The sequence below is a fragment of the Phytophthora cinnamomi genome (assembly GCF_018691715.1).
Source record: "Phytophthora cinnamomi strain GKB4 chromosome Unknown Contig75, whole genome shotgun sequence".
Lineage (NCBI taxonomy): Eukaryota > Oomycota > Peronosporomycetes > Peronosporales > Peronosporaceae > Phytophthora > Phytophthora cinnamomi.
This window is the reverse complement of record NW_027151008.1, coordinates 144202-212880: the sequence shown is the minus strand read 5'-3', so window position 1 is coordinate 212880 and position 68679 is coordinate 144202. Positions and strand designations below refer to the sequence as shown.

General features: G+C 53.7%; 14 protein-coding genes across 15 annotated transcripts in view; 9 read left to right on the top strand and 5 right to left on the bottom strand.

Annotated features, from left to right (window-relative positions):
• The window catches only part of IUM83_19404 (Gag-pol Polyprotein), a gene marked incomplete at both ends in the record, with an annotated part of 19753 nt that extends 9370 nt beyond the window's left edge, over nucleotides 1-10383 (bottom strand). The window contains one exon of the mRNA XM_067944452.1: nucleotides 9958-10383. Within this exon, the coding sequence (XP_067785830.1) occupies nucleotides 9958-10383 (426 nt within the window). The remainder of the gene's footprint in view (nucleotides 1-9957) is intronic.
• A 13944-nt stretch (nucleotides 10384-24327) lies between these two features.
• Nucleotides 24328-24657, bottom strand: IUM83_19403 (uncharacterized protein; the record flags this gene model as incomplete). Its single annotated transcript, XM_067944451.1, has 1 exon — nucleotides 24328-24657. The coding sequence occupies one exon, from the start codon at nucleotides 24655-24657 to the stop codon at nucleotides 24328-24330; it is 330 nt and encodes a 109-aa protein (XP_067785829.1).
• Nucleotides 24658-27305: 2648 nt separating this feature from the next.
• IUM83_19402 (Guanine nucleotide-binding protein subunit beta protein) lies at nucleotides 27306-32650 on the top strand (the record flags this gene model as incomplete). Its single annotated transcript, XM_067944450.1, has 3 exons — nucleotides 27306-28489; nucleotides 30470-32363; nucleotides 32441-32650. 3 exons carry the CDS (start codon nucleotides 27306-27308, stop codon nucleotides 32648-32650), a joined length of 3288 nt encoding a protein of 1095 aa, XP_067785835.1.
• Nucleotides 32651-32916: 266 nt separating this feature from the next.
• Nucleotides 32917-34110, top strand: IUM83_19401 (Cysteine synthase; the record flags this gene model as incomplete). Its single annotated transcript, XM_067944449.1, has 1 exon — nucleotides 32917-34110. The coding sequence occupies one exon, from the start codon at nucleotides 32917-32919 to the stop codon at nucleotides 34108-34110; it is 1194 nt and encodes a 397-aa protein (XP_067785857.1).
• Nucleotides 34111-34481: 371 nt separating this feature from the next.
• IUM83_19400 (Cysteine synthase) lies at nucleotides 34482-35045 on the top strand (the record flags this gene model as incomplete). Its single annotated transcript, XM_067944448.1, has 1 exon — nucleotides 34482-35045. One exon carries the CDS (start codon nucleotides 34482-34484, stop codon nucleotides 35043-35045), a length of 564 nt encoding a protein of 187 aa, XP_067785834.1.
• A 109-nt stretch (nucleotides 35046-35154) lies between these two features.
• Nucleotides 35155-36307, top strand: IUM83_19399 (Cytochrome P450; the record flags this gene model as incomplete). Of its 2 annotated transcripts, XM_067944447.1 has the most annotated exons (5): nucleotides 35155-35196; nucleotides 35260-35480; nucleotides 35531-35735; nucleotides 35806-35992; nucleotides 36054-36307. In XM_067944447.1, the coding sequence occupies 5 exons, from the start codon at nucleotides 35155-35157 to the stop codon at nucleotides 36305-36307; spliced, it is 909 nt and encodes a 302-aa protein (XP_067785827.1). The 2 variants fall into 2 exon arrangements, with proteins under 2 accessions (XP_067785827.1, XP_067785828.1); XM_067944446.1 differs by lacking the exons at nucleotides 35155-35196; nucleotides 35260-35480 and having other exon boundaries at nucleotides 35592-35735.
• A 626-nt stretch (nucleotides 36308-36933) lies between these two features.
• Nucleotides 36934-37458, top strand: IUM83_19398 (Cysteine synthase; the record flags this gene model as incomplete). The annotated part of the gene is made up of 1 exon (XM_067944445.1): nucleotides 36934-37458. One exon carries the CDS (start codon nucleotides 36934-36936, stop codon nucleotides 37456-37458), a length of 525 nt encoding a protein of 174 aa, XP_067785852.1.
• Nucleotides 37459-37611: 153 nt separating this feature from the next.
• IUM83_19397 (uncharacterized protein) lies at nucleotides 37612-40196 on the top strand (the record flags this gene model as incomplete). Its single annotated transcript, XM_067944444.1, has 3 exons — nucleotides 37612-37839; nucleotides 37908-38994; nucleotides 39076-40196. 3 exons carry the CDS (start codon nucleotides 37612-37614, stop codon nucleotides 40194-40196), a joined length of 2436 nt encoding a protein of 811 aa, XP_067785826.1.
• A 175-nt stretch (nucleotides 40197-40371) lies between these two features.
• On the bottom strand, nucleotides 40372-41847 carry IUM83_19396 (H/ACA ribonucleoprotein complex subunit 4; the record flags this gene model as incomplete). Its single annotated transcript, XM_067944443.1, has 1 exon — nucleotides 40372-41847. One exon carries the CDS (start codon nucleotides 41845-41847, stop codon nucleotides 40372-40374), a length of 1476 nt encoding a protein of 491 aa, XP_067785825.1.
• A 273-nt stretch (nucleotides 41848-42120) lies between these two features.
• Nucleotides 42121-42675, top strand: IUM83_19395 (U3 small nucleolar ribonucleoprotein IMP3; the record flags this gene model as incomplete). Its single annotated transcript, XM_067944442.1, has 1 exon — nucleotides 42121-42675. One exon carries the CDS (start codon nucleotides 42121-42123, stop codon nucleotides 42673-42675), a length of 555 nt encoding a protein of 184 aa, XP_067785856.1.
• Nucleotides 42676-43122: 447 nt separating this feature from the next.
• IUM83_19394 (Serine protease V8) lies at nucleotides 43123-43848 on the top strand (the record flags this gene model as incomplete). The annotated part of the gene is made up of 1 exon (XM_067944441.1): nucleotides 43123-43848. One exon carries the CDS (start codon nucleotides 43123-43125, stop codon nucleotides 43846-43848), a length of 726 nt encoding a protein of 241 aa, XP_067785824.1.
• Nucleotides 43849-44836: 988 nt separating this feature from the next.
• Nucleotides 44837-46732, top strand: IUM83_19393 (Transmembrane protein; the record flags this gene model as incomplete). The annotated part of the gene is made up of 1 exon (XM_067944440.1): nucleotides 44837-46732. One exon carries the CDS (start codon nucleotides 44837-44839, stop codon nucleotides 46730-46732), a length of 1896 nt encoding a protein of 631 aa, XP_067785855.1.
• Nucleotides 46733-46841: 109 nt separating this feature from the next.
• Nucleotides 46842-47918, bottom strand: IUM83_19392 (uncharacterized protein; the record flags this gene model as incomplete). The annotated part of the gene is made up of 2 exons (XM_067944439.1): nucleotides 46842-47102; nucleotides 47178-47918. The coding sequence occupies 2 exons, from the start codon at nucleotides 47916-47918 to the stop codon at nucleotides 46842-46844; spliced, it is 1002 nt and encodes a 333-aa protein (XP_067785823.1).
• A 239-nt stretch (nucleotides 47919-48157) lies between these two features.
• On the bottom strand, nucleotides 48158-49921 carry IUM83_19391 (Dihydroxyacetone Kinase; the record flags this gene model as incomplete). Its single annotated transcript, XM_067944438.1, has 1 exon — nucleotides 48158-49921. The coding sequence occupies one exon, from the start codon at nucleotides 49919-49921 to the stop codon at nucleotides 48158-48160; it is 1764 nt and encodes a 587-aa protein (XP_067785854.1).
• Nucleotides 49922-68679: the final 18758 nt, after the last annotated feature.

Here is a 68679-nt window from a genome sequence, read left to right as displayed (position 1 = left end):
AGTCGTGGTTGATCTCCATACCAAGGATGAACTTGGCCTCGCCCAACTCCTTCATCTTGAACGAGTTCTTGAGCGCCACCTTGACCTCCTGGATCTCGGTAGTTGTCCTGGCCGCAATGATCATGTCGTCCACGTACAGGCAGATGTACACGTACTTGTCATCCTTGCCCTTGACGTAGACGCACTGGTCGGCACCGCAACTCCGAAATCCGATGTTCACGAAGACTCGGTGGATAGTCTTGTGCCAAGCATACGCTGCTTGCTTCAGACCGTATATCGCCTTCTCGAGTCTGCATCATGTTCCTCGCGTCCGCGACGCCATAGGGCACCTCCATGTACACGCGCTCCGTGAGTCCGCTGTTGAGGAACGCAGTGTCCGCATCCAACTGCTCGGCCACGTACACCTTCGCCACCACCACCGACAACATAACTCGGATTGAGTTCATGTTGGCCACTGGCGAGTATGTCTCGAAGAAGTCTACGCCAAACTGCTGCTTGAACCCTTTCGCCACCAGGCGAGCCTTGTACCTGATTACTTGGCCATGCTCGTTGCGCTTCTTCGCGAACACCCATCGACATCCGATCGGCCGAGCATTCGCTGTCCTTTGTACCATCGTCCAGGACCCATTGTCGGCGTGTGCTTTTAGCTCCGCGTTCATCGCCTTGATCCACTCCGAAGACTCGTTGCTACGCATCGCCTGCTGATACGTGCTTGGTGCGTCGTCCGCCTCACCGACATCTACAGCGTACGCCAACACAGCTTCGGCAAGTAGGTTATCCTCGTCATACCTCGGTCGCTTAGGCGATGGAAGCCAGAAGTGATCGTCGTTGTCCGAGTCTTCGCTGCTGTGCATCCTCGAGTCTTCGGCGCCTGCTAATCCATCTCCAAGAATCGAAGATTCACGTACACGCCGGATTCGTTCCGGTTCTGGGTGGAACATCATTTCCTCAGTCATCGCTGGGTTCCCCACCCTTTGGAAGTTCGTCAGAACCTGTACCGATGACTCATTCAACTCCGCCTCTCGCATTTCCGAGTCTTCGGCGGTTTCTCCCACTGACTCCAATGGGTTATCACTCGAAGTTTGCTGCGCAGGTTCCGGTAATGCAGCATCCTCTCCATCCTTCGTCACTTGGATGGTCACCGAGTCTTCGGTGGACGCCGTGTCGTAGATGCCATTTACTTCTCGTTCGTCGAGTTTCACCGATCTGGTCACCTCCACCTTGTTTGACTCCAAGTCGTACACTCGGTAACTCTTCGAGTCTTCGGCGTACCCCAGGAACATGCACTCGAAGCTCTTTGCTTCCGACTTCGTGCGTTTTGCCTTGTCAACGTGTGCATACCCGATCGATCCAAACACACGTAAGCGGTCCAACTGAGGTTTCGCCTTGAACGACAACTTGTACGGAGTCTTCGTTGGGTGCATACTGTTGGTCGACTGGTTGGTTATGTACACTGCCGTGCTGACTGCCGGTGCCCACCACAACGTGGTCACACCCTTGTAATGCAGCATGCTCCGAGCCTTCTCCATGATCGTACGATTCATCCGTTCTGCCACTCCATTCTGCTGAGGGCTATACGGGACGGTCTTCTGGTGCATGATCCCGTTCTGCCGGCAGATCTCGTCCATCGACTTGTTGACAAACTCGCTGCCATTGTCCGAGCGCAGACACTTGATGCGCTCTCCCCACGGATTCTGGTACAGCTTCATGAACAGCTTGAACTTGACCGCGACCTTGCTCTTCTTAGTCAAGAAGTACACCACGACGTGCCGCGAGTAGTTGTCCACGAAGGTGAGCACGTACCTGGCCCCACCCTTAGACTTCGTCTTCATGGGGCCCATCACGTCCGTATGAACGAGCTCTAGCGGACGTGTCGTTTTCGTTAACGATCGCGACGGGAAGTGCGCGACCGTCTGCTTGCCCTTCATGCATCCGCCGCATAGGGTCTTAACCATGTTCTGGGTCATCGGCAGCCCAGTCGTGGCTTGCCGAGTCTTCGCCTACGAGTCGTCGTTGAGGTGTCCCATGCGAGCGTGCCAAAGATCCCACCCGCTTTCGACCCCCGAGTACTTCGTGTAGTACGCCGTGTCCGGCTGGCATTCCAGCACGTACGCCTTGCCGATCTTCTTCCCAGAAGCGATCGTCGTCGACTTGTCCCAACTGACACACGACTTGCGCTGGAACTCCACGCTCATGCCGTGCTCAGCCAACTTTCCAACCGAGAGCAGTCGTCGGTCAAGGCCGGGTATGTGGAGTACCTCTATCATTCGGATCCGCTTGCCGTCGATGCCCGTCAAGCCTACTGACCCCGCCCCAGCCACGCGAATCTTCGTTCCATCCGCGATTGTCACAAACATGTCCGCCGACGTGTCCGCGTACTCGAACAAGTCGTCGCGGTGTGGCGTCATGTGCGCCGTCGCACCACTATCGATCAGCCACCCTGCCGACCGATCCTCACCAACAACGAAGACTGAGTCTTCGTTGGTGTCACCATTGCCTTGCTCCGGGCAGTCCCACTTCATGGGACCGAGTTTGTCGCAGTTGAAGCACTTGCCCTTGAACTTGCCGAGCTTTCGTCCTCCATTGCTCTTCCGTTCAAACCCCTTTCCGACCTTGTTGAACCTTTGGTTCTTACCCTTACCTCCGAACGAGGTAGCCTTCAGCGCACGCTCCGAAGACTCCTTCTTCTCTTGTCGCTCGTACTCCTTGAGCAACTTCATCTTGACCTCGATGAGCGTCACGTCCTTGGAGTTCTCGACGATCGATGAGATCAACTCGTACTCAGCAGGCAGCCTGCTCAGCAAAATAACGAGTTGTCGGCCATCGTCCAGCGGCTCGCCCAGCGTTTGCAGGCCCACGATGAGCTTGTTGAACTTGTCCAGATGCTTCGCCATCGTCGATCCTTCCTCCATCTTGAACTCATGGAGGCGACGAGTCATCGCCACGCGGTTATGCATTGTTGTCCGGTTGTAAAACTCTCCCAGTGTATTCCACGCTTGAATGGCCGAGGTGGCCGACCGAATCTTCGTGTGGTGCTCCACCGCCACTCCTTGGGCGATGGGTCCGAGCGCCTTCATGTCGTTGAGCAACCAGGCCTCGGTGACCTCACTCGGGTCCTTCACCACTTGCATGTGAGCCAGCAGCCCCATCCTCGCCAGCGTCATCCGCATAGCGAACTCCCAGTGGAAGTAGTTGTCGCTTCCCCGGATGACTTCGGCCTTCTTGCTGGACGTCGTCATGTCCGTCATCGTGGGCTTGAGCTTGTGCGGCTGTTAGCCTGTTGTTTTTGGTGCTTGTGTGGAAGAGGGCAAATGCCGAAGTGAGATTTATCGTGAAGCCTAAATCTACGTTACTGTCCTCCTCTTCCTGTTGTTCCCCTTGTGCTCCTTGATGCCTCTCATCATGTTGTTTACCCTACCGAGGATTCAGTGCCAGTCTTCGGTTTATCCAACCACATCACGGCTAGGCACGTGCCGTGCCCACCGTCAACTCGTCCACCGCGGAGTCATCTCCGGACGAGTCTTCGCTGGGTCCGTCCCGTCTCCGGATGAGTCTTCGCTGGGTCCGTCCTGTCTACACTGGCAGTACACAATACCATCAGTCTTGTCTACACTCGCGGCGCACAATACCAACAAGCTCACGACTTCGCAACCGCTCACTATAGTACCATAATATACCATAATACAGTACCATAATACAGTACCATAATACAGTACCATAATACAGTACGGTAGTGTAGTGAGCGATTGCGATGTCGTGTAGCTACGTGTTCGCGCAGCCAAATTATACCCGCGCGGTATTCGCGGAGGCAGGTCCAGCGCCAATTATACCAGCAAACGGACCATATTATGAGTCCACGCGTCCCGTCGACATCCGTTCATACAAATCCCAAACCGTGTTCGGATTTGCCTAATGTACACAGATTCTGCACCGGTGTCATGGGCGCGATTTAAAGGCAATCCTATACTGTACAAAAACACCAAAAACGCTGAAAGCTGCAAAAAAAAAAACGATCTTGGCCACTACAGGATGCAAATGCCATCACCAGGTAGCTTATTATCTTAAGCCTAGTGTCAGGAGACTTTCGTTAGGGCAAGCCGTAGTTCTCTGCTCTTTACGAGCGCTCTGGCAAGGTGTCTCGGTTGATTCATCAGTGTGGGAGGGGACGTACGTTTCGCAATTTGTACTGTACAATGTTCGGTATGAAAACATATATGCAATACAATTTTCAAGTATAATGGGTAGTGTTCTTGATGCACACAAAGCTAAAACACAGCTCTGTGACTGGCTGGATGGGGGTGTATGCGATGACATGTAGTGTGCAATGACATAGGAATGCATTATCGGAAGTTTTAGGGAGACGCGGTCCCCACCTCGTCCCCACCCCGTCCCTCGCCCGTCACTCTGATATGTCAACTATCTGAAGTTTGGACTTCCGGATATCAGCACATATCTACGTACTTAATACACAAAAAAACACATTTGCACAACACAGATTTAAACAAAATCCATTTGACAGAACGCAGCGGCACCAGCGCACTGGGCGGGGCACCACACGGACGTCGACCGCGCCGGCGCCCGAGGGCGTGATGGCCTGAAGGGTGGCGCGGTGAAACAGAGCAGCAGAGCCAGCGCCAGTGCTAAAGAGCGGCAGTCAAATCTGTACGTACAACAAGGGGGCGGGGCTGAGCATGGATTGAACTACTAACTGGTTTTGAAATTGGTTTTAAATGTGAACTAGGAATTGCCTTTGAGACTGTCGCTCAGTGCATTGAGTGTAAGCTTGCTCTGTGTACGGTGTGCTTCGACAGCACAGACGGATTGATCGCGTTCGTGGTAAACGGAGGATTTTCCCACAACTTATGGGATGGATGCACTTTACGCAACAGCACAGCATCTTGTAGGACGACTACCCAGAGGTACAGTAGCAATTCCAAAAATCCTCCAGTTGATTTGTGCGGTGTTGACTGTTTTACCTATGTTGTCATGTAGTTAAATGGAAACACTTCGCGTTGCAGACTACCAGGAGGTGTAAGAGCAGCTCGATTTAAAAAGAATGAGCGGCGGTGCGGGGGAACCCCAGCAAGGGAGCGCATGGCGTCCCGAGGCAAAGCCGCCAGGTAATATCCCTCCACAGCGCCAGCATTCCAGCGCCCCAACCTTCTAATCTGTGACTCTGTTGCTCCAGCTAGTTCAGCCATTCGGGATCCAGATCCTCGGGTAGCGTAGGTCTTAGTTTTGAGTGCATACTGAGGGCAGAGAAAGATTTACGGTAGCGCCGTAATGTGCTCGGTATGTCATTGCTTTTGTTGATTTTTTCCTGCCTTGAGAACTTAAAATTATACGACAGTGCAGGCTCTAGAAAATTAGAAACAGCTTCCTTAGGCGCGTATTGCCGGGTCGTGTCGGCAGGCCTTGCCTCGCGACAGCGATCTAGCGTTGCGTTACCGTCCTCTTCGAGCTCAACTTGCAACCCTGGTGGCTCCATGGCACCCCAAACACAATTTACGATATGGACTATTTTTTGCTATCACCGAAGAGCTGTCTGCAGGGAGGGACGCCGTCTCCATTCTATAGTGCATTCAAGTACAGCTACACCTAACCCTAGGGAGATAACCTCTCAGTACCTAATACGTACCGTAATAATCGGGCCCAGTGCGACACAGTTTCCCAGTCATAATCAAGTGAAGCAAAAAACCTCGTAAGGTTTTTCAAAGCGTTTGTTCGGATGACGTCCGTCCCGCACGGTTGGTTGCGGTACCTCCCTCGCGCCATCGCAGTCACAAAAGAAAATGAAGAAGAGGCTGAAGAACAATAACAAGACGAAGCTGACGGTGCGGTCTCTCGGAAGTCATGCTCGATAATCGTTTTTTTTACATTTTGCTGATGATGCTCGTGTACAGGGGGCTGAGGCCTCTAAAACCACTGCCAGAGATGACCATCACTGACGAGGAGGAAGATAACGATCAATAGACGTTAACCGCAAGTTTTTTTTTCAAGTCTTTTTTCTAAAAAAAAACTTTTAGGAGGGGAGGGGTTGTCACCCATACGTCAGCCGGTGTCGCACTCAAACACTGGACCCGATTATTACGGTACAGATTTCCACCCACGTTATGCGCAACTGTTTTTCTCGTTCCCTTCCATATCCGATGATTCAAATCGGTGAACCCTAACAAAACACAGTCCCTTCCCATCCTATCCATAATCCCTATCGGCTTATTGTGGTTTGCAGATATTTTGTCGCTCGGATTTAGGGCTTAGATCGATCTCGGTGATAAAATAATTCGAAGACATAAAAATGCGATATGGTAGTAAATCGACCTCCCACAAAGACCAGGTGTGGGTAAATCGCACCGCCTCTTCCTACTTCACAAAGCGAGCGCATCGTTGGTTCTCAGGACACCAAGGTAACATCGCCGGCCGCTGTTACTCCAGTACGGCTCTGTTGGACGTGTTTAACGGCTCGTTAGTTTCGCCTGGGAGTGAACTAGCGACGCCTGCTGTTACGAAGTACGGCAGGTTGCACACCGATTGCAGGAGGAAGCAAATCAATTCTTGTTACTGTGACTTACACCTCGACCGCAACAGCGATTCTTCTGAGCCAGCTTCTCTCCAACAATACAAAAGACAAACTGTGACTGGCCTGGTCTGTTCCTACTGTGATCTTCCTCGTTCCGTGGCCTACGTCACCAACACTCCTGTCTGCGACCTGGCGGTGCACGCACCAAGCTGCACGCACCAAGCTGCACGCACCATGAAATTGCGCGACCAGCATCGTAACACGCCGCCCTCCGAGAAGGTAGGCATACTCTCGGAACTAGTCTTCGGCTGCATCACAGGCAGCATTACTCGACATCGTCTGGTAGGACATCTTGCGTTTCATTTCACGGGGAGTCTGGTTGATTTTTGGTTGCATTCCCACCAACGCTTTCATTTTGTCCAGGCGCAGGTATCCCATTGGTTTCGTTAGTAAATCTGCTGGGTTCTCCTCTCCCGACACTTTCCACGGCTCAACACCCTTTTGTTGCGCCATTTCGCGCACGAAGTGAAGACGCAATTCGATGTGGCGTGTCTTTCGGCTATACGTGGGGTGAGTCGCAAGGATAATTGCTGCTTGGTTATCCACACCAAGCCGAAACACGATCTCACGTTTTCCGCTAATCTCCACCAGCATGTTCTTAATTGATTGTCCCTCTTGACATGCCTCGCAACCTGCAGCATATTCAGTTTCTGCTGTGCTGAGAGCCACAATACTTTGGCGTCTCGCAGCCCAAGCAACTGGTCCACCGGCCATCGTCATCACATACCCTGACACACTCTTCCTCGTGTCCGGGCAGTTTCCCCAATCTGCATCTACGAAACCATTGATTTCCAGGACTTTAGAAACTACTGGATCTTGGTTCTTGAAGAAAATGCCGTGATTCTTCGTTGCCGCAAGGTATCGCAAAATTCGCTTGAGGGTCGCAGCATGTGAAATGTTTGGATGCTGAACGAAACGGCTTAGACAGCCTACAGAAAATGCGAGATCAGGTCGGGTGCTTGTCGCCAAATACATCAGAGCGCCGATAGCCTCACGATAAGGTAGTCCAGGTTCTTTGTCTCCTTCCTTCGCCGCCCCGAGCTTGACCGTTGTGTCCATCGGCGACCGACCCTGGATTGCATCTACGAAACCAAAACGCTCCAGAATTTCTTGTGCATACTTGGATTGGTGAAGTAGCACGCCATCGTCCTGCCAGTCAACTTGGACACCCAAATAATTGTTGAGACGACCCATATCCTTCAGCCCGTACTTCTGGTTTAGCTCTGCGAAGAACTGGGTCTTCCAGCATTCCTTGTTCGACGCGCAAATGATATCATCGACGTAAACTAAAACGGTGGCTACCGTTCTGTCCTTCAACTAGAAATAGAGGCAAGGTTCCGTGGCAGATCTTTCTAGGCCTTTCTCAGTTAGCCAGCCGTGAAGCTCGTCGTACCATTCGCGACCACTGTCGTGCTGGCCATACAGAGCTCGCTTCACTTTGTACACCCATCCGGGTTTTTGCCGGAACCCTGCTATGCGGCGGACGAAGTGAACAAATCGTTTTCGCGCATTTATATACGCGGTGTCAATATCTCCTTGGAAAGCAAGTAACTGCAGGATCTTGCATAGCGCCACTAACATCCTAAAAGATGTCATTCGGGCTACTGGAGAGAATGTATCCAGCACGTTGAAATCGACTCCTGGGACTTCTTTGTCTCCTCGACCGCACAAGCGCGAGCGAAATCGCAGCACATTGCCGAGTTCGTCAGTTTTGACTGGAATCTCCACATAGTCTCGAGTGGCTTGGTGCCTTCAGGCATTTCATTTTCCGGAACTAATTCAAGTACATCTTTTTCGATCATCGCTGTGACTTCTTTCTCCATACCCTTCCACCACTCAGCTCGTTGTGATGAATTCATTGCTTGAGGTACTGTGCGAGGGGGTTCGCATTTCTGATATGTGCCACACGCGGTGTTGCGGCTTTGACGTCTCAGTTACCATCGCGATGGCTGCAAATGCCGCGTACACTTGCATCTCATTCAAACCAATGTCATCGTCATTAATCTCCAGGACTTCAGCCAGTTTGCCCCGGCGTTGGCTGGCTTCACTGGTGCAGTTCTTAGGCCGAGTGTTGGTGTCACTATGCTGTAGATTGGCAGCCACCAAGCCAGTGTGGTGGTCCTGTTCATAATCCGAGTAGGTAGCAACTTCAGCGCCAATCGCTGCAGCACTTTGATCACTTGTCCGGGAGGTACGAGATACATCAGGGTGCAAGACGAAAATTTGGCAGCGGGTTTTGTAGGCATGGTGTACTGCTTCTGCTTGAAACATCACCACTTGGTACAGTATCGTAGCCTGCAGTTGGAGTACAGCTGCTTCTAGCCGCTGCGATGGAGTCGTGGACACCGATGTTAGTTCTGGCGTCTTCATCTTCCCTTCCTGCGACTGGCAAGTCGTAATCTCGTCGACCAGTACTTGTTAAGTCCGGATGTTCTGCTAGAGCCAAGTCTCGAACCCTGCATCAAAGCCATCGTTGTGTCGGTCCTTGTACATTATCTGCTCGTTGACGGTGACTTGACCGGCGACCTCTACCGTGCCTTCCGACGGGAAGTATATCTTGCAACCGAGAATACCGTCTCGGTAACCCAACACAAAGCCAATTCTGCAGTTATCTGCAAATTTGTGCCGTGACGGCCCCACCTTTGTGTGTGCGCCGAATTTCCTGATGTGTGAATGTCTGGGTTTCGATCCCACATCTCCTCGTACGGTGTACTGTTGGTTGCACTTGAGAAGGTACGGTTCCTGATGTAGACTGCATAGTGTAGTGCTTCTACCCAGAAAGACGTCGGGAATCCAGAGTCTTTCATCATGGCCTTCAACATGCCTGTCAGGGTCTGGTGAGTACGTTCCACCATATTCAATCGAGGCGTGTTGGGTGGGGTTGGCGTGTGCGAAATACCGTGTTCCTGGTACCATGCAATCATGCCTCCGTTCACGAATTCGCCGCCACCATCCGTCAGCAGCTCTTGCACCTTGCAGTCTCGTCACTGTCGCTCCGCCCAAGCGCAATACCGACGCATCAGTGGATTAATCTCGTCCTTGTGTTTAGACTGCACCGGGTACGCCGTGACATAGCGTGTGTGCGCACTAAGACCGCTTTAAATCTTGTGCAATTGTAGTGCGACGGTGAAAAGAGTAAGTCAGCGCACACCAGTTGATTCCGACGCTTGACACCGCGATCCAGGTGTCGATTCGGTGTCTTCTCTCTGCTTGCCCAGTTGACAGGCCTCACAGAGATCAAACTTCCGATTGCGCAGCATTATCCCCTCAACTAGGCTCTGATCAGACATTTGCTTCACAAATTGAGAGCAGGTGTGGCCCAGTCTTTCGTGCCAACACTGCAAGTCTGCCACACCGTCAGTCATACAGTAATTTACCATGATCTGTGGGGTCGGGCGGTCTGCAGTCTGCTCCTTCTTTGACAAGAATGAGTTCTCTGCGTTGAAGATCCACAACTTGCATGGGTGCACCTTGATCTGCATCGCAACTTCTCCGTTCATGCTCAGCGTGTACTCGAGTGTGGAATCATTGTACACAATCTGGAATCCTTGCTCCGTGGTCACCGATTGAGAAAACAAGTTAGTCTTCTCAGGCGAGTAGTACACATTGTCAATGCGAAGGACGAAGGGAAGACCATCCACACTAACCCAGAGATCAATTGATCCAATCCCCACAGGTGAACTTTCGCCGTTGTACCCATACCCAGTCGCTTTTTCACGCTCCTCTTGTGTAAGATCACGGAAGCTCACAAAGTAGGTTTGTCTCCAACCAGGTGTTGAGTAGCTCCGTTGTCGAACACCCATTGCTCTGGTCGATACACCGGTTTTGTGCCAGCTTTTTGTTTATCGGCGCTTGGTCCACTGGTGCCTCGAATCGAGTCACGTCCCTCCAGCTTTTGCGCAGGCCCTTGTTGTTCGTGACTGTAATTACTCGAGGAAAGAGTAAGGTTGGCTTGGCCGCGGACGTTACCGCCGTCGTTACCGTTTTGTCGCTCTGGCTCTTGCTTTACCTTGTTCGGGCAGCTGTGGCGAATGCGCCCTGGCTGGTGGCATCCGAAGCAGGTATCGATTGGATCGATCTTCTTCATATCGTTGCTGATTCTGATCCGATCGCTTTCTGTAATTATCAGAACTGTTCTGGCTCCCGTTGTTAGCCCCTGCTGGCTTTGTCTGGTTGATAGGGTTGCGATTCTGGTAGTGAGAGGTTATCTCCCTAGGGTTAGGTGTAGATGTACTTGAATGCACTATAGAATGGGGACAGCGTCCCTCCCTGCAGACAGCTCTTCGGTGATAGCAAAAAATAGTCCATATCGTAAATTGTGTTTGGGGTGCCATGGAGCCACCAGGGTTGCAAGTTGAGCTCGAAGAGGACGGTAACGCAACGCTAGATCGCTGTCGCGAGGCAAGGCCTGCCGACACGACCCGGCAATACGCGCCTAAGGAAGCTGTTTCTAATTTTCTAGAGCCTGCACTGTCGTATAATTTTAAGTTCTCAAGGCAGGAAAAAATCAACAAAAGCAATGACATACCGAGCACATTACGGCGCTACCGTAAATCTTTCTCTGCCCTCAGTATGCACTCAAAAGCTAAGACCTACGCTACCCGAGGATCTGGATCCCGAATGGCTGAACTAGCTGGAGCAACAGAGTCACAAATTAGAAGGTTGGGTCGCTGGAATGCTGGCGCTGTGGAGGGATATTACCTGGCGGCTTTGCCTCGGGACGCCATGCGCTCCCTTGCTGGGGTTCCCCCGGACCGCCGCTCATTCTTTTTAAATCGAGCTGCTCTTACACCTCCTGGTAGTCTGCAACGCGAAGTGTTTCCATTTAACTACATGACAACATAGGTAAAACAGTCAACACCGCACAAATCAACTGGAGGATTTTTGGAATTGCAACTGTACCTCTGGGTAGTCGTCCTACAAGATGCTGTGCTGCTGTGTAGTGGGTCTAACTTGATTCACTACATTTTGCTTACACGTTGCGCTACGTGTATGAGGAAGAGTAAGTACTTAGTAATTACTTGAGTTAATTATATTTGAATACACAAATATAATTTAAATCAGATAAGACTCCAAGTGACTTAGATTAGGTAAAACGAGAACTGTATTGTTTGTAAATTGATCATCCTCCTAAATATGCTAAACTGTTCATCATCTATGAAAGGGGTTGGCAGCGGCTGGCTGTCAGAGCCCCGCTAATATGCATGTCTCTGATTCGTAGAAAGGTGCTGCTTTCTACCAATAGGATCTTTTGGGTATGTGTGGACCACTCACTGTGGTGGTCCACTTCAATGTATCCATCGGTGTGTCTTACACCAATGTGAGGAAGTATCCAAAACTTTTAACAGATAACCTATCTGTTAAAATTCACAAGTGGCTTGCAGCCACTTGTACGTGTAACCCCGTTACACCATCCCCCCCCCTTAAGGTTAGACGCGCGGGGTCTCCGCACGTCAATCTTCTGAATTGACCATTCGTCAATTCTCCGCGTTTGGAGAAGAAATCCGCGCTCATTGAACGATTAGCGCGGCTCACGAAAAGGAGGGCCCGAAGGCGGCGGAGTGTAATCCCTCCATCGACGACTACTTCGAACGCCAGAAGGCGAAGTATGGCGACGTCGTCGACGTCGACAACGACGATGAAGACATGGAGGATGAGAAGGACCCGTCCTCAAAGCGCAGAGACTTAGGGTCGAGCGATTCGCTCGACCCCCACGCTAAGATCATTCGCCCGCGTGAAGGGGACGAATCGGACGCTTCGAGTTCGAAGCGTTCGCGAACTGAGAGTGATACCCCACTCGCTTCCGCTGAGGCTCTCAGTACTCCGCGCGCTGCAGGCTCAGCGCGCGATCCATGGATGCCGTCCCCGTCCGAGATCACGGACCGGTATGGGAACTCGGTACCTCCGAATGAGGTGCCGCTGTACGTATGCAGCGCCATCAAAGATGACGCTGTGGCTGCCGAGCTGCACTTTGATGCGGAAACGCATCAAAGGCGCGATTACTACATCGGACTCTTTCATGAGCTCCGATGGTTTCAAAGCAAGAAGACATCTTCTCGCAGCAAAGTGCCCGAGTGGCAGGCACTTTGTCAAAGTTGGAATGCTTTTGTTGAGAATTTCAACAAGAAGCCGAGTGCTTACCGTGATCAGATTAAGCAAGCGCGTGATCGCTTCGAGACATACTCGAAGCGTGGAAAGTTGGAGCAACTCCACGTTGCTGCGGAGGAGGCTAACGTGCTGTGCGCTGTGCCCGAGGGCTTTCAGTGCGCGAAGTGCTTCCCAGGCGCGGTCCGCTTGAGCGACCGCGATCTGAACGGGTACACGTCATTCCGTGTGCCCGAGAGTCTCAAAGAGCTCCGTGCTAAGTTCTTAGCACGTGAGGGTTCGAGCGCTAGCGATGATCGCAGCGCTCGTATTACTTCCGCTGCGCCAGCGCGTACTGCTCCTCGTACGCCCTCACCATTTCCGGAACGTCCTCTAGCAAGACGTTCCGCGGCTCCCATGTATTTCGATGGGGAGGAAATCCTCTCCAACGAATACGAAAACGAGCCCCTTGAGGGTTCGTTTTCGGGATACTATGGTTAACAATCCGCTCAACAATCCAGCGGGTTGAGGCGCGGGCGTCACGGATCGGCGGTGGCGGGGGTGGGAACACGCCCCGGGTATGATCAGCCCCGGGCTGATCAGTATGAGCCTCTCCACGACCGGGTGACCGCCGTGGAGCGTCTGCAGGGCGCTGAGTTCGCCGCCCTGAAACAGGAGCTGGCGAACCAGAAGGCCGAAGTCGCGGCGGTCTCGCAGACCGCCTCGAATATCCAGGTCGAGTTGGGGACCCAGATGAAGGGGTTGCTCCAGCGCGTCCGCGCGCTGGAGGAGAGGCTGCTCGTCGCCGTGGCCAAGGCTTCCGCTTCTGCCTCGGCTCCTGCCGTGGCTTCGGGTCAGCCGAGCTAGATGGCTCGTGCTGCAGGTATGGCTTCAGCCGCCCGACGTAAAAGGTCGGATGGAGGCGCATGCTAGACGGTATGTCTAGCGTGTAAGCGTTGCCGTGCCGTACCAACACAGTGAACGTCCCGATGAAGCGCGGAGCAAGCTTGCTTGCTCCGAAATCCGAAACTGCATGTTTAGGCAGGTTTTGAGTAGCTAACAAAACCAATGAACTAACTTTGAATTCATTTGTGTTGCCTACGCCCACATTGTCTGCGTTCAGCTTCTGTTGATCAACAGAAGCTGCTATTGCATCTCGGACAAACCGAATCACGGCTTGTCTTTTGGTAAGGAAGTTGATTGCATCCGAGCTGAAGTCATTCATCTCGCTCACCGCTAGAGGCCCGGCCTCTGCGTGGTTCTTCGCGGCGTCTGCGCCCTGCGCAGACCCGTGGTCTTTGTCCTTGTTGTTTGAGGAGTCTGCGCCTTGTGCAGACTCATGTGGTTTGTTCGTTGTTGCAGCTGACACTGTGCAAGTGTCAGCGGTTTTCTGCGGCTGCTGTTTTGCAGTCGTAGATCCTCCCCCACTTAAAGTGGGAGCCATCACTCCGAGTAAACTCGGTAGACGTGGATGCCGCATAGCATTTGTGACGAGGCTCGCTCAGATCTTTCCGGCGAACCCGTCAATAGCCTGCCGCCAACGCACTCTATGTCCCACGCACGACCCTTAGTGGATGGAAGAGGGCAGCTGGCTTCAAGGAACCGCCGCTTCAACGAGAACTGGCTCGGAGACCATGGACACACTCTCGGCCGAAGCCCCAGGTCTCAGCTGGGAGGCTTAGTTATTTCGCTGAGACTATTGCGACTCTGAAGCCACGATGACTGAAGTTGACTATGGATTGGCTTGACTCCTGTGAAGTTTGGATTGCGGTCACCCCGCTAAGCTATGCTGGGCTCAGACGTCCCGGATAGACACCTGTTGATGGCTGGATGCGCGGCAAACAGAGCCGACCTGGTCTCAGTTGAACTCGTTGCGGCTCGGCTGAGAGTCGGCCAGCTTTGGTGGTGAAGGCGCTGAAGTCTCCAAGTCTCAGCTGGAAGAACTCAAGTCCCCGGGTCTCAGCTTGGATCACTGAGACTAGCTGGTCTCAGCTGAAGCCAGTTGGTTTCAGATCTCACTACTCTGAGCTTGGGTGGTCTCAGCCGGAACAGCTGGAATCTGTATGTCTCGGCTCAGATGTTTCAGCGGGATGTGCTTGGGCTCAGCGGACGCCCCGGAGTCTCAGTTTGGCGACCCAGGTCTCAGATGATGCGGACACTGGTGGACATTTATGCTGGGTGTCTCAGTTGGAATCTCGCCTGAGACTATGGGGGCTCAGAGTGGCCGATGGGTACACGGTGAATGCGCGCTGCTGGAGGGTCGCGTCATCAATGATGACGGACTCATATATCAGCCGGGATGGGACCAGCTGTACCCGGGTACGACACACTTTCGACCAATGAGTCACCGGGGATCAGCCACTCATCACTGAAGCTTCGTTGAAGATATGCTGAACCCACGCTGGATTTTGCTGAGCTCGGCCCATTATTGGCTAAAACTCAAGTTGAAGCGCCGAATGCCTTAGGCACACAGGCAGCTCTCAGGATGGTCTTAGCACCCTTTGTGGGTGCTCTCTGAACGGCGCTGTGCGCCCCCACTTGATAGGTCTTTGTCTGCATGTGTAATAATTGAATCAGAATCGAATTTTCCCCGAAGGACGCAAGTGGGAGTGTTTCCTTGTGTAAAGGGTGCCGAGGACCGGTTCCATCAAAACACAACCCCATATAGTCTTTTTGGGTGTGCCTCGGTGTGAGGAGGAGCTTAATTAGTTATTTTACATTATTACGTGATTTGGACGACATTACCGACACGTATTTCGTATTTTCGGGGAGTAAGTGACTCTCCTGAGGTTTCGGCGGAGCGACTACGCGGGGGCTGAGATAGGCTCAAGTCTTCAGTGCGGTTGCTGAATTACGCTCATTTTGGAGCGTGGTGCGCGGGCGTCCCTGGGTGCAGAGCGAGAACCCAGACTACGGACAGGCTCAAACCGAGCCAATTTTCTCGAGGCCACTCTAGGTCTGAGGGGCGAGTGAAGACCTGTGGAAGCGGCTCTCAGCTGGAGCCGCCGGAGGAAGTGAAGAAGCTACGGAGACCAGGTCCAAGGTCTCGGAAGAGGTGGACAAGTTACGTGTGGGGTGTCGTGTTTTGGGCAGATTGGGTTGGACACGTGCGAGCCGAGACCTGTTGAGTGGGGAGCAGGTTTCGTTTGGAGAGCGCTGGAGACATCTGAAGTGGGAACAAGGTTGCTGTGGCTGGCTGACGTCTGGGCCCAAAGCGTAGCCCTAGGAAGAACCGTCAAGGGGATCGCAAGGGAGGTGCACACGCCGCGCCTGACCAAGGGCCGGAGCTGGGAAGTTTCATCCGAGCCGTTGTTGGGCTCAGCTGAGGTATTTCAGCTGAGACTCCAAGACTCTGAGCCTTCTGAGCTCTAGTCCGACGTTCGGCGGTATTCGTTTATTCAAGATTCGATCTGGAAAGCCGGGAATTGGCCCGCACCTCCCCACACATTCACGTAGAACGGTGTATGCCTGGTCGAGGCATGCACTGAGTTGTTGATGGCAAACTCTGCCATCGATAAGCACTCCCTCCAGTATTGGAACGAGTGAGCGTAGCTCTTCAAAATATCGACGAGCACGCGATTCACGCGCTCGGTTTGACCGTCCGTCTGCGGATGATCCGCAGTCGACATTGAAAGCTGGCTCCCAAGAAGTGTAAACACTTCTTGCCACAGGTGCGCTGTGAAGCGCGGGTCTCTGTCCGACACGATGTCGGTCGGCATGCCATGGTGTTTGAACACCATGTCGACGAACAGACGGGCCGTCTGCTTCGCGGTCACCTCTGCCGGCACCGCAGCAAGATGTACCATCTTGCTGAAGCGGTCGACGAAGACCACAACACCGGTATTCCCTCCGCTATCCGGGGGAAGACCAAAGATGAAGTCCAAAGACATGGACTTCCAACACTCCGACGGAGTCGGTAGTGATTGTAACGGAGCCTGCGCGAATGGCGCAGGCTTTACGCGTTGGCATACTTCGCAAGCACGGATGTACTTGCGTACCCACTTATACTGGTGGTGCCAGTAGAAGTCGCGCGTGAGAAGGACGTATGTCTTCTCACGTCCGAGATGTCCCGCAGTCGGGGTATCATGATACTCGCACATGATCCTGAGTCGCAGGTCATGATCGTTCGGCACGACAACGCGGATCGCGTTGCCGTCGACTGCATTGTAAAGCAGTAATCCGTCGTGCACTCGAAAGCGGTGTGCACGCGCACGAAGGTGCTTGGGCAGCTTCAGACGGGACTTGTCAGAAGGCGCTGTGCCATAGGCCAGCAAGACCTTCGTGTCCGCGTCGTGCGCGTACGCGACCTTCACATCGTCCAACAGAGACGATGTGGGTTTGCTCGATCGCATGGCGTCAATGGCATTGACGTCAGCAGCTTCTGCGTAGTCCGGCCGACGTGATAACGCGTCGGCTACTACATTCAATCTTCCGGGTTTGTATTCGACCCGGAAGTTATACTCCGCAAAGAATGAGAGCCATCTCGCCATTCTTTGTGATATGTGTGGTGACTTCACTGCAGTGCGCAGTGATGCATGGTCGGTGTAGACCACAAACGTCTACTTCCAAGCAAATACATTCGGAACTTTGTGAGTACGTATTTCATGGCAAGGAGTTCCTTGTCATGTACCGGATAGTTGCACTCAACTGGCTTCAGCTGACGCGATTGGTAGTAGACGACACGATCACGGCCCTCGTGATCGTGCTGCATCAACGCGCATCCGATCGCGAAGTCGGATGCGTCACATACGACGTGGAATGGACGATCTTGGTCAGCCACCGCCAAGATCGGTGCCTCAGTCAAGCCCCGCTTGACTGCATCGAATGCCTTTTGGCCATCGGTTGTCCAATTCCACACAGCTTCCTTCTTAAGAAGCTGTGACAGCGGGCGGATCTTGCCCGCGTAATCCTCCGCGTACTTGCACAAGCACGTGGCCAAGCCAAGGAACTGCCTCAGTTCCTTGACACTTGAAGGCGTTGGATATTTATTAATCACTCTGACCTTTTCCGGGTCTGGGCGAACGTCATTTTTCCCTACGATACACCCGAGGACGGGTATCTCGCTCGCCCTGAAGATACACTTCTTTAGGTTCGCGTAGAGCTTATGCTTTCGCATAAGCTCAAGTAGCTTTCGGAGATGCACCCTGTGCATCTCTACGTCGGTCTTCCTGTCCACAGCCCGGCTGTGGATGAACACATCATCGAAGTAGCTCGGCGCGAAGTCGCGCACCGAGCGCAACAAGTGCGTCACGCACCTGTTGAAAGTCGCAGGGGCGTTCTTAAGCCCCTGCGGCATTACTAGCCACTCCCAGAGCATGCCAGTTGGCTTGCTCACTGCCGTGAGAGGGATGTCGCTCTCACGCATTAGGATCTGATAGAATCCGTCTCGCAAGTCGAACGCACTGTAAACGGTGCTCCCGGCCATCGAATCGACGATGACATCCTTTCGCGGTATCGGCGTCTGCGCCGGTACCGTCGCATCGTTCAGCTTGTTGTAAGCATGAACGATGCGCCATCCGCCCTGTGGCTTTTTGACACAGAACGTCGGAGCACTGTGCGGGGACTTTGATTCCCGCACCTGTCCTGCTTTGCGACGACTTTCCAAGAAGTCGTCGATCGCTTTTACTTGTTCTAGCGGCAGTGGCCACTGCCGCGTGACACAGACCTTCGTGCCCGGCACCCTCGTGCTGAATGCCCTTATCCTGCGGAAGCTCTGCGGGAATCTCTTCCGGGAGTACGTCTTTGTACTCCCTCAACAATTCGTAATAGGGACTCGACTTCAGCGAGTCCCAACCTTGTTCCTCGAAGCGCTCTCGCTTCGTCTTCGCACTGAGAGTGTCTTCACTCTCAGTGGTACTTCCCATGAAGAGCTGTCTCAGCTCTTCGCTCTCGCTCTCCGTTCTTTCGCTGATCGAAAGAACGCAGACCTGCTCGATGCATCCATCGTGCAAGTCGAACGTGAAGCGCTTCCAGCTCATGACTGGAAGCGAAGCCAACTCCGACGCCGTCGTCAGAGGATTAGCGAGTTCCATCTCACGATACTGGAATCCAGTATCGGTACGCGTCAAGACGCTTAACGTCTCGACATCCGGCGTCACCGCCTCAGTCTGCTCAGCAGACTGCTCTCGTGGCGTCTCGGTCCCGGACCGAGACTTGCGCAGCGTTCTGTTCGCGTTCTGTTCGCCGGCTGACCCTGTCCGCGGGCGCGCGGTATCAAGCCCGGCTTGACCGCATGTTTCTTCGTGCAGCCCGTCTGCACGGTAATGTGTTCCTTCGCCGGCAGACCCTGTCCGCGGGCGCGCGGTATCAAGCCCGCCTTGACCGCATGTTCCTTCGTGCAGCCTGGCTGTACAACAGCATGCAAATTGCGTCAGTGCGGTACGTTTGCAACCGTCCGCACTCTTTGCAGCGTCAACTCCCGGAGTCGACACGCCTTTGTCACCTCGACGCCATTCATTGGCGGAGCCCCTCATGACCGAGGGTGCGTCGGCTCCCGGAGCCGATGCGTCGTTGTCGACCTGACCTCTTTGGGTCAGGGACAGTCCCTTACACGCTTGAACGCGAGTGTTGGTTACCGGAATCGACACATCCTTTTCTTCCGACGTCGCCAGCATTGCCGACGTGGGTCTCACTTGTGCGCATCCTCGCGCACCCATTGGGCACTCCGGGACAGCGGCATTAAGCGCTGTCTCGACGGGCGAGTCGCGCGCACCTGCTGGTGCGTGCGCTGCGGTAACAGGGCCATCGCTCTCTGTTCCGCTGTCGCGTCCGAAGCGCACGAGCGTGCGTTTCTCCCAGTCTGTCACCGGATCATGCCGCACAAGCAACGGCATGCCGATTACCACGTCGAACTTATCGTCCAAGTCCAGGACGATAAAGTGTTCGACAAACACTCGTTGTTTGTACGAGAAGCGCACGTTCACGACGCGCTTCTTGGTCGTCACGATGGCACCTGTTGCCAGTCGTACCTCCAGAAGACTTCGAGGTACATTTACCTCCTCGAAGTCAAGTCTCGACAGGCTTCGTAGTCGAACAAAGTTGTTCGACGCGCCTGAATCTACCACAGCTCGAAGAGAGTCACTCGCTCTCTTCGAGTAAACCTTCAAGATGACTAGGTTCGGCCTGTCATCTTGTTTCTTGCACCGAGAGCTAGTCTCACTGGGGGCTGCAGTCCTCAGTGTCGCGTGCCCGATGTCGGCACGCGTGACTGCATTACCAGTAGGGGGCCCCGCGCCTACTGGATGTTCGCGTTTTTTGTTGGTCCGCGGCGATGCCTAGCATCGCCACGACGGCCACATCCAGGGGGCATGGGAGCTGTGCACTCCCGTGCAAAGTGACCGATCCTTCCGCAACGGAAGCATCGCACGTTGCCTCCCTGTTGCTGGTGACCAGCAGTTGTTGCGTTCGAGAGGTCCATTGGTTCCGGACCTCCCGTCCTCGCTACCGGGCGCGGTAGCGGCCTCGGTACGTTCGCATGGAGTTTAGTCTGCCGCAGGCTAAACTCTTCTTGCATGGCAAGGGTGATTGCAGCTTCGAGAGTACTCGGGTACTCTCGGAAGAGATAGGTCTTCACGGGCCCATCTCTAAGTCCCTTCATGAACGTGACGACTTTAGTCGCCTCGTCTATCGGGATAGTCACGATGTTCGAGACCAAGTATCGTGCACGCTGCGCGTAAGCATGAACGTCATGCTTACCCTGCTGAAGGTCGAGGAACTCCGCCCTCGACCGGAACTCGTTTTGCGGGGGCTCAAACGCTTGTCTGAGCTCCTCTTTGAATACTTCGTACGTGCTGAAGCACGTAGGATCGGAGAGTCGGCGTCCATACGCCCAACTCCTCGCTCGTCCGCCAAGACATGACATGGCGAACGCAACCTTTGACAACGGGTCGACGATACGTCGAGCCGCTATGGCTGTGTCGAGTTCGACAAGCCATCGGAGGAGAGGCTCTCCCTCTCTTCCTACATAATTGCTTACGCTCAATTTTAATGATTGAGCACGCGGTGTCGTCCCCGACGACGCCGTCGCTGAGGAAGCAGCATCGCGCTGCTCCTTCATGATGAACCCCAGAGCAACACCATGTTGCTCCTTCGGCGATAGCGTACGCAGCATCGTAGCAATCGCTGCTTCTCCAATGACTATTGACAGTCGTTGGAGGGCTTCCCACTCTGGGTCAGACAGGTGGGGGCAGTCAGCGCGTGCAACATGCGTTGCAGGCGTATTGAAGCTCTCCATGGGCACCGCCGTGCTCATGTGGTTCACAGCTCCACGTTCGTACACCCTGTACGAACGTCAAGCAGTCGGTCATTGGACGGACTATAAAGTGCTACCAGGTGTAGTGGGTCTAACTTGATTCATTACATTTTGCTTACACGTTGCGCTACGTGTATGAGGAAGCGTAAGTACTTAGTAATTACTTGAGTTAATTATATTTGAATACACAAATATAATTTAAATCAGATAAGACTCCAAGTGACTTAGATTAGGTAAAACGAGAACTGTATTGTTTGTAAATTGATCTTCCTCCTAAATCTGCTAAAAACTTTTATCATCTATGAAAGGGGTTGACAGCGACTGGCTGTCAGAGCCCCGCTAATATGCAAGTCTCTAATTGGTAGAAAGATGCTGCTTTCTACCAATAGGATCTTTGGGTAGGTGTGGACCACTCATTGTGGTGGCCCACTTCAATGTATCCATTGGTGTGACTTACACCAAGGTGAGGAAGTATCTAAAACTTTTAACAGATAGCTTATCTGTTAAAATCACAAGTGGCTTGTAGCCACTTGTGCGTGTAACCCCGTTACATGCTGCGTGAAGCGCATCCATCCCATAAGTTGTGGGCAAATCCTCCGTTTATCACGAACGCGAGCGATCCGTCTGTGCTGTCGAAGCACACCGTACACAGAACAAGCTTACACTCAATGCGCTGAGCGACAGTCTCAAAGGCACTTCCTAGTTCACATTTAAAACCAATTTCAAAACCAGTTAGTAGTTCAATCCATGCTCAGCCCCCTCCCCCTTGTTGTACGTACAGATTTGACTGCCGTTCTTTAGCACTGGCGCTGGCCCTGCTGCTCTGTTTCACCGCGCCCCCCTTTAGGCCATCCCTCCCTCCGGCGCGGCCGTCGTCGGCGCGCTAGTCGTAGCAGCGCTGGCCCCTGCTGCTCTGCTTTGCCGCGCCGCCCTTCAGGTCATCACTCCCTCGGGCGCCGGCGCGGTCGACGTCCGTGTGTGTGCCCCGCCCAGTGCGCTGGTTCCGCTGCGTTCTGTCAAATGGATTTTGTTTAAATCTGTGTTGTGCAAATGTGTTTTTTGTGTGTGTTTTGAGTACGTAGATATGTGCTGATATCTGGAAGTCCAAACTTCAGATAGTTGACATATCAGAGTGACGGGCGAGGGACGGGGTGGGGACGAGGTGGGGACCGCGTCTCCCTAAAACTTCCGATAATTTGAATTACTATACGGCCATGTAATGCGCAAATATCGCTCCACAATTTTACCAATGACAACGAACCGAGATCTCCCAGCTGAAGGGCTGGTCGCGAAGGAATTTTGAGGACGTTTGCGCCGAACCTTGTGTACAGTATGAGTCGAGCACTATAGGCACACGAGCGGCTACCCTGTAAAACTAATGCTGTGTTAGCACGGAGAAGCTCTGGATTTTGGACTAGTTTGAATTCGGCTTACCTAATATCGAATAACTCTGTATGTCTCCCCCGGATAATTGTCGACTTTGTTGCCAACATATCATCAGTTACTTCGGCCGAATCTCATATGGCAGGCAGGTTCTACGCTATGAATTTACTTCGTTTCAAGGAATCGCCCGTTAACCTATCACTGCAAACAATTTTGGAAATTTCATGAGCGGCAACTCGATAACTATATTAATATTTGTCTATTGAGTAGACGTTCGGCGGGCCGGAAAGTTTGTTTTTCTAGGTAAGTTGGATAAAGCTTTTGACGTTCTGATTGTGAAAAAAAAAAACACGCACACACCAAAACATTCCGTACAACTATGACAATCATTCGCAACGATCTATCGTCACTCGTTACAATTAATTGCATACGTTTGTGCTCTCGTGTTTGTTTCCCTGCAACCAGAGGCTTTCTTCACGACTAGGAGCCATTCAAAGATAGAGGATGACCCTTGAGTATTGTTGCAAGACGATTCCATGCAACTACTGAACCCAGAGTGTGTCGCTGGCTCCCTAAACTTCGTGGAAGGTCAAAACTGTAAAGTTTGTACAGCAGCCGAACGCAATTACACCTACACCGCTCAGTCGGGCTTCGCAACCCTCTAATTGTGCCCCACCACTCATTATTGAATACTTTTCGAGGGGATTTACAACCTCAAGACCCGTCGGTATGAACTTTTGTTTGCTGGTGAGCCCAAAACAGTACAAAGACGCCAGATCTCGTCGAGGATTCGCAGTTCTCAAGTGAGTGCTCCCACGCGGTGAAGCACTACAGTAGTGATCGGACCTTGTCTACCCGCATGTTTCGTAGCTACTCGCTTTAGTACGAGAGGATCTCGATCGAGGTGAGATCATTGATCACGTGGTGGCCCAACTACCGCTCAAGCGCTAATTCTGTATCAATGCATTTCTACTACGATAGCCGACAACCACTTCGCTGTGTTGTACAAAACAGGTCAGTGCAAGCCTGCCTCACGGTAACCCTGTCCTAAAAAAAGAACTAGTAGGTTGTAAATCAAGCTGAAATATTTCCTATTACACACATATCTCTTCGCGCAACATTCATTGTTCTGTCCACTAAAAATATAGATTATTATTCTAAATAACGTTATTAAGGAAAGAAATCATTTCTTAACGTGTACGCAATTCACTTGAACTCTGTTACGTTATACACGTGTGATCTCAGAACGGTTAGTGTTGTTTTTTAGCCGCTATCAGAGGTTTGAATAAGGCACGTAGTTTTGAAAATCCTGGGGATTGCCGTATGTATTGCCGTTTGGCTCCGTTTTGCAATCGGGTAAAAAGGGGCGCAATCGAGTATTGCAATACGCTTCACTCTTGCAATGTGCTACTGCAATAATAAATTGCAATATCTAACATATGAACCTAGAGACATCCTTAGGATACAAAACCGCTCCCGCCAAAGCCGACTGGGTGCGATCGCCATCACCTCCGCAGTGTATTAACACGAGTTCTGCGGCATATCTTGTTAAACGTGAATCGAGAGCCTGTTGTTTGAGCAAGATCCACGGCATCTAACAAACATGCACTCCCAAGTGCGTTAAAAATGACTCGCCCGCACTGCTGGCACTACATTGAGAGCTTAGGTTGTCGCTACGAACACGTTAGTAAATGGCATCGATGTGCCGTACTGCAAAATACAATCTTGTATTTTGTTCACATACTACCCTCACCAGCGTGCTGGGTTCGATGAATACCGAGAATCTGCGGAGCAAAGAGCTCCTGTGCGCGAGGCAGCGGGCACAACAAGCAGATACCGCACGGAACACAACGCTTGGTTTTTACTTTATTCATCGCTGTTGCATCAGGTTGCAGTAGTGGATTACAGTAACAAGGAGAACTAACTTCGGGTGAAGTTTGTCTGAGTTCTCAATTTTTTCTTCCTCGTATTGAGGTTGTCGAAATGTGCACAAAGCTCAATGATCAAGGTTAATCTAAACGATCTGTGTTTAGTTTGAAAGTGACGTCGAGGGTTGCGCTGCAGGCCGCAGATACTTAGCTTCCATGATGAACTGCACCATTGTCTTGTTTGGGATGACATTCTCGCCATCGTCTTGGATCAGCAGGTCAAACAGCTCGTATCTCTCACCTGCTGTGAGCTCTAGGCCGTTCGTGATGAGGCATTGAGCAAAACCAGCAAGGTTGAGAACTCCTGCAGTCTCTAGCGTCTTCGTTACCTCCTCCATCTGCGCATCGAACACAAGTTGCCAGGCCGTCATAGCTCCTCGGAAGAATTCCTCCAGGTCAATCGCCTTCTGGTCTATGCTGCGCCGGTGCATCTTCTCTCTGAATAAAGCGAAGTGACTATTTCGCTGCATAGCTGGTGGAAACGTTTGCTTGCAACTCTCAAGAGCGAGAATCGCTGGTATCGATCGCGGATTCGTTGGTTCGCCATCTCCAATGCACTCGGTCCACATCGTGATCAAAGCTGAGTACGTCAGCGGCTGAAGCTGCTGAGTTGAGACGGTGTTAGTGATCGAATTGGAGCGTGGCGTTTTCTTGACAGCATACAAGTTCAAAATACACTTGATAAGCCTTTGAAAGAACGTAAATGCGTAGTCTCTAGACTGATGGCGGGCCTTGTCAGCACCAAAGAACCAACTAAACAGTTCGCAGCGGACGTGGTTGTCCTTGGCAGTATAGTGCAACAATGACCGCTCGAGCTGCAGAGTGTGCATCACAGCGATGGATTTGATGCCATATTTTCGAACTAAGTAGTCTTTCGCGAGAGTTTTGAAAGCTCGTGAAGCCGAGTCTTGCCTCAAAAATGCCCAGTGATCATCAAATGTTAGTGTTGAAACACCTCCGCTCCCATCATTTAACGAAGGCTCGATTGCATCTCGCGAGAATTGGAGATGTAGGATGGCTGACAAGAGATGACACACTTCGGCCAGCGGGAACACATGAATTGATGCGCTGGATTTACGTGGAGATCCATAGCGAGTGTTGAAGCTGATTGCATTCTTCCGCCGGCCTGAAGGTGCAGACAGCGGTCGCTTCAGCGTTGATTTTCGACGTGGCTTTTGTTTCTTTGCATCCTCGTTTTCCTGTGGCTCCTTTTCGTCTGGTGGGTTTAGGTTAACTTTCTCCTCTTTGATATCTTCATCGGTATCCATTAATCGATGACGACCGCAAGTGCACTCACACTGCGGATTCTCACTTTCAGTCTCTCGTGGCTGACCCTGCATAAGTTCATGCTCCTTTTTCAAGCGCTTCATGGGGCACTCGTACACGCAAAGACGTTGCAAAATTGAATCAGGAAAAAGCGTTTGATGCTGTGGCTCGAAGAACGCTACCTCTGTAGCAACATCTTCCACCAATTCAACCAATTCGTGTACTCGTTTGCCGATGCGAGCTTCTTCGGAGTGAAATAAGGCCACGCTGCTAGACGGGCTGCTCTTCAGCTCAGGACCATCGTCATGCGCTTGCAGCTGTAGTAATTCATGTAGATCTCCGACTAATGCTTGGTAACGTTTATCGTCGTTAATTTCATCGCGTTCATGCAAGGCATCCTGGAGCTCGCTTGGAGTAACGTAGTCGAAACACTCTCGTAAAAACTCCCGTCTATCTTGTCCCTTCATGTTACCGACTGTAGCTGCCATCATGCTTGGGAACTTCGGCATATCCCGTTCAACTGCGTTCTCCAGTAGCAAAGCCAGCAGATGTCGTGCATCGATGTCTGACATCGCACTGAAAACTTTGAGCACTTCACTACTCAACGATTCCAAGCTCAAATCGCCAAGCTCCAGAACTGGAGGAATGTAATATTCGTCGAGATTACCGCGTCGCTGAGGTGCTTGGAACGCAGCAGCAGCAGACACTACGGCGGTCAAATTGGCAGCTCGAGCCTCTTGAAGCATCTGTGTTAAGAGCTCAACCTCGTTTTTGGACGCATCTGCTGAAGACTGGAAGTTTCTGCAACGCATTTTCTGCACCAGATAACCTTGAAACCAAGTCTTGCCGTGCTCGAAGAAGATAGCTGACTGATGCTGTGTCTGCCCCTCTTGCTCGACTTGATGTTTTAGATCCATGAAGTTGGAATACAATGCAGCTCCGAGTTCGTCGATGATGTTGATGAGAAAAGGGTACTTCTCGTCCAGAACAGAACCCATTTGACTGAGGCAGGAGAACGCTACCGCTGACACGAAAGCGTTTGGGCGTTGCATCCTGCTCGCCAAAGCTAACCAAATAAAACTCCGTGAATCCACCCAGTAACAATACCAATTTCTGAGAATTTACGCACCTTTGGCCTGTCGGAACGTGGTCTCACAAAACAACGCAGACGATCGGAATCCGAGTTGTTCTTCTCCCCACATTTCCAGAAGCGCTTGAAGCTTCATATGCAACGCTGCCGAGTCCGTTTCCTGCAATATCCCCGCCTCGGCACTGGAAGGAGGTGGCGACAAGCAAGCTTCACAGGTTTCTGAAGTCATTGGGGTCACTGGGCTTTGCATCGGGAACGCAATGGTCTCCAGCTGCATGTATCGCGTTTTCGTAGCGCTATTCGGCCGAGCGGGTCTTGCAGAACTCGGACGTGGTGACGTCTGTGCCATTCGACTGCTTGCTGTGGAGGCGGCTTGCGATGCAGAATAGGGTCGTTTCGGCCGAGCTGCAGCGTCGTCCCGGTCTTGATGGGCGATTTTGACAGTTCTCGGACTCGCTCGAACGGGGCCGGCGTAGGGCGAGTAGATGGTGGACCATGCTCCGGGAGCTGGTTTATGGGCACGCGGGCGAGGTGGACGCCCAGTACCGACCCCAGCGTCCGACGTGGCCTCCATCTTTCACGACAAACAAATTAGTGCGAACCTGATCGTGTCCCGCGTTGCATGAATTCACGCTAATTTTACGGACTTCATCGTGACGTCCGCTGCTCGAAAATGAAACGGTGAGTCTGCTCGCTCGAGTGCAAAGCACCAAGCCGTGCACTATGGCAGCGGCGTTGCTGCAGTATCAAGCATGCTTGGGCATCATGGTTCGACTGCAGGTGGAGGACCTGGCCCTGCTCAAAGAGGACTTCGACCGAGCAGGTCGTGGGCTCTCGCTGCGTGAATTCGTCAACGTGATGCTGGACCGTGTGAGTTGGGAACCGGAGAGCGTCGTCAGCTTCATCGAAGACTTGGTCGAGCTGTTCGCGCAGGTGGATGTCAACGGGGACGGAACGATGGAGTGGGAGGAGTTCACGAGCGCTATCATTGAAGGCGGCATGGGATCGTCAGGTGGAGGCAACGATGACGTAGCTGGCATCGTTGCTCAGTTGCGAGATCTGCAGTACGAGGAGCACCCTCGCTTCGTCGACACAGCCGTGAATCGTCCTCCGAAGCGGATTGAGTACCTGCCAGAGTTTCGTAGGGTTTTGCTGCTCGAGAGCTCTCGTCCAGTAGTGGAATTGCTGGATCCAGCGGGTTTGTTTCCTCCTGAGAATGATGAAAACGCCAAAGAGGGCAGCGGAGCAGCGTCGGGGGAGAAGGAGGCGAATGGGGAATCGAACACTGAGGATGCCATCGGATCGACGTTTTCGTTCACGCCCACGCTTCCTGTACTGAACAAATTTCATCCGCTGTGCTATATCTCGGGATATCGACGCGATCAAGACGAAGTGCGCTCGGAGCGATCACCCGTGCAAGCGATCAAGTATCTGTCTGGGTTGGACCTTCTCGCGGTCTCGGCAGGCGATTTAAAGCTCACATTTTGGTCGTCGACGCTGCTGACTGCGTGTAGCACGAGTGCGATGGAGACACCACGACCACTAGCGATTGTTCACACGCCACGACCTCAACGCGTGCTGGAGTGGTGTTCAAAGACGCAGCAGCTCTTCTCCATTTCAGCCGACTTGATGATCTCCGTGTGGCAGGTTACCACGTCTCAAAACATCAGTGTGAAAGCTGGGAACGCCAAGTCTCGAGGAGAAGCGAGTGATGGCACCTGCGAAGTCCGCCTTGCGACGACATTAAAAAAGCACTCGGACTTGTTACAGGACTTGTTGATTCTGAACGACGACACTCTGCTATCATGTGGAATGGACAACATGATCTACCTTTGGGAAACACACACGTTGCAGACTCGCGCTTCTCGTCAGGGACATCGCCGTGGTGTCCGTCTGATGGTAAAATTGTCATCCCAGGTATTTATCAGTGCCGGGTTTGAGTGCGAAGTTTTCGGTTGGGATATATCTGCGCTAGCCACGACGCCAGTTTTCAAGCTTTCGGGTCACGGCTCGCCGGTGTGTTGCATCCAGCTCATCCCATCCGCCACTTTTGCTGCAGCTTCGGCTCTCATGAAGAATGCCAAAGCTGTAGCATCCGGCACACGGATGTTAGCAGATCAATGCTTTACCGTGGACGATGAAGGCTGGTTTCGTTGGTGGACACTGGCCAATGTTCTCTCTGTCGAGAGTACCGACGCCGAGTTGAATAGTAGCCGGCGATGCTTGCAAGTTTTTCGACTAGGCAGCGATTTGAGTCGCTATCCGTGGCGAGCACACTCGCTTGCGGTTCTGAACAACGGTCAGAGCTTGCTCGTGGCTGGTGTGCACAAGGTCAAGCTACTTCGACGTGTTCGTATTAAACCGCGCGTGCTCGCAGCAAGTGCAGTTCTGTACAACGAGGCCTCTCTTACCATTGCGACTGCAACAGACAGAGAAGTGCGAGTTTGGGATGCCGCATCCGGTGCAATGCTCCGCACGTATCGCAACCTGGTCGGAGCAGATATCACGCAGGTAGATCTTGACTCTCGCCAGCGCAAAATAATTGTTGGGGCTCAAAACGGCGAGCTCGCAGTGGTAAACTATTTGAATGGAGCTGTACTCGCACGGTGGACGCCTCATGCACAGCAAGTGTCCGCTTTGCTGTATTGCAAGGAAGATCATACCGTTCTGACAGCCTCTTGGGATCGCTCGCTGCGGCTTTATGACGATGACACACCGCGTGGTGGAGGAATCGCAGCCCATAATGTGTTGCTACGCTGCATTACTGACGCTCATGACAGCGACATCAAGTGTATTGCGTACTGCCACGCACTCAGTCTCGTTGCAAGTGGTGGCATCGATGGGTCTATCAAAATCTGGGATTACATTTACTTCCTTCTGGAAGACACGCTAGCAGCTCCTGCGCCAGCTAATGGAGTCCCCTTTAACACGTCGACATCTTCTCACGGGGCGAATTCCCACGCAACCAGTGAAGTGAACGTGCTCGAGTTTATTGAGCCGTACCCGTTGCTACTGTCGGGACACGAAAGCGGTCAAGTGTGTCTTTGGAGCCTGACACCTTCCAAGCCTACAACACTTCTGCTGTGTTTCTACCCGTTCCACATGACACCAGTACGGCCAGTAACTCCAGTCGAGATGCCCACAATGACTTCTTCTGAAGAAGATGAATCCGTGGTATCTGAAGCTGGTGTCGAGGGGGCAAATGTTGGTTTGTTTGACCCGGGTGATCAACAAAACAACGCCGAGTCCTCCGATCAAGATGAAACTATGGCGCCTGCTGATGTGCCACCACTGCCTCCATCGTCGCCTTTGACGTATGCGAAGATAAATAGTGCTGTCACTTGTTGTCGAACATTTTACGATGAAACTGGCGGTGGAAGACTAGCGGAAGGTATCGATCGTGGCAGATTCTTGCTCTTTGTTACAAGTTTCTATGGGGAGTTAATGATGTGCGATATCTCTAAGGTGATCGCTGCAGCGCATGTTCGAGCCTTCCGTGAAGAGAATATGCCGTCGCGCCAGGACAGGTCGTACAATCCACGCCGGCGATTTTTGAGACAAGGCAAGAACGCTAAACGACTTCGCAATAAGCACGTGGAGAATGCTAATCATCATGAATCGAAGCAGCTTCATGTCGACGAGGCGGATGTCGTGTGTACGCATCGCTGGACTGCTCATCGCGGTAATGTGCGCTGCTTACAGATTGTCGCCGAGCCGCGCGGAGTGTTGACGTGCGGAAGTGACAAAGGCGTTTACGTTTGGGATTTCCAAGGGCGACGAATGGGTAGTTTGGCGACAGGATCGACGCCCCCGCCAGCACCGCAGCAACCAGTAGCTAGGCAAAATTCAGCTGAGGCAATGATGACAAGTGCAGTTGATGGTGGTAGTGTGTGGCGCTGGGAAGTCGACGTCACCGGTGCTGCAGCTTTCAAAAGGAAGCAAGCAGAGCAACTCTGGGACGAGTTGAAGGGTAGTAAGCTCAAGGCTGCAGCTTTGAGGCAGCAGTCGGTGGCGATGGCAAAGCGGGCCGAAAAGCGAGCTACTATGGTCGCTAGTGCTAGCACCCCTGCTCTCGGTCAGGGCACTATCGAGATTCAACGCATGAGTTTTCGAGGAATGACTGGGAGTTCTTCAACAAGCGCGATCGAGATTAGTCGAGTCATTGAAAATAATGGTGAAGAAGTTGCACCAGATGAAGAGCAACCGGAGGAGAATGATACAACTGACGACCACACCAAGCGTCTATTCGATCAACTGCAGGGGAAAACTACGTGGAAGAAGAGCGATCTTCAGCTGGCGAGGCAGGCAGCATGGGAAAAAGAGCGTGTCAAGTTCCAACAACGCATGAAGAAGGTTATGAGGCAGAAGGCTAAGAAGAAGAAGGAGGAGAATTCAGTTGCGGAAGGAAACCAGCATGAAGACATTGTATCAAAGCATCAGCCTAATGGCGACGTGAATGACTCTCTCGGCAAGCTCGAAGTGCTCGGAGGAGCTGGAGACGCTGATGACCCCGGTATGCTACTTCCAACCCTGCAAAACCCCGTTCAAGAACTGCCGTTTGCGGACAAAGACAATTGGGCAGTAGGGAGCTTGAATCGCGAACAGCAAATGTACGAGCATTTCCATCGCGAGAACGTTCGCCGTAACAACAAGCAGATAGCCGGAAGCAGCGGTCTTCTAAGGCAACGGCGATTGGAGAACTCATTGGCGAGCATGGACTTGACACCGTCAGCGTTTCTGCTGGAGAAGCTCGGGGTAAGCTGCATTATTCGTGGGAACGTCGAGTTGAAGGATCTACCAGGACGGCGTAAAATGACCAAGAAACCACCTCGACCCAAGCGGGTTGCAGCACTCACCAAGGCGCACTCCCTGACTGCGTTGCCATCGCCACCAACCGTCAACCTGGGCCAGTCCGAACCCACCCTGACTTCCAGCGTCAGCACGAGCGTTCTACCTCGACGAAGTCTCTTGTCAACACTGTGCCAGCAATACGACGAGCTGCTAGGCGAAGATCACGAAGATAACAGCAGATCAAGCCCACAACCGCCCAGCAACGGATATCTGTCCGGATCACAAACTTCAAGCGTTAGCTCGCCAAGCACTCTCGACGATGACAACCTAACTCCAGTCGACACAGCTACCGGTAGCTCTAGCATAGATGAACCTCACTCGATGAGTCTAGCATCCACCAAGAGCAACAGCAATTCAGAAGACAAGCAAGGAAGTCCTAGGCCAACTCGTTATCGGCATCCTAGGTCGGCTATCACGGCAAAAGAGCGTGGCCCAAAACTACGCCAAGGCACACCGTCGTCCAACTCGGCAGGTGCTGTCCGTCCTGTGCCTCGAGCCAGCGTACCCAAGAAGGAGTTCAAGTCAGCCAAGAAGGTCCGTATTCGTTCGGACGCTGCTCTCATGCGGCAGGAACGCTTCGGTCCTTACTCGCGCGACGACGTGATCAACGTGTACCGGACGTTCCGCAAGCTGGACCAGGATCAGAGCGGTTCCATCACTCTGCGCGAGCTGTTGAATGGTAGCGGGCTCTTCGCAGGGACGCATATGCAGGACAACATCGGCAGTATCTTTAGCAGCATCGACAAGGATCAGAGCGGCCTCATCGACCTGGCCGAGCTATGTGGCGTCGTGTTCGGAGAGGCTCCTCCCGAGGTGCTCGAGGATATTCTGCGGTTGTGCAGGCTTCTAGAGACAGTGGAGAAGACTCGACGCGTCCAGAGGAAGACGCTAACGGTCGAGCAGGTGCAGGAGCTGCGCGAGCTCTTCAGGGTACGTCAAATTGAAGTTGCCTTTTCACATGTCACAGCTTTTGTGTGGTGCTAACGCGTCCTCTGGCTCCTCTTTAGCTCTATGACACAGACGACAACGGAGACATCGACGCTGGTGAACTGCTCGAGGCGCTGCGGTACAACGAGCGCTTCTACGACAGCGATCGCCGTGGGTCGAGCCAGCTGACGAAGGAAGACGTGATGCGCATCATCTCGGCCTTCGACGTCAACGCCAACGCGTCCCTCGACCTGGAAGAGTTCATCGAGCTTTTCCGCGAAGACGCCTAGAGATACATGTATACATGGAGAGTGTCAATACACGTCCTATCCTAGACAATATACGCGCACAGCTGGGGCAGGACTGGTCCTGCACATCAGCCAAGATGACGGCCAGCCTATGAGCGTGACGTCTGGAGCTCCACGGCCGTCATTGGCGAAAGTTGCCTTTTTTGTAGGCATCGTAAGCATCTGCGGCGTCCCATCAAGAACCCGCTTCATTGTGGCATTCGCCGACCAGCAGAGCAGCGTCCAAGCACCAGTCAACGCAGATCAGCATGCTCTCAGTTATTCGCCGCTGCAGGTTGTTCACTTCCTCTTCCAAGTGCCTGGCGACTCGCTCGTTCAGTGTGACGTCGAGTTCGGCAGAGCAGCGGGAGCTGCAGGACGCGTCCTATTCCACGCCGGGCTCCGTCGACCTCTTGGCTTCCGTTGGGAACACGCCGCTGCTAGAGCTCACCACTCTCTCCAAGCTCACCGGATGCAAACTGCTCGCCAAGGCCGAGTATGCCAACCCCAGTGGCAGCATCAAGGACCGCGTGGCCAAGTCTCTCATCCTGGACGCTGAAGAGCGCGGCCTGCTCAAACCTGGAGGAACGATCATCGAAGCTACGGGGGGCAGCACGGGTGTCTCTCTCGCTCTGTTGGGAGCTTCGCGGGGCTACAAGACGCTGCTGACGATGCCCGACATCACAGCGAAGGAGAAGGTTCAGATGATGAAGACCATGGGCGCTGAGGTTCACGTTTTGCCCACGACGTCTATGTCTGATAAGGAGAACCACTTCTTTCACGTAGCTCGACGTCTGGCGGATACAACGCCCAACGCGTACTGTCCTAACCAGTTTGATAATGTTGCCAATATGCGGGCGCACTACGAGGGCACAGCTCCGGAGATCTGGAGGCAGGTTGATGGTGAGATCGATGGCTTCGTGACGTCGGCAGGCACGTCCGGGACCATCGCTGGCATGTCGAGGTTCTTCAAGGAGCAGAACCCGGGTGTGAAGGTGTGGCTCATTGACCCGGAGGAGACTGCAGCCATGTCGGTGTTTGTCAACAACGACCGGTCCACCAGCACGATCGAGGACGGCTTCGAGGTGGTGCCCATGGCCAAGGGCGCGACCATCGCGGAAGGAGTCGCGGCGCTCTCGCGGGTGACGGAGAATCTGCGCCAGTCGATTGTGGACCAGGGCATCACCGCCACGAACCAGGAGATCGTGGACATGGCCTACTTCCTGCTGCGCAACGACGGCGTGTTTGTTGGCCCCAGCAGCGCGTTGAACGTGCTGGGAGCAGTCAAGATGGCGAGGGAGCTGGGTCCGGGTCACACCATTGTGACGATCCTGGCGGACGGCGGCGTTCGCTACGGCAGCAAATTGTACAACGAGGAGTGGCTGGCGGAGAACAACCTGCTGCCTCGAGAAGCAGCGTCGCTGGACTTTGTGGGCGAGCTCACGTTCCCGAGGACGGTTTAGACTTCGATGCTCTTCTTCACAACCGCACCAGATGAAGCCGTAAATTAGCGCTTCTAGCTGTTGCAGACATCGTGTTGTGCGTGCATGCGCGCATGGTGAACGCTGGTGTACGAGACCAAATCCCGGTAAGGCTAATAGAATAGGTCTCCTGCCCCAGGTGAAGTCACAACACTGCATTGCCTTGATCAATTGTGGAGAAGTCATCGCGGTCTCCTGACTAAACGCTGCTTGGAGTAATCCTTCCAGGATGTAATCCCCAGGCGACACATCTCCTTGATGAGTGACCACCCACGCCCAAAGTCCCACCTGCCAGTGAGGATCCGCATTCTGCTATTTGCCAACAGTTGGAACGATCTAAACCGCAGTTGTTCATGGCGGGCAACGTCACCCGTCCCGTTCTCCACAGCCTCAACAACTATTCCACCACAGGCTCCGTCGACCTCTTGGCTTCCGTTGGGAACACGCCGCTGCTAGAGCTCACCACTCTCTCCAAGCTCACCGGATGCAAACTGCTCGCCAAGGCCGAGTATGCCAACCCCAGTGGCAGCATCAAGGACCGCGTGGCCAAGTCTCTCATCCTGGACGCTGAAGAGCGCGGCCTGCTCAAACCTGGAGGAACGATCATCGAAGCTACGGGGGGCAGCACGGGTGTCTCTCTCGCTCTGTTGGGAGCTTCGCGGGGCTACAAGACGCTATTGACGATGCCCGACATCACAGCGAAGGAGAAGGTTCAGATGATGAAGACCATGGGCGCTGAGGTTCACGTTTTGCCCACGACGTCTATGTCTGATAAGGAGAACCACTTCTTCCATGTGGCTCAACGCCTCGCACAGGAGACGCCCAACGCGTACTGCCCTAACCAGTTCGACAACCCAGCCAACATGCGCGCGCACTACCGGAGACCACGAAATATTTGTCCGATCGTAAAAACATAAATTACAACGTAAAAAGTATGGTAAAAACTGTCATTCAGCGCGCGGGCGCACTGCATCGTCGCCACTAATTCGTTGCTGGCCACGCGGCCACCATTCAGTTATTTGCAGGATGGTAGGAGGCCCCCACCAAAAGAACAGCGTTAAGGCGAAGGTGAGTTCACCCGCGAAACGAGACGCATGCACCACGTCTAATCATCTACTCTACTGTATGCAGGCCATCGCCGCGAGCGAAGATGCCGTTGCGAACGACAGCAGCCTCGCCGACCTGGCGGCTGAGTACAAGGTGTCGCCGCGCACGCTGTTGCGCTGGCGAAAAGCTGCGTCTGCGATCGCGGCTGCTCCGCCCTCGCGGAAATTCGTCCGCGGCGCCGCACGACGAGGGCCGTCGATACTGTATCCTGATATGGAGAGGAGGCAAGTTCGTCACATCCTACTGTACGGCTATGAGTTGACTGACCTTTGATCTGTTTATTGTAGGTTGCTAGAATGGGTGCATCAAATGAGAAAAATAGAGCAAGATGCGTGACGAGCCAGTGTTTGCTAGTCATGGGCGCGCGGCTTGAGCCGCGGCTGTTAGGTGAGCGCACTCAGCGCGCTGCCTACGAGTACTTGCGGCGGTTTCGAGACCGCAACAAGCTGTCCATTCGCCGCACCAACCACCGCGGCGTCAAGCAGCGCGAGGAGCTACAGGTACTGTGCCAGCGTGTGCTCGATTTTATTTACAGTACTGATATTTTATATTGATATTTGTATGAACCAGTTGGTGGCCGACGCGTTCGCGTGCGCCATGCGCTACGCGTTTGAGATGAACAGTGTCGTGTCCATCACGGCTGGTGACGATAAGTACAACTATGTATACAATATGGACCAAACGTCGATTTACATCGACATGAACCCGAGCACCACGATCTCTTTTTGGGGCGAACGTCATGTTGACGTTGTCCAGTGTAAGTCTCTAACCATTAAATGCGCAGTGTACTACTTTAAATTAATTTTTGTATTGATTAGCTATGTCAGTGAACTCGTTCCGAGCCTCCGTGTTTCTGTGTGCGTCGGCTACGGGGCGTAAGCTGCCCCCGTTAGTCGTGTTCAAGGGCGAGCCTGGCTACCACGTCCAAGCCGAGCTCGAGCGCCATCCTGACCACCGCTCGGACAAGGTAGTGCTCACGGTGCAGGCGAACGCGTATTGCGACCAGCACGTCATGGAGGAGTGGATCCAAGAGGTTCGTGATTTTATTTCAGTGTCGGTGCCTACTGTATGACTTACAATTTGTATGATAGGTGGGGAGGCCATCGGTCTGTGGCCCATCAGTGCTTCTGCTCGACAGCTTGAAGGTCCACAAGATGGCTTCAACGCGAGCATCGCTCGCAGCCTGCTGTACGGAACCTGAGTTCATCCCTCCTGGCATCACAGGCCTTTCCCAGCCGATGGATGTCGCGGTAATGCGTGTGTTCAAGCACTTTACTAGGGAAATGTATGTGAGGTACCATGTAGATAACGATTTTTGCACCAATCCCACGCAGCGACGCAGTCTTATCACAGACATCGTGGTTGCTGCGTGGGAATCTGTGCCGGTCGATGTGATTCGACGTGGTTTCGTCAAGGCTGGGCTCATTCCAGTCGGCCCACGCTCGGACACCGGTGCATTTGTCATTAACAAGACGGAATAAAAATTAGCTTTTTCGTGCAAGTTTTAGCATAAAGTTACGGTTGTACCTTTGAAAATCTATAGTATTCGACTTTTTACACGTCGGACAAAAATTGTGGGTCGGACAAATATCTTGTGGTCTCCGGTACGAGGGCACAGCCCCAGAGATTTGGGAACAGGTCGGGGGCGAGATCGACGGGTTCGTGTCCTCAGCGGGGACTTCGGGGACCATCGCAGGCATGTCGACGTTTTTGAAGGAGAAGAACCCGGACGCGAAGGTTTGGCTCATCGATCCTGCTGAGGTCGCAAATGTCGCCATGTTCATCAACAATGGCAGATCCACCGGGACGATGGAGGATGGCTACGAGATGATGCCGACGGTGAAGGGCTCGTCGATCGCCGAAGGTGTGGCGGCACTCACGCGAGTGACCAGTAACCTTCGCCAATCTATCATCGACCATGGCATCACAGGGACCAACCAAGAGATCGTCGACATGGCTTACTTCCTGCTGCGTCACGACGGCATTTTCGTCGGCCCAAGCAGCGCATTGAACGTGCTGGGAGCAGTCAAGATGGCGAGGGAGCTGGGTCCGGGTCACACCATTGTGACGATCTTGGCCGACAGCGGCGTTCGCTACGGTAGCAAACTGTACAACGAGGAATGGCTCAGAGAGCACGACATGCTGCCGCAAGAGGCTGCCACCAGCAAGAACGCTGCGTCACTGAACTTCGTGCGAGAGCTCGAGTTCCCCACAACGGTCTAAGATTCTCCTTACCTTGTTGTTCAGAGTACGTGTAGCTGATGAAGTGAATCAACTTTGCATTGGTTTTGTTTGCGTGGTTCGACTTGTTGAAGTGCCCGTCGAGTCCCGATTCATCTCCGGGACAAGCAGTCAGCGAAGAGCTGGAGAGTCGCGATGGTGCGGCTGACCAAGCACGAGCTGGAGCGATGCCGGCAGCGGCGACAGCAATGGCTGGACAAGTTTCTACCGCGTGTGTACGCAGCTAAACGTCCCAACTCCTCGTACTTGGAGAATCCAGAGGTGTTGGAGCTACTCCAGCACCTTTCGGACGGTGTGAACGAAGTGCTGATGGCGAGACCTTTATCGCCCTTGCCATGGCTTGCCGACTACTTGCGTCGAGCAGTACGACGCACCCTGTACCATTCTTCCTATTGCTTCGTGTCTTAACTATACTGTCTTGCATTTTGCAGTGCAAATTGGCGTACGTGGTGCAGTCGACTGTGCCCGAGGCTCTGATGCTTGAGATGCACAGGAAGCGGCGAACTATTCAGAGTGCACTTCGCGATACGAAGCAAGACGAGATGGAGAGCAAGCGATTGATCCGGAGAATCATCGCGCTTGAGCAGGAGTTGAAGCTCGTGGGTCGAGAACGCCGACTCAAGAAGGTAGATCACGCGTTCCTGGTCTGGGAGCAGCCGTCGGTGCAATCCAACTGGAGCATTGACACCAGCAAAGTGCCTTTGTTCTCGAAGGAGGACGAACAATCAAAGGAAGAACTACTACAACCTTCATCGTCAATGGATAAACCAGATATGGAGCCCAAGACCGAGCTGAAAGCGATGGAGATTGAGTCGGAATGGCTCTCGGAGCAGCTTCGCCTTGTTCTCCAAGGTCAGCGAAGCCTCGACGCATATTTCGACATGGTGGTCGATGAAATTGTCCGCGCGCTTGTAAATCTGCTTCTGACCGCGCCAGAGAAGCCTGCGCTCTGGTTTGTCATGTATCTTCGGCATCCTGTCGCTGGCACAAATCCTACACAGACTTTATCACCCGAGCCATCTCCAGTCGATAGGCGAAAGTCTTCTGTTGTGCTGTTCGCAGCATCGCCGATGCTTTTCAAAACCAATTTCGAGCTGTCGCGCAAGCTGGACGAGATCAAGGAGGCCCAGAGCAAAATGCACGCGCGACTTCAGGCCATGCGGCAAATGTTCGCGGACTTTGAACAAGAATTAGCCACGCGCAACCGATTCATCGTTAAGCTCTCCCAGTCGCATGTGACGACGCGGACGCAGGCCATCATGGATGGCACGCCCGTGTTTCTCAACTCTCAGAAACACTGGGTTCTGCCTGGGTTTCTCCTAAATACACGAGCGCTTTCTGCCGCCGAACTCCAAGGCTTACGCCGCGCTGAGTGTTTCCTCATGGAGAAGGACGAGATCCACTGGAAATTCCTGCTGCGTTCTCAACTGGAATACGACTCGGCTACTTTGATTCAGAGCATGTGGCGTGGTCGACGAGCGTATCATGCCTTCCAAGACCTCTTGAGCCGACGTCGACGTGCAGCTACATTGATTCAGCGCAACTACTTCCACTATCTCTTCACTCGTGCCATCAGCTTGCCACGCTGGTGTCGTCCAGGTCGCGAAGTGATCGTGGCGCCAAGTATCGCTCAGCAGTGTGCGATCTCATTTCAGTTCTACCCGAAGAGAGACTTCCCTGCTGGCAACTACCGCCGTGAACCCAAGGGAACCAGCATCACGGAGCTCATGGAGATAGCTCGACAGGATGAAACTTGCGCGGGATTCACGACGGATGGGGCGTTCAAGCGATTTCTACCTCGGATGCTCTCTCAGTTGAAACCCATGGTGCCCCCTGCAAAGAGCAAAGTTGGTAATGAATCGGACGACGAGGACGAGGACAACGACCGAGATGATATGTTAGCTGCGAGCGATGGTCTCTACGTGAAGGTGTTTCCTAAGAAAGGCGAAAAACTCGTGAGCTCGGCCATTGTTGTGGAGGTGCCGGAGGATCGATTCGGGTTGGTTCGCGTTGTTCTTGACGGCATCGCGATCACGGAACTGGTTCCCGTCGTTAAACTCACTGATCGCTGGAAGCGAATTCGAGTCAAGCGTGTGCAGTCGAAGCAAAGGAGGAAAACTCGCGCGATTGTCTTCGGCAAAGGAGCTCCGAGCATTTATTCAGACGATAACGAAAACGACTCGCCGATTGTCGAGCCTGGCACCCCCGACACCACGTACGAACGTATTGAAAGCGATGAGGAGGAGGTTGAAGAGAGCATAGAGAAGGAATGGCGGCGCCAACGACGTCTGCTACGAAGACGGCAGCGTAGTCAACCAGGAACTGAAGCTGGTGCAGACGAAGACGACGCTCCGGACTTCGTTTTCGAGGACTTGGTGACAGGTTGCATAATGCGTCGTGGACATCCCAACAACACGCACGCGGATCCCGGAACTCGTGCGCATGTGATCGCCACGCGTAAGAAAGAATACGAAGACGAGAAGGACCGCCAATTCGAGGCCAAACGAGTTGTCTGCGCTGTGAAAATTCAATGCGCTTGGCGGTCGAAGCGTGCACGCGAACACTTCCAGCAGATGTTGGTGCTGCGAGCTAAGGAACGCGAACGAGAACGCCTCGTGGAACAAGTGAGTGCAGCCAACGCACACAAGAGGAAATCAAAGCCCGGCAAGAAGACGAGACAAGGAGGGCAATCGTTCTTCTCGAGATGGCGACGTAGTTGAAAACATACAGGATATATATTACTTGAAGCGACAGAGCTGCATGCATATACACACAACAAGCAGCTCCGTGCCTCGGTTCTCTGTCTTGCGACTGATAGCTGGGCTACAGGCTACCTCCTTTTTGTCCGGAGGATAGTCATGGGGATAACGCATCTAGCAGTGAAGTGAAGGTGGTCTATTCCGAGTCGCTGGTCTCCTTGGATTTTTTCTTCTTCTTCTTCGACTTCTTCTTCTCGGGGGACTCGCCCTCCTCGGCGACCTCGGCCTCGTCGGCGTCGCGCTTGTGCTTTTTCTTCTTCTCCTTCTTCTCCTTCTTTTCCTTCTTCTCCTTTTTCTCCTTCTTGGCCTTCTTCTTGGGGGCCTCGTCCTCCTCGGAAGCTGACTCCATCTTCTCCTCCTTCACCTCCTCAACCAGAGGCTTCTTCTCCTCGTTCTTGCCGTAGAGCTCCGAGACATCGGCGGGCGTGTTCTCGTTCACCTTGCCGTACTTGCCGATCTTGCCCTCCTTCACGAGGCCCTTGACCTTCTGCGCCATGGGGCCCAGTCCCCAACGACGCGGGTACGTGTCTCGCTCCATGATGACGCGCTTGATCTTGGCCACGACGCCGTGGTCGCACGTGGCCATGACAGCCGTGGTCATCTGGGCAATGGCAACGGCAATGGCCTCGCCCTTGGTGGTCATGAGCACCACCTCCTCGCCGATGTCAATGTCGTCGGCGAAGCGCAGCAGGCCCGGGATCATGAACTTGGCGCCGTAGCAGATGGCGTTCACGGAGCTGTCCTTGACCACGATGCGCTTGTACGTGGTGAGCAGCACCTCGAGCGGGCGCACGATGCGGCGCAGGTACGACTCGTCCTTGTACGTGTCGTACTGGAACTGCGCGTCCAGCACGTCGTGCATGGTGACCATCGCGTCGTTCTCGCCCAGCACGCCGGAGCGCACGCGGCGCAGCTCCTGCATGTGGCCGCCCACGCCGAGCACGAGGCCGAGGTGCACGCACAGCGTCCGGATGTACGTGCCGGCCTCGCAGCTCACGTGGAAGATGCCGAGGTGGCGGTCCTCATCGTACTCGATGAGCTTGGACTGGTAGATCGTGCGGATGCGCAGCTGGCGCTTGACGGCCGAGATGAGCGGCGGGCGCTGGAACAGCGCGCCCGTGAGCGTCTCGATGGCGCGCGCGAGCTTGGCCTGGCTCTCGATGGCGCTGTGCAGGCGCACGACGGCCACGTACTCCTTACCGGCGCCCTGCTGGGCCTTGACGAGCCGCGTGGCGCGGTCCACGCACACGATGAGGCAGCCCGTGACCTTGGGGTCGAGCGTGCCCGAGTGGCCCGTCTTCTCGACGCGCAGGATGCGGCGGATCCAGGCCACGACCTCGTGCGACGACGGGTTGGCCGGCTTGTCCAGGTTGATCACGCCGTAGCGCACGTAGTCGCTCAGGTTGCGCTTGAGCGGGCTCGAGCTGCAGGCGATGGGCGTGTAGTGGCCCGTGCGCACGTTCAGCTGGTGGTAGTTCTTGAGCAGCAGCGGCCACTTGCTCGTGTCCAGCGCGGGCGTGTGCGCCTCGGGCGCGATCAGGTCCTTGCCCTCGGCGTCCGCGGCCTTGAGCTTCTTCTTCTTGCTCTTCTTGTCCACGTCGGCGGCCGTCATGTCTGCGCTGCACCAAATGGAAATGACCGGCCATCCATCCGATCCCATCCGCGAGCAGCTACGTTTCGGATCCGTTGGTCGTGGGCGCGTCATGTGGACCACGCGAGAACGTGTAGGGCAACGTAAAATAACGGGGGTACACGCGCGCTGCACTTGCCTTTTGTATGCGCGTACCCCACAGTGGCCGTTTTTAACGCGGTGGCGAGACCCATTTTTCCCGAAGAGCGCCTCATTTGTCGACCCCGAGCGTAAACTAGTAAATTAGCAGCAGCCATGGGCCGGCAGCTCAAGTTCCACGAGCAGAAGCTGCTCAAGAAGGTGGACCTGCTCGAGTGGAAGAAGGAGAACAACCTGCATGAGATCAAGGTGATCCGCCGCTACCGCATCCCGGACCGCGAGCAGTACCACAAGTACAACCGCCTGGTGGGGCACATCTCGCGCGTCGTGGCGCGGCTCAAGAAGCGGCCGGCCAACGACCCGTTCCGCGCCAAGACCACGGCGGCGCTGCTGGACAAGCTCTTCCACATGGGGCTCGTGCAGACCAAGAAGAGCCTGCTCAAGGCCGAGGAGGTGAACGTGTCGTCCTTCTGCCGCCGCCGCCTGCCCGTCGTCATGGTGCGCGTCAAGATGGCGGAGAGCATCAAGGAGGCCACCACCTTCGTGGAGCAGGGCCACGTGCGCGTGGGCCCCACGGTCGTCTCGGACCCGGCCTTCCTGGTCACGCGCCCCATGGAGGACTTCGTCACGTGGGTGGACAGCTCCAAGATCAAGCGGACCATCATGAAGTACAACGACAAGCTCGACGACTACGACCTGCTCGGCAACTAATTAGTTGGTGGACCAAGGGGTTGGACACAGGGGGCTGGTTGGTTGGTTTCTTTCTCTTCTCTTTCTGGCTGCAAGCTGCCGTTGGGAGGGATGATTGCTGGCTGGGACTGTGGTTTTATAGACACTTTACTTGAGAATGCACGTGCTTTTTGATTTTTTTGTTTGGTTGAGATTGAGGTGGGTTGTATGGCTGCAGTGTCCCGTGTAGGTTTCTATGGTCGTGGGTGTGGTGGAAGTGGAATGGTTCATTTTGGCCGATTTGGTGGGACTGGCCGCAGTGTTTTATTGTTGGAGTGAACGTTCTTGCAGGTTTCGCCGGAGACATCGTCGCGTTGGATGATGAGACTGAGAGGCTGAGGCACACCACACTAGCTCATTTCGATTATTTCTCAGCTCAAGAACAACAGATCCGTGTTTGAAGCTACTATGCGTGGTGTTTTCGGCTCGATGGGTGCTGCGGTGCTGCTGCTGCAAGCTGCGTCGTGGTGTATCAGCTTGACTGACGCTGCGCTTCCAGTTGTGACGGAGGTTGTGAGTGGCAGTATCTTCCGCAAGTCGAGCTATGTGACGGTGGACCAATACACGCTGAGCATCGCGGCGTCTTCGGCTATCGTGGAGATCAATTTGCTGTCCATGGAGACGGCAAACAACGTGACTTTCTCTGACGTGAACTCGGACTGCGACTCGGCGTACATCGACCCGCACATCTTCCTGTTCAAGCAGCTCAATGACGGCTCACTAACGTTTGTGGCAAGTAACGACGATGCTGGTGACGACAATGCCGCGTACTACAGCCGAGGATTTGCGGATGGCTCCGTGTCGGCAGAAGACTCGTACCTGATCCAGCAATTGAGCGCCGGAACCTATGTGCTCGCCGTTGGTCGGTATCCCCTGACTCAAGCTGCTGCAGCTGCTGGCAAAAGCACCGATAGCGTCAACGACTTCACTCCGTATACCTGCATGGCTCGGAAGGCCAGCTACGGCAACTACAAGATCACAATGCGCACACAGTCCTCGTCAACTTCGAACGTCATCACTAAGACGGCAAACTCATACGTGGGCAACAGCTGCAACGTCGCGTCCTACATCACAAATGAGTGCGTCTACGCACTACCCGCAGATATTGGCAGCGTCATCCTCAAAACCTGCAGCTACGACAAGACCATTTACTAAGCAAATTTCTGTCCTACACACCTGCGTTACATCTTCACGACACAAATTCACATAGGTTTCGTTTCTCTTTGACGCGTATGTTCGCCTATTATAGTGATACTACTGTAGTATTAATTAGTGCGCTGAGCCAATGTTCCAAGAGCTAACAACGAAGGGACCATAATCTTTAGAAGCTTCGTCTTCGAGTGACCTAACTTCTGTCTTGTCGTGGTCGTCGCTAGTCTTGAGAGTCCGCAGGAATCGTTTGCCTTGAGCACGGCCAGGTTCAACGGGATCGACTTGGTTCGCTATCGATTTTCCACTGTCCACGGTGGAGGGAAGCGCATTGCTGTTGGCGGCGAAGGTGGCAGCAATGGGAAGCAGCACGATGAACTGTAGGCGCATGATAATACGCTCGAAGTCTCGAGCCTGAGGGGTACAAGTCCAATCGTGGAATGTCATCCGAATGACGAAGTACGTTCCCACAGCGTAAAAGTATTGAGGTTACATCCAAACAGACGACACCGTACGAGGTGGTATACACCCTGCCGTACCAAACGAATTCACGCCACGTGTGTAGAATCTCAAAGAGCTCTATACAGTATAGATTATACTTTTGGGACGAGTCCGGGGGTTCTACTCTTCGAATACGCTGTGTAGACTTACAGTTTCGCCACAATAGTATGTGTAAACATATCGTCAGCACGAGCGCTTACACAACAGTAACAAGTAAGTCTTGCCCCACCAGCCCCGACATGAAGGTGACGGTAATCTGCAAAAAGATGGGATCCCAAGATGGAAGTTCCCTACACGGGACTAAAGCAGCAGGTGTAGGGACTAAAGCAGGTGTAGCCATGCCTTTTCAGCCCTCTATTCAAGTGCTTTCTGAACTCGTCTCTTTTGATTAAAGTATGCCACTGGCCAATCGAAATCGAGTCAGACGATATCAGCGGTATCGCTGGTCTCTGCTAGTCATCACCCGTTCGGCCTCCCTCCTGCGTTCAAGGCCATGGGTACGACCGACAACAATGCCGGATACGTGATCTCACCCGAGGACCAGCTCCAAAATGAACTCAAGAGCTACGGTATCTCCCCGCAAGATCGGCGCCAGAACTTCTCCATGCTGGAGACGGCGTCAGCGTCTCACAGCGACGATGGCGGCAAATATGAAGCTGCAGTACTTCCCTACCGGCCCAGCACCGAGTCCGACACTGGTTCAGTCAACTTCACTGACTCATTGATGGTAGTGGGCAAGCAGCTCCCGTCGGGTCGAGCTGCAGCAGCTCTGGATCTCTTCGCTCGAGAGAACGTTGGACTGTTCGTCAACTATGTCGCGGTTGGTGCAGTGCACGGACTCTTTCAGTCGCTCATGTACCCGTACTTGAACGTGTATCTCAATATGGACGACTACCTCGCGTACTCGGCTGAGCGGTGGCTTGCTCTACCCTGGCTGCTCAAGGTCTTCTTGGCGATGCTATCGGACGGAGTTCCTATCAAAGGGTCAAGACGACGAGCGTACATGTTGATCGGGTGGGGGATATGCTTCTTCTTCTCCTTTATATTGGCCGTTCTGCCATCAGAGACGCCCTACTTAACGAATGGAGCTGTGGCCAATAGTATTGCTTCCGAGTCTGGGAACAAGTACGTGGCGATGTTCGTGATTGCTACGTTTGGGTACGTGCTGGCAGACACTGCGAGTGATGGCATGCTCGTTGAGTTCGCGCAGCTGCACCAAGCGAGTGAGCAGCAGCAGATGCAGTTTCACCACCAACAGCGCGAGCTTGAAGGTGACACCAACCCGTTGCCGATGCCACCTCCACGAGCGTCAGGACCGACTTACGTTGTCACCACACTATTTGCAGCACGGTATTTCGCGCAATTTGTTGTAACATTTTTCGTGGCGTTCATGTGCAACAGCGATTCGTATGGGGGAAGTTTCGCGTGGGGGGCTTCAGTCAACGGCATGGTGGTGATCGCTGTGTTGGTGTCAGCAGGAACGATGGTAGTAACGTGGTTCTTCTTGCTGGAGGACGAGAATCCTGCGGGATACAATATCCATATTCTAATGCCGCGCGAGTGGCGGATTACTGCCCACAAGGTGTTCCATCAGCGTGCAATTGTCCAGCTGATGGCCTACATTTTCCTCTCTCGGCTGTGCTTCACGTACTATGCCACCTCGGCCAAAGCGATCTATCAGTACTGGGCTCCAGCAGGGACATTGATGACCAACATTTTCTCCAGTTTGAACGCAGTTGTGTATGCTGGGGCAGCCCTGCTGATCGGACACGGTCCTACGACGCATATATTACAAAAACTTGGGTGGCGACAAACAGTGGCTGGTTCAGTGGTGATTTCCGCTGCTTTGACTCTCGTTGTGGCTCTTTTCGCGGTGTACAACGTGGTGCGCGTTGCTGTTCTCACGCTGTTGGTGGAACAGGTTATCGTCGTTTTTGAGGCGCTGGCATACTTTGTGGCGCTGTTCGCAGCAGTGGCAGTTGCTGAACCGGGACTCGAGTGTACGTCGTTCAGTTTGCTGGTCACGATGGGGAATCTGGCTGTTCCATTTACCATTTCGCTGTCGCAAGCTATTGGAGAGCACTTTGACGTGTATGATTCGGAGTACGAGTCGGATTCAAGTCACGCTCGCGCACAGGCCATGTACTGTTTTCTCGTTGCAGTGGTCATCCGTGCTTTACACCTTGTAGTGCTACCATTATTGCCGGATCAAGCTGAGGCTGCTCGTGCACTGAAGCTTGCACGCTTCACAGGCCGAAAAGGATCGGTCGTTGCAATTGCAGCGGCAGTGTGCGCATCGTTCATGGTTTTCTGGGCGTTGCTCACGACGACACTCTCGTCCTTTGAGCGCACGTCGTGTCTCAATGTTGCTGGCGGTGAAGGCTGTTAGCGTCCGATCCTCACAGTCTTCATGTGCTATAGTTTTCATCCTCATTTCTCGTTGATCGTCGTATAAGAGGAATTTTGAGTTTATACCTACTGAACTTCTTCGAAGCACTTCATAGTGTCGTCTCTTTTGTTGAGGTTGTAATTTGTTCATTGGCAATGAAAGACGGACGAGCAGGAGATCCAGGAATGCCGGGAGAAGGCTTGCCTGGTGTACCGACTGGAGGCTTATTACCGATGTGAATTACTTCGACTGAAAGGATATCATCGCAGTCGTCGTTGCTATCCTCTTCAGCGTCTTTGCTCGTGCTAGACTTTGCTTTGGAGCTCTTGCGGCTCTTGACGTATGCTCGCACTGAGATCAGAATCGAAACCTGCGCGCACGGTCAGCCAGATGAAAATTAGCAACTTGACCAGTGAGGATTTCCAGCTTTAAATGTTCTCCTTACCACTGTCGCCACGGCTCCAAGGATCGTGATGACCACTTTGACGTATGAGAACTCGTCACATGTTGGCGGGTTACGCCAATCCCCGGTACACTTGCAGACTTTCGATCCATCCGCCTGTGTTACCACAGTGCCGCGCGTTGGATTGCAATTCGTGAAGTCTTCCTGGCCTGTGTATAACGAGCTAGTGGTATCCCGACCAGTAGCATCTACCAGTTCATTATGCGCTGACGAAGCGGAGCCTACTAAGGTGATAGATCCACTGGAGCCGCACGTTCCGGTGCTGTTGACTTCAACCACGGAAAACTTGTACTCTTCCGTTACTTGGGTGCATGAGTCTGTGCCCCAGCCACGAAAGACAACCGTCCCAGGTTCATCAACACAAATGGTGAAGATATTCCCCGTGGAGCTTGCTTCGGTGCTTTTGTTCGTGACGAAACTCGTTTGGGCCTGATTAATCTTCAAAAAGTCGTAGGTCACGCGAGACACTTCGTTGAAGGCGAAGCTGAACGGCTGGCCAGCCGAGCCCTGAGCCGACCCATTGCTGTCGAACGTGATGCCTTCTTGATATTCCAGGGTGCCGTGAGTGAAGAAGCACCCGTAGCAGCAAATTCCTGTGGCCGCACTGCACTGATCGAATACGAGCGGGTCGTACGTGATCACGGTGTGTAGTGGGTCAGTCTGCTCCAGACAGTCGGCACAACAGGTTTCCCCCAGCGCGAGCGCAGAGCTTGTAGCGATCATAATGAGCAACAATAAAGGTTGTGGAGGATGCCAGCGCGGTTCCATTGCTCTGAGCTCGCCTGGTGTCTCTTGTCGTGAAAATCTTGGTGTCCGAGTCGACGCCTGTCAGGGGTCAGTCGAAAAGATACTTTGCGAAGATTGACAACTTCAACATGCCAAACACCTTCATTGCTCACGATCTCATACAATTTGAAAGTCTCGCAACGCACAATCCCCTACTTCTTGTGGTCTCAATCGCATCAGCTCGAGCTCACAGTGTCCGCGACGGCCTGGATCCAGAATGCAGCGGCCTTGGCGCCAGGGTCGGGGATGCCCACACCAAACTCCTCGCCAACATATCCGGCACGGCCGAATGCTTTCTTCGTGGAGATACCTGCCGTGGCCTCGGCACCTTCCTGAGCTGCCTTCGCCGCAGCTGTAGTCAATTCAGCGCCGCTTTTCAAAGTCGGGCTGTCAAGAGCACGAAGCGACGGGACGAGGGCGTCCACCATGGTGCGCGAGCCCTCCTTCGCACCGCCGTACTTCTGGACGGCAGCAATACCTGCTCGGAAAGCTCCAACCCACGCAGCAGTGTCCACTTCCTTGCAGCTCTCAAGGTGGAGCGAGCCAGCCGTCAAGAAAATGACGTACAGGACGCCAGAGGTGCCGCCAGCACTGCGACCGACAGAGTCAGCAAGTGCACGCAGGGTCTGCGTAACGTCGTTCAGCGGGTAGTGAGTCTTCAGGTCCGCGAGGATCGCCTCAGCAGCGTTCTTGAACGTGGTGCCGCAGTCGCCGTCGCCCACCTTGGTGTCCCAGTTGGTCAGTTGCGGCTCGTTCTTGATCAACGTATCGCACACAGCCAGGATGCACTTCTCCAGCAGACGTCCGTTGTTCGAGAGCTCCGCCGGGCGCTCGAAAGCCTTTGACGCCTGGGCAGGGGCTTCCGCCTCGATAAACGGCCCAGAGATCGACGACTGCGAGAGGTCAAAGGGCGAGTACGTCCACGCAGGTGCCGAGGTGGGGGCATCAAAGAGCGCGAGCATGTCCGCGTCGCCATTGGAGTTCCACAGCGACAGCGAGAAGCCCGCCATGTCCAGCGCCGTCATGAAGGAGCCCACCACCACGCGCTCCGGCTCAATGCCCTTGGCGCGGAGAGCCTGCACCGCGTACTTGGCCACCACGTAGAGCTCCATGCCCGTCGTAGCTCCCAGGTTATTGACCATAAGCACGCATCTACTTCCTTCCTTCAGCGCCAGCCCCACGCTGGTCTCGTCCGTCGTGATCTTGTCGACCAGCATGTTGCAGAGGGCGGGCACGTCCTGCTGCTGGCACCTGCTCACGCCCGGCTCGCCGTGGATGCCCAGCCCGACCTCCATCTCGTCGTCCCCCCACTGCCTGGAGCTGTCCTCCTGCCCGGGCAGCGTGCAGGGCTTGATGGCCACGCCCATGGTGCCCAGCCGGCTGTTGCCCGTGAGCGCGTCCACCATCTCGACCAGGCTCGCGAGATCCTTGCCGGCCTTGGCGGCCGCGCCCGCCAGCTTGTGCACGAAGACCGTGCCGCTGAGCCCGCGGCGCCCCGCGTTGGCGTTCAGCACGGCCACGTCCTCGCCCACCACCACCATGTCGCAGCGCAGGCCCTCGGCCTTGGCCTGCTCCACGGCCAGGCCGAAGTTGATGCGGTCGCCCGTGTAGTTCTTGACCAGCACGAGGCAGCCGTGCGGCCCCGCGGCCAGGCGGATGGCCGCCAGCACCTGCTGCGTGGACGGCGAGGCGAACACGCCGCCGCACACCACGGCCGTGAGCATGCCCTCGCCGATGTAGCCGGCGTGCGCGGGCTCGTGGCCGCTGCCGCCGCCCGACACGAGCGTCACCTGGCGCTCGCGGATGGCCGCGTAGTCGCGGTGCAGCAGCACGCGCTCGGCGCGCTCCAGCACCAGGTGCGGGTGCGCCAGCGCCAGGCCCTCCACCATGTCGGCCACGACGCGGTGGCCGTCCCGGACGAGCTGCTTGGCCTTGGGCATCGTGAGAGGCTTGAGTGCTGCGGTGCAGATTCCGAAATGAGCTGCGAGTGACACGCTGGCACTTGGCGTTTGTATGGGTACCAACTTGAAGTTTGTGTGCGGTACACTTTACCTACCAGTAAATGAAGTGTTGACTCTCAGATGCGCTACAGTCAGGTTTTGATCGCAGCACTGTGGGTCGTGTGACCTATTACTACGCAGGTACTGTATGCGTCCAGTCCCTGTTGGCAAGCGGCATATTCAGGCTCACGCTGTGCTACAGACAACGACGATAAAAGCCGCCACAAGATATATAATTTCACGCGACATAGAAGAGCATGTCAACCAAATACGATGATCGTATTGGCAGAAAACAATTTTATGTAACGTGTTAGGTTATATATTTGGATGAATATACACGTCTTTCCGACAGAGAGTTATGCAGGATTGTGATGAAGGCAATTTAAAACCAAAATTAACCAATCCAGTCATCGTATTGTTTCATTTTAGCGAATAGGAAGACGTAGGGTTAGGGTTACGTTTCCGACAGATTCTGACACATATTTGTGGGAACCAAACCCAAAATATGAATATGGCTATACAAACATCAAGTGTAAGACATTTCTAAAATATTTCTATCGATTCAGTCAATTAGGCATAGTCCTAGTATAGGAAAACTGTGTCAGCTACGTGTTTCGATGGTACATGTAACCCGTGCAACTGTCGAGTAACCCGTACAAGACATCAGTATAGTAGCGTTAGGTAACCCGTACAAGTGTCAGGCAACGCGTACAAGTGTCGAGTAACCCGTACAAGTGTCAGGTAACGCGTACAAGTGTCGAGTAACCCGTACAAGTGTCGAGTAACCCGTACAAGTGTCGAGTAACCCGTACAAGACATCAGTATAGTAGCGTTAGGTAACCCGTACAAGTGTCAGGCAACGCGTACAAGTGTCGAGTAACCCGTACAAGTGTCAGATAACGCGTACAAATGTCGAGTAACCCGTACAAGACATCAGTATAGTAGCGTTAGGTAACCCGTACAAGTGTCAGGCAACGCGTACAAGTGTCGAGTAACCCGTACAAGTGTCAGATAACGCGTACAAATGTCGAGTAACCCGTACAAGACATCAGTATAGTAGCGTTAGGTAACCCGTACAAGTGTCAGGCAACGCGTACAAGTGTCGAGTAACCCGTACAAGTGTCAGGCAACGCGTACAAGTGTCGAGTAACCCGTACAAGTGTCAGGTAACGCGTAAAAGTGTCGAGTAACTCGTACAAGTGTCGGGTAACCCGTACAAGCGTCGAGTAACCCGTGTCTGGTTGTGGTTATTTTAAAAGCAGGACTAAGTGGTTGTGTTCGTTCTGCCACGCATGAGGTCTGCGCCAGTCCTGTTCTCGGCTGCAGGAAGGTGTCTGGAGGCCACGACTGCCAGTTACCTTCTACTTCCTACACTTAGCTAAACGTACAGGGCCACTAGCGATTGAATTATCCTTACACTCACAGAAATCGTCGGGCCACTCGATATCACTCGAATCTTCGCCAGGGGATTGTGATGGGGGCTAAACGACCGGGGCCTAAACGACCCTCTCTTGCTCTTTCAATCCGCCTGCGTCACGGACTGCTGATACCGGTGATCATACGGGGCTGCTTATACTCGTCTCACTAGATACTCGAGGGCCACACTCAGAACTTGCACGACCAGAGGACTGCCTTCACTTTTTGGTTGTATTAGCTCGAGCAGCTAGTGCCCGTCCCCTCAGCGTTATGTCCATCAGCTTGCGTGCTGCGTGTCCAATCTTAAAGTGAGCGCATCGTACACATGCAACCGAGCTCGGGTGTGTGCGCCGTCGACCCTTCCCGTCCGTTCAGAGCCGCTCATCGCTTCGCCGGCGTCGCCCGTTCGTCGCATGTGGTATCCTGCCGTCTGGAAGTCTAGGTCGTCCACCCTGCAGCGCGCCCCGGCTAACTTGCGATCTTCGACGGTTGGGTTCTCGCCGCGACCGTGCCACACGAATCCGTCAGTGCCCAGCCACCTTTGGTTCGTCTTGATCCTCGTCACTGGTGTCATCCCCGCCGTCCTCTGCTGTACCCGTTGTCCATGTCTTCGCTGTCCTCCTCCACTGCCCTCGCCGTCCATGTCTCCGCTATCCTCGCCGTCGTTGCGGTCCATGCCTTCATCTGTCCTGCGCGCCAGAAGAAGCAAGAGACGTTCTCCGACGAACAAAAGAGGACTTCGAGCTATGGAAGCTCCTCCAACTAACGCATCGAAATATTTGGGTGGTTGCTGGGCGACACTGCTGGGGTGGCTGTCCTAATTTACTGAACGTATCGTTTAATTTCCGAAATTCTCTACTATTTCCGATTTAGCCCTGTCTTTGTACCATCATCCCAACTGTCGGAAAGTGTCGGGATGTCGGAACGGTTGCGATATGGAGCAGTATTGTGGTTTGCAGATATTTTGTCGCTCGGATTTAGGGCTTAGATCGATCTCTGAGGTAAATAATTCGTAGACATAAACATGCGACGTGGTAGTAAATCGACCTCCAGGTGTAGGTAAGTCGCACCACCTCTTCCTACTAAGGGCCGTTCTTAACGGAGCGGTAGGCTGGGTGTGCGGTGTGCGTAGAGAGTACCACTCTGCGCGTCGTCGTTAAGAATGACGGAGTGTAGGGCGGTAGGCCGCTGTACCAGACTGTACCTGTGTCCGAGAAATTGTCTCAGCCTACCACGGACAGCGCGCACACATCCCTCGTGGTGGGCGTAGGGAGCCTACCGATCCGTGATCGAAAATTCCCTCGAGGTAGTCCCGACTGCTACACAGAGCCGGTGCGCAGCCTACCCGGGCCTACCGAGCCTACCGCACACCCGCTCCGTTAAGAACGGCCCTAAATATAACGGGCGCATCGTTGGTTCTCAGGACACCGAGGTAACGTCGCCGGCCACTGCTACTCCGATACGGCTCTGTTGGACGTGTTTAACGGCTCGTTAGCTTCGTTTGTGAGTGCACTAGCGGCTCCTGTATCGCTCGGCTTTCCGCTTGTCTGTCGCGCGAGCAGCTCCCCGCCATGTAAGACCACATGTTGATGCTACGCTACCATTTTACTTTAGGAAAAGCGTTTCGTATGAACTGCTGTAGCTCCTCTAAATAAAATGTAGGGTGGGCTTTCACGTACTTTCGAACACGGGTTACCACGTCGTTCGGCCAACGCGACGAGCGAGTAGTTCGACCTCCTTCATCAACCACACCATCGGTCAAAAACAACTGGTACCAACGTTGCAGTGTTTGCACGTTAGGCCCAAATACATCGCTAACATACTGCATACATATTCCATACACATGCATAAGAAAAACGGCTCGCCAACCGTAGTCGGGAGAGTACATGCTGCACTTGTGCAAGGTGAAGGTTTTCGGAAACTGCGGTGCTTCGACAGATCAGCAGCGCGATCTGCCGACCACTCGTCAAGTGTCCAGATGTAAGTGTCCAATTGCCTATTATATATATATAGCGCGGCATTATAATACGTACACAGCCATCGCGATTTAAATTGAATCGGCCCGAATTTCGTTTTTGGATCGGCAATTCGACCACAGATAGCGTAAATCGAGATCGATATCGAGGCTGGCGATTATAACTTGGAGGATTTAATGGCCATCTGTTTTTATATCGGGCGCCAGATATTATAACTCGGGCAAAACACTAGGTGAAAACGACAAACGCATTGCAAAGCATAATACATGTATTGGGAAAAGTTAGGGAGCCGTGAAATCGGGAGCACTGGGGCATAAAAAGCCGAGCACATGGCACAGGAACAGAGCCGCTCCGATACCGTCTTCGCGAGCGCCGCTGGACACTACTTGGGCAACTTTTCCGACTCTCGACAACGACGTCGGGCCAAGCCAAAACGCCAAATGTTGGAGCATCGCTAAGATAACGGCGCAGCCGGTGTTGAAGATTCGTCGAGATGACCCGAGGTCATGGAGCTGGACTTCAAGGATGAAGCGACGACAGGCAGTCAAGTGAGGGATGACACGCACAGGCATGTGTAGCGGCAGTAAGATCAAGGCTAGGCGACATAGTGGCCTAAGAGGGACCGTCATGGAAGGCGGCATGCATGTTTCAGTCGTACGCAGCGACCTAACTTTTATCAATCATTTTTCATTTATCCTACGCCAAGCGCAACCGGTCCACCAAGTTCCAACATGTTATGAGTAATTTAGCCCAAACACCTTCGTGACGAAGATTCGCAAGTTCGACGGCACCGGCTATTGTAACGGGGTTACACACACAAGTGACAACTGTCACTTGTGCATGATAATAGTCACTAGTGGTTCTAACAGATAGATATCTGTTAGAAGATAGATACTTCCTCACATTGGTGTAAGTCACACCAATGGATACATTGAAGTGGGCCATCACAATGAGTGGTCCACACCTACCCAAAGATCCTATTGGTAGAAACAACGTATTTCTACCAATTAGAGACGTGCATATTGGCGGGGCCCTGACAGACAGCCGCTGTCAACCCCTTTCATAGATGATAAACAGTTTTAGCAGATTGAGGAGGAAGATCAATTTACAAACAATACAGTTCTCAGTTTACCTATCTAAGTCACTTGGAGTCTTATCTGATTTATATTATACTTGTGGACTCAAGTATAATTAATTCGAATTATTAATAAACTCCTACGCTTCCTCATACACGAGGCGCGACGTGTAAGCTAAAGTAGTGAGCCAAAGTAGGCCCACTACACCTGGTAGCACTTTGTAGTCCGTCCAACGACCGACTACGTGACGTTCGTACAGGGTGTACGAACGCGGAGCCGAGAACCCCATGAGCACGGAGGTGCCCATGGAGAGCTCCAATACGCCTGCAACGCATGTTGCACGCGCTGACTGCCCCTGCCATAGCAGCTCGATGCATCGTCGACCCGCTGTCGAAGGTCGCGTTCGCCATGTCCTGTCTTGGCGGACGCGCAAGGAGTTGGGCGTACGGGCGCCGACTCTCCGATCCTACGTGCTTCAGCACGTACGAAGTATTCAAAGAGGAGCTCAAACAAGCGTTTGAGCCCCCGCAAAACGTGTTCCGGTCGAGAGCGGAGTTCCTCGACCTTCAGCAGGGTAAGCATGACGTCCATGCTTACGCGCAGCGCGCACGATATTTGGTATCAAATATCGTGACTAACCCGATTGACGAGGCGACCAAGGTCGTCACGTTCATGAAGGGACTTAGAGATGGGCCTGTGAAGACCTATCTCTTCCGAGAGTACCCGAGTACTCTCGAAGCTGCGATTACTCTTGCCATGCAAGAAGAGTTTAGCCTGCGGCAGGCTAAACTACATGTGAACGTGCCGAGGCCGCAACCGCGCCCGGTAGCGAGGACGGGAGGTCCGGAACCCATGGACCTCTCGAACGCAACAACTGCTGGTTACCAGCAGCAGGGAGGTAACGTGCGATGCTTCCGTTGCGGAAGGATCGGTCACTTTGCACGGGAGTGTACAGCTCCCATGCCCCCTGGAGGTGGCCGTCGTGGCGATGCTAGGCATCGCCGCGGGCCAACAAAAAACGCGAACATCCAGTAGGAGCGGGGCGCCCTACTGGTAATGCAGTCGCGCGTGCCGACATCGGGCACGCGACACTGAGGACTGCAGCCCCCAGTGAGACTAGCTCTAGCTGCAATAAGCAAGATGACAGGCCGAACCTAGTCATCTTGAAGGTTTACTCGAAGAGAGTCACTCGCTCTCTTCGAGCTGTGGTAGATTCAGGCGCGTCGAACAACTTTGTTCGACTACGGAGCCTGCCGAGACTTGACTTCGAGGAGGTAAATGTACCTCGAAGTCTTCTGGAGGTACGACTGGCAACAGATGTCATCGTGAAGACCGAGAAGCGCGTCGTGAACGTGCGCTTCTCGTACAAACAACGGGTGTTTGTCGAACACTTTATCGTCCTGGACCTGGACGATATGTTCGACGAGGTAATGGGCATGCCGTGCAAGCCACGGCATGATCCGGTGATAGACTGGGAGAAGCGCACGCTCGTGCGCTTCGGACGCGACAGCGGAACAGAGAGCGATGGCCCTGTTACCGCAGCGCACGCACCAGCAGGTGCGCGCGGCTCACCAGTCGAGACAGCGCTTAATGCTGCTGTCCCGGAGTGCCCGAGAAGTGCGGGAGGGCGCGCACAAGTGAGGCCAACGTCGGTAATGCCGCCGACGTCAGATGAAAAAGATGTACTGGTTCCGGGAACCAATACCCACGTTCAAGCGTGTAAGGGACAGTCCCTGACTCGAAGAGGTCAGGTCGACGACGACGCGTCGGCTCCGGGAGTCGACGCACCCTCGGTCATGAGGGGCTCCGCCAATGAATGGCGTCGAGGTGACAAAGGCGTGTCAACTCCGAGAGTTGACGCTGCAAACAGTGCGGATGGTTGCAAACGTACCGCCCTGAAGCAATTTGTATGCTATCGTGCAGCCGGGCTGCACGGCGAAGCGCCATGCGATCAAGCCGGGCTTGATATCGCGCGCCCACAGACAGGGTCTGCCGGCGAAGGAACACATTACCGTGCAGCCGGGCTGCACGACGAAGCATCATGCGGTGAAGCCGGGCTTGATACCGCGCGCCCGCGGACAGGGTCCGCCGGCGAACAACTGTCCACAGCCGGGCCTGGGCCAGAAGAACAACTGTGCGGAGCCGGGCTCCGCACAACAAGAAGACGGCGCACGCGGAGAACGCTGCGCAAGTCTCGGTCCGGGACCGAGACGCCACGAGAGCAGTCTGCTGAGCAGACTGAGGCGGTGACGCCGAACGTCGAGACGCTAAGCGTCTTGACGCGCACCGATACTGGATTCCAGTATGTTGAAATGGAACTCGCTAATCCTCCGACGACGGCGTCGGAGTTGACTTCGCTCCCAGCCATGAGCTGGAAACGCTTCACGCGCGACTTGCACGATGGACGCATCGAGCAGGTCTGCGTTCTTTCGAACAGCGAAAGAACGGAGAGCGAGAGCGAAGAGCTGAGATAGCTCTTCATGGGAAGTACCACTGAGAGTGAAGACACTCTCAGTGCGAAGACGAAACGAGAGCGCTTCGAGGAACAAGGTTGGGACTCGCTGAAGTCGAGTCCCTATTTTGAATTACTGAGGGAGTACAAAGACGCACTCCCGGAAGAGATTCCTGCGGAGCTTCCGCAGGATAAGGGCATTCAGCACGAGATTGATCTCGTGCCGGGCACGAAGTACTGTGTCACGCGACAGTGGCCACTGCCGCGAGAACAAGTAAAAGCAATCGACGACTTCTTTGAAAGTCGTCGCAAAGCAGGACAAGTGCGGGAATCAAAGTCCCCGCACAGTGCTCCGACGTTCTGTGTCAAAAAGCCACAGGGCGGATGGCGCATCGTTCATGCGTATAACAAGCTGAACGATGCGACGGTACCGGCGCAGACGCCGATACCGCGAAAAGATGTTATCATCGATTCGATGGCCGGGAGCACCGTTTACAGTGCTCTCGACTTGCGAGACGGATTTTATCAAATCCTAATGCGTGAAAGCGATATCCCTCTCACGGCAGTGAGCACGCCAAGCGGCATGCTCTGGGAATGGCTAGTAATGCCGCAGGGGCTTAAGAACGCCCCTGCGACCTTCAACAGGTGCGTGACGCACTTGTTGCGCTCGGTGCGCGACTTCGCACCGAGATACTTCGATGATGTGTTCATCCACAGCCGGGCTGTGGACGGGAAGACCGACGTAGAGATGCACCGGGTGCATCTCCGAAAGCTACTTGAGCTTATGTGAAAGCACAAGCTCTACGCGAACCTGAAGAAGGGTATCTTCGGGGCGAGCGAGATACCCGTCCTCGGGTGTCTCGTAGGGAAAAATGGTGTTCGACCTGACCCGGAAAAGGTCAGAGTGATCAATGAATGGCCAACGCCTTCAAGTGTCAAGGAACTGAGACAGTTCCTTGGCTTGGCCACGTACTTGTGCAAGTACGTGGAGGATTACGCGGCAAGATCCGCCCGCTGTCACAGCTTCTTAAGAAGGAAGCTGTGTGGAATTGGACAACCGATTGCCAAAAGGCATTCGATGCAGTCAAGCGGGGCTTGACTGAGGCACCGATCTTGGCAGTGGCTGACCAAGATCGTCCATTCCACGTAGTGTGTGACGCATCCGACTTCGCGATCGGATGCGCGTTGATGCAGCACGATCACGAGGACCGTGATCGTGTCGTCTATTACCAATCGCGTCAGCTGAAGCCAGCTGAGCGTAATTATCCGATACATAACAAGGAACTCCTTGCCATGAAATATGCACTCGCAAAGTTCCGAGTGTATTTACTTGGAAGTAGACCATTTGTGGTCTACACCGACCATGCATCACTGCGCACTGCAGTGAAGTCACCACACATATCACAAAGAATGGCGAGATGGCTCTCATTCTTTGCGGAGTATAACTTCCGGGTCGAATACAAACCCGGAAGATTGAATGTAGTGGCCGACGCGTTATCACGTCGGCCGGACTACGCAGAAGCTGCTGACGTCAATGCCGTTGACGTCATGCGATCGAACAAACCCACATCGTCTCTGCTGGACGATGTGAGCGCCGCGTACGCGCACGACGCGGACACGAAGGTCTTGCTGGCCTATGACACAGCGCCTTCTGACAAGTCCCGTCAGAAGCCGCCCAAGCACCTTCGTGCGCGTGCACACCGCTTTCGAGTGCACGACGGACTACTGCTTTACAATGCAGTCGACGACAACGCGGATCGCGTTATCGTGCCGAATGATCATGACCTGCGGCTCAGGGTCATGTACGAATATCATGATGCCCCGACTGCGGGACATCTCGGACGTGAGAAGACATACGTCCTTGTCACGCGCGACTTCTACTGGCACCACCAGTATAAGTGGGTGCGCAAGTACATCCGTGCTTGCGAGGTATGCCAACGCGTAAAGCCTGCGCCATTCGCGCAGGCTCCGTTACAATCACTACCGACTCCGTCGGAGTGTTGGAAGTCCATGTCTTTGGACTTCATCTTTGGTCTTCCCCCGGACAGCGGAGGGAATACCGGTGTTGTGGTCTTCGTCGACCGCTTCAGCAAGATGGTACATCTTGCTGCGGTGCCGGCAGAAGTGACAGCGAAGCAGACGGCCCGTCTGTTCGTCGACATGGTGTTCAAACACCATGGCGTGCCGACCGACATCGTGTCGGACAAAGACTCACGCTTCACAGCGAACCTGTGGCAAGAAGTGTTTACACTTCTTGAGAGCCAACTTTCAATGTCGACTGCGGATCATCCGCAGACGGACGGTCAAACCGAGCGCGTGAACCGCGTGCTCGTCGACATTCTGAAGAGCTACGCTCACTCGTTCCAATACTGGAGCGAGTGCTTACCGATGACAGAGTTTGCCATCAACAACTCAGTGCATGCCTCGACCGGGCATACACCGTTCTATGTGAATGCCATGCAGCATCCACGTCTACCGAGTTTACTCGGAGTGATGGCTCCCACTTTAAGTGGGGGAGGATCTACGACTGCAATACAGCAGCCGCAGAAAACCGCTGACACTTGCACAGTGTCAGCTGCAACAACGAACACACCACATGAGTATGCGCAGGGCGCAGACTCCTCTAATAACAAGGACAAAGACCACGGGTCTGCGCAGAGCGCAGACACCGCGAAAAACCACGCAGAGGCCGGGCCTCTAGCAGAGAGCGAGCTGAAAGACTTCAGCTCGGATGCAATCAATTCCATCACCAAAAGACAAGCCGTAATTCTGTTTGTCCAAGTCACAATAGTAGCTTCTATTGATCAACAGAACCTGAACGCAGACAATGTGGGCAGAGGCAACACAAATGAATTCAAAGTTAGTTCATTGGTTTTGTTAGCTACTCAAAACCTGCCTAAACATGCAGTTTCGAATTTCGGAGCAAGCAAGCTTGCTCCGCGCTTCATCGGGCCGTTCACTGTGTTGGTACGACACGGCAACGCTTACACGCTAGATATACCGTCTAGCATGCGCCTCCATCCGACCTTTTACGTCGGACGGCTGGAGCCATACCTGCAGCACGAGCCATCTAGCTCGGCTGACCCGAAGTCTCGGTAGGAGCCGAGGCAGAAGCGGAAGCCTTGGCCTCGGCGACGAGCAGTCTCTCCTCCAGCGCGCGGACGCGCTGGAGCAACCCCTTCATCTGGGTCCCCAACTCGACCTGGATATTCGAGGCGGTCTGCGAGACCGCCGCGACTTGGGCCTTCTGGTTCGCCAGCTCCTGCTTCAGGGCGGCGAACTCAGCGCCTTGCAGACGCTCCACGGCAGTCACCCGGTCGTGGAGAGACGCACACTGATCAGCCCGGGCTGATCATACCCGGGGCGCGTTCCCACCCCCGCCACCGCCGATCCGTGACGCCCGCGGCTCAACCCGCTGATTGTTGAGCGGATTGTTGACCATAGTATCCCGAAAACGAACCCTCAAGGGGCTCGTTTTCGTATTCGTTGGAGAGGATTTCCTCCCCATCAAGATACATGGGAGCCGCGGAACGTCTTGCTAGAGGACGTTCCGGAAATGGTGAGGGCGTACGAGGAGCAGTACGTGCTGGTGCAGCGGAAGTAGTGCGAGCGCTGCGGTCATCGCTAGCGCTCGAACCCTCACGTGCTAAGAATTTAGCACGGAGCTCTTTGAGACTCTCGGGCACACGGAATGACGTGTACCCGTTCAGGTCGCGGTCGCTCAAGCGGACCGCGCCTGGGAAGCACTTCGCGCACTGAAAGCCCTCGGGCACAGCGCACGGCACATTTGCCTCCTCAGCAGCAACATGAAGTTGCTCCAGCTTTCCACGCTTCGAGTACGTCTCGAAGCGATCACGCGCTTGCTTAATCCGATCACGGTAAGCACTCGGCCTCTTGTTGAAATTTTCAACAAAGGCGTTCCAGCTTTGACAAAGTGCCTGCCATTCGGGCACTTTGCTGCGAGAAGAGGTCTTCTTGCTTTGAAACCATCGGAGCTCATGAAAGAGTCCGATGTAGTAATCGCGCCTTTGATGTGTTTCCGCATCAACGTGCAGCTCGGCAGCCACGGCGTCATCTTTGATGGCGCTGCATACGTATAACGGCACCTCATTCGGAGGTACCGAGTTCCCATACCGGTCCGAGATCTCGGACGCGGACGGCATCGACGGATCGCGCGCTGCAGGTTCAGCGCGCGGAGAGCCTCGAGCCCTGGAATCACGTGCTGCAGATGCAGCGCGCGGAGAACTGAGAGCCCCAGCGGAAGCGAGTGGGGTATCACTCTCATTTCGCGAACGCTTCGAGCTCGAAGCGTCCGATTCGTCCCCTTCACGCGGGCGAATGATCTTAGCGTGGGGGTCGAGCGATTCGCTCGACACTGAGTCTTTGCGCTTTGAGGACGAGTCCTTCTCGTCCTCCATGTCTTCATCGTCGTCGTCGAAGTCGACGACGTCGCCATACTTCGCCTTCTGGCGCTCGAAGTAGTCATCGATGGAGAGATGACTCTCCACCGCCTTCGGGTTTATCTTCTGGGGCGCGCTCATCGTTGAATGAGCGTTGATTTCTTCTCCAAACGCGGAGAATCGACGAATGGTCAATTCAGAAGATTGACGTGCGGAGACCCCGCGCGTCTAACCTTAAGGGGGGGATGGTGTAACGGGGTTACACGTACAAGTGGCTACACGCCACTTGTGATTTTAACAGATAGGATATCTGTTAAAAGTTTTAGATACTTCCTCACCTTGGTGTAAGTCACACCAATGGATACATTGAAGTGGGCCACCGCAATGAGTGGTCCACACCTACCCAAAGATTCTATTGGTAGAAAGCAGCATCTTTCTACCAATTAGAGACGTGCATATTGGCGGGGCCCTGACAGACAGCCGCTGTCAACCCCTTTCATAGATGATAAACAGTTTTAGCAGATTGAGGAGGAAGATCAATTTACAAACAATACAGTTCTCAGTTTACCTATCTAAGTCACTTGGAGTCTTATCTGATTTATATTATACTTGTGGACTCAAGTATAATTTATTCGAATTATTAATAAACTCCTACGCTTCCTCATACACGAGGCGCGACGTGTAAGCTAAAGTAGTGAGCCAAAGTAGGCCCACTACACCTGGTAGCACTTTGTAGTCCGTCCAACGACCGACTACGTGACGTTCGTACAGGGTGTACGAACGCGGAGCCGAGAACCCCATGAGCACGGATGTAGTGGGTCTAACTTGACTCACTACTTTAGCTTACACGTTGCGCTACGTGTATGAGGAAGCGTAAGTACTTAGTAATTGCTCGAGTTAATTATATTTGAATACACAAATATAATTTAAAATAGATAAGACTCCAAGTGACTTAGATAGGTAAACTGAGAACTGTATTGTTTGTAAATTGATCTTCCTCCTCAATCTGCTAAAACTGTTTATCATCTATGAAAGGGGTTGACAGCGGCTGTCTGTCAGGGCCCCGCCAATATGCACGTCTCTAATTGGTAGAAAGATGCTGCTTTCTACCAATAGAATCTTTGGGTAGGTGTGGACCACTCATTGCGGTGGCCCACTTCAATGTATCCATTGGTGTGACTTACACCAAGGTGAGGAAGTATCTAAAACTTTTAACAGATATCCTATCTGTTAAAATCACAAGTGGCGTGTAGCCACTTGTACGTGTAACCCCGTTACACCATCCCCCCCTTAAGGTTAGACGCGCGGGGTCTCCGCACGTCAATCTTCTGAATTGACCATTCGTCGATTCTCCGCGTTTGGAGAAGAAATCAACGCTCATTCAACGATGAGCGCGCCCCAGAAGATAAACCCGAAGGCGGTGGAGAGTCATCTCTCCATCGATGACTACTTCGAGCGCCAGAAGGCGAAGTATGGCGACGTCGTCGACTTCGACGACGACGATGAAGACATGGAGGACGAGAAGGACTCGTCCTCAAAGCGCAAAGACTCAGTGTCGAGCGAGACGCTCGACCCCCACGCTAAGAACGTTCGCCCGCTTGAAGGGGACGAATCGGACGCTTCGAGCTCGAAGCGTTCGCGAACTGAGAGTGATACCCCACTCGCTTCCGCTGGGGCTCTCAGTTCTCCGCGCGCTGCATCTGCAGCACGTGATTCCAGGGCTCGAGGCTCTCCGCGCGCTGAACCTGCAGCACGCGATCCGTCGATGCCGTCCGCGTCCGAGATTGCGGACCGGTATGGGAACTCGGTACCTCCGAATGAGGTGCCGTTATACGTATGCAGCGCCATCAAAGATGACGCCGTGGCTGCCGAGCTGCACGTTGATGCGGAAACACATCAAAGGCGCGATTACTACATCGGACTCTTTCATGAGCTCCGATGGTTTCAAAGCAAGAAGACCTCTTCGCAGCAAAGTGCCCGAATGGCAGGCACTTTGTCAAGCTGGAACGCCTTTGTTGAAAATTTCAACAAGAGGCCGAGTGCTTACCGTGATCGGATTAAGCAGCAGTGATCGCTTCGAGACGTACTCGAAGCGTGGAAAGCTGGAGCAACTTCATGTTGCTGCTGAGGAGGCAATGTGCCGTGCGCTGTGCCCGAGGGCTTTCAGTGCGCGAAGTGCTTCAGGCGCGGTCCGCTTGAGCGACTGCGACCTGAACGGGTACACGTCATTCCGTGTGCCCGAGAGTCTCGAAGAGCTCCGTGCTAAATTCTTAGCACGTGAGGGTTCGAGCGCTAGCGATGACCGCAGCGCTCGCACTACTTCCGCTGCACCAGCACGTACTGCTCCTCGTACGCCCTCACCATTTCCGGAACGTCCTCTAGCAAGACGTTCCGCGGCTCCCATGTATCTTGATGGGGAGGAAATCCTCTCCATCGAATACGAAAACGAGCCCCTTGAGGGTTCGTTTTCGGGATACTATGGTCAACAATCCGCTCAACAATCAGCGGGTTGAGCCGCGGGCGTCACGGATCGGCGGTGGCGGGGTGGGAACGCGCCCGGGTATGATCAGCCCGGGCTGATCAGTGTGCGTCTCTCCACGACCGGGTGACTGCCGTGGAGCGTCTGCAAGGCGCTGAGTTCGCCGCCCTGAAGCAGGAGCTGGCGAACCAGAAGGCCCAAGTCGCGGCGGTCTCGCAGACCGCCTCGAATATCCAGGTCGAGTTGGGGACCCAGATGAGAAGTTGCTCCAGCGCGTCCGCGCGCTGGAGGAGAGGCTGCTCGTCGCCGAGGCCAAGGCTTCCGCTTCTGCCTCGGCTCCTACCGAGACTTCGGGTCAGCCGAGCTAGATGGCTCGTGCTGCAGCTATGGCTCCAGCCGTCCGACGTAAAAGGTCGGATGGAGGCGCATGCTGGACGGTATATCTAGCGTGTAAGCGTTGCCGTGTCGTACCAACACAGTGAACGGCCCGATGAAGCGCGGAGCAAGCTTGCTTGCTCCGAAATTCGAAACTGCATGTTTGGGCAGGTTTTGAGTAGCTAACAAAACCAATGAACTAACTTTGAATTCATTTGTGTTGCCTCTGCCCCATTGTCTGCGTTCAGGTTCTGTTGATCAACAGAAGCTGCTATTAGGCGGACTCAAACCTTGCCTAAACGCCAATCAAAACCAGCAGTCGCGCGTTCTGATTTCCAGCATTTCCGAGAACGTGAAACCAGCAGCGGTTTGGCATCGCAAAGGGGGCATTCAAACGGCGCTTGCCACTTTTGAAATGATCCCCCCGCACAGACGGCAGCATGCCACGTGTGAGCGAGCGCCAGCGCTTACTCGGCGAAATCATTGACATTTTGGCTGTTGCAATTATCGAAGAGGACGACGAGGAAGAGCTACATGACCTAAGCTGTGACGACATGGCGCGGCAACTGGTTGATCTCGAGGAGCTTCCGTCGTCAACTGAGGAGCTTACCTCTCTACTCGTCTTGGTGGAGTCTCGTCGATACTTGGAGGGCCATACACGCCTTCCTATGAGTATCGAATTCCGTGAAAGCGGTTTTCAGTCTCTCTCACCTAAGCAGTTCCGCCAAATGACGAGGGTTAGTCATGCTAGCTTTCTCCGTATCGTATCGGGCATCGAGTGTCACGGAATATTTCAAAACAATTCTGCTTGCGGACAGGCACCGGTGTGGCTAGAGCTAGCGGTTGCGCTGGATCGTTTGGGAAATTACGGCAACGGCGTGTCACTAGGAAGAACCCAAAAGCTCTGGGGGATTGGCCAAGGTACATGCGCTCTTTACACCACTCGTGTTCTTCTCGCACTTAAGGACCTTTCTGCTAAGTATGTCGTGTGGCCAGATAATGCGAGGCGGCTGTCGACATCTCACCGTATGGCACAACAGGGTTTTCGTGGATGTGTCGGCTTCATTGATGGTACTACTTTTCCGCTTTCCCAAAAGCCTGCAGTCAATGGTGAGTGTTACTTCGATCGGAAACATCGTTATAGTGTCAATGCTCAAGTAGTTTGCGATGACCGTCGAAGAATTATTGCGTTTTACTCCGGATGGCCAGGTTCCTGCGCCGATAGTAATGTGTATCGCGAGATGGCAATCGCGAACAACACGAACAAGCCTTTGTTTTTCTCGCAAGGGGAGTATCTTATTGCCGATTCGGCCTACCCAGCTGATGTTGTCTGCAATACTCTGGTCCCTTCGTACAAGTCTAACATGAAAGGTTATGCGAATGAAGACTTTAACACATGCGTGGCCCACGTGAGAGTTGTAAACGAGCACACTATCGGCGTTCTGAAGGGGAGGTGGAGCTCTCTCAAAGAGCTTCGTATTCAAATACGCAAGAAAGAAGACGTAAAGAGAATTACCCTGTGGTTAACCGGCTGCGTGGTGCTGCACAACATGCTCATAGATTTTGCTGATGAATGGACTGAGGAATATGAAAGCGAGTCGGACAGCGAATTGGACGATGAAGAAAATCAAACAAATATTGATACCGATGAAGATGAGTTTGGTTTTCGACGCGAACTTAAGCGTCGCTCCATTCGGAAGGCCCATGAGCATGGCGGAATACTTTGGGCACGTGACCAGAGAGGATATGCATGATCGTTGAGAGCGGGGCGGTCATAACTTGTGATCACTCAACCATTTTCATGAAGACTTCAATGTCCTCAGCGGACTTGTTCTGGCGAATCAGCTCAATCAGCAGAGCTTGATTCCGGGCAGAACGCTTTTCCTGTAGCTCGTCCAGATTCTGTTGCCGCAATACAGCTTGCTTTTCATTCCACTGGCGTTTTTCCTCCTCGAGTTTAGCTCCAAGAAACTCAATCTTGGCCTCTGCGTTTCTAGCATAAGCCTGAGATAATGACATGCGCGTCTCGTGAGCAGAAGCATGTGTGGGTTTGTTATCGGTCGGTTGAGAATTGCTTTGCAGAGGCTGGGGAGCGTTTGAGTTGGTAGTCAACATGGTTTTCTTTGCTGTCTTTTTTTGCTTGTCCTTCTTTGCTCGTTTTGCAGACTTGGCTATCTCGATTTTCGCGACTCGCTTGCGCTGTAGTGATGGCTGCGGTAGTGCTGGCTGTGGTGTAGCAGGCGTAGAGTTACTCGGCTGGACAAGCGGATTGGGAGGAAAATCATCGTCTTGAAACTCGTCAAGCGATGGCGAATTCGGTGTACCTGGAGAAAACATTGCTGTTGCAGTCTTTGACGCCAGACCAGCCATGCGCTGTGGGCGCTCAACGATGTCGTCACTTTCATCACTAATAGTGCTGCTGCCTCCAGAAGAGCTGGTGTGAGGGCTCGAGCTGGATGCATCATCATTCTCGTACGCATAGGCTAGCGCTCGGACCTCCGTTTCGGTAGGTACGCTCTCAGTGACTGCAGTGCATACAACAGCGCCGAGCTCGACCGTAGCATGCGCGTTCATGTTTGGCCGCTCACCGAAAAGAGCCTTCAGCCTGTAGAAGCACGGGCACATCTTCTCCAACTTTGTTGGGAGGGACACACCTTGACTTATCTCGGCAGCTGTTAGGCCCATGCCGGTTCCGCCTTGCAGCTTGAGCACCTCGCGAAACTTCTTCACCACGTTCTCCCAACGTTGCTGCATATTTCTTGGTGTGAGACTCTCGTATTTCTTGGTTTTGCTGCGGCCATCTGCGTATACGCTGCCGACTTCGTGATCTTAGCCTTCCCCCCTACTGTAGTCTTCCCACTTGTGCCGTATATGCTCTCGAAGTTTGCTGGCTTCTCGATCCAAGACAGCAGAACCTTGATGTCAGCCTCCGTAAGATGTGTGTTCTTCGCCTCGTTGCTGGAGGCCATGGCGCGCCCACAATGAACGACAGGGGGATAGGAGGGAGGGGGCTGCGTGTGCTTAGAGTCTTCGCCGCTGGTAGGCAAGTTGAAATGTGAACGAAGGCGATACCCCCGCCCCGTTACAAGATCCTCATCGATTCTGGGCGCGAAGGCCTTCGCGCGCAAGCGCATCGCCTCGAGAAGAAGATTTTGGCGCGAAACCAGCACTTGCTTGTTTAGAAAAGCGTAGGTCGGCGAAACCAGCAACCCTTCGTGGCGAAAACCAGGGATCAACCAAACGAGAAACTAGTGCTATTTTCGGCAGGTTTGAGTCCCCCTATTGCATCTTGGACAAACCGAATCACGGCTTGTCTTTTGGTAAGGAAGTTGATTGCATCCGAGCTGAAGTCATTCAGCTCGCTCTCTGCTAGAGGCCCGGCCTCTGCGTGGTTTTTCGCGGTGTCTGCGCTCTGCGCAGACCCGTGGTCTTTGTCCTTGTTATTAGAGGAGTCTGCGCCCTGCGCATACTCATGTGGTTTGTTCGTTGTTGCAGCTGACACTGTGCAAGTGTCAGCGGTTTTCTGCGGCTGCTGCATTGCAGTCGTAGATCCTCCCCCACTTAAAGTGGGAGCCATCACTCCGAGTAAACTCGGTAGGCGTGGATGCCGCATGGCATTCACATAGAACGGTGTATGCCCGGTCGAGGCATGCACTGAGTTGTTGATGGCAAACTCTGCCATCGGTAAGCACTCGCTCCAGTATTGGAACGAGTGAGCGTAGCTCTTCAGAATGTCGACGAGCACGCGGTTCACGCGCTCGGTTTGACCGTCCGTCTGCGGATGATCCGCAGTCGACATTGAAAGTTGGCTCTCAAGAAGTGTAAACACTTCTTGCCACAGGTTCGCTGTGAAGCGTGAGTCTTTGTCCGACACGATGTCGGTCGGCACGCCATGGTGTTTGAACACCATGTCGACGAACAGACGGGCCGTCTGCTTCGCGGCCACTTCTGCCGGCACCGCAGCAAGATGTACCATCTTGCTGAAGCGGTCGACGAAGACCACAACACCGGTATTCCCTCCGCTGTCCGGGGGAAGACCAAAGATGAAGTCCAAAGACATGGACTTCCAACACTCCGACGGAGTCGGTAGTGATTGTAACGGAGCCTGCGCGAATGGCGCAGGCTTTACGCGTTGGCATACCTCGCAAGCACGGATGTACTTGCGCACCCACTTATACTGGTGGTGCCAGTAGAAGTCGCGCGTGACAAGGACGTATGTCTTCTCACGTCCGAGATGTCCCGCAGTCGGGGCATCATGATATTCGTACATGACCCTGAGCCGCAGGTCATGATCATTCGGCACGATAACGCGATCCGCGTTGTCGTCGACTGCATTGTAAAGCAGTAGTCCGTCGTGCACTCGAAAGCGGTGTGCACGCGCACGAAGGTGCTTGGGCGGCTTCTGACGGGACTTGTCAGAAGGCGCTGTGTCATAGGCCAGCAAGACCTTCGTGTCCGCGTCGTGCGCGTACGCGGCGCTCACATCGTCCAGCAGAGACGATGTGGGTTTGTTCGATCGCATGA